At 37.8% G+C, this 72,089-nt stretch overlaps 3 protein-coding genes and 1 long non-coding RNA gene across 4 annotated transcripts; 2 read left to right on the top strand and 2 right to left on the bottom strand.

Annotated features, from left to right (window-relative positions):
• Positions 1 to 25,390: 25,390 nt before the first annotated feature.
• Positions 25,391 to 30,486, top strand: LOC107760705 (F-box/kelch-repeat protein At1g55270-like). Its single transcript, XM_016578800.2, has 2 exons — positions 25,391 to 26,077; positions 28,387 to 30,486. Exons 1-2 carry the CDS (start codon positions 26,015 to 26,017, stop codon positions 29,635 to 29,637), a joined length of 1,314 nt encoding a protein of 437 aa, XP_016434286.1. The 5' UTR covers positions 25,391 to 26,014; the 3' UTR covers positions 29,638 to 30,486.
• A 2,490-nt stretch (positions 30,487 to 32,976) lies between these two features.
• On the bottom strand, positions 32,977 to 36,712 carry LOC107760706 (uncharacterized protein At5g01610). Its single transcript, XM_016578801.2, has 2 exons — positions 36,084 to 36,712; positions 32,977 to 33,202 (listed from the first exon to the last, which is right to left on the bottom strand). Exons 1-2 carry the CDS (start codon positions 36,552 to 36,554, stop codon positions 33,158 to 33,160), a joined length of 516 nt encoding a protein of 171 aa, XP_016434287.1. The 5' UTR covers positions 36,555 to 36,712; the 3' UTR covers positions 32,977 to 33,157.
• Positions 36,713 to 49,456: 12,744 nt separating this feature from the next.
• On the top strand, positions 49,457 to 52,569 carry LOC142173884 (uncharacterized). The gene is made up of 3 exons (XR_012703246.1): positions 49,457 to 51,969; positions 52,051 to 52,212; positions 52,405 to 52,569. It is a non-coding gene; the product is annotated as an uncharacterized LOC142173884 (long non-coding RNA).
• Positions 52,570 to 64,250: 11,681 nt separating this feature from the next.
• On the bottom strand, positions 64,251 to 64,595 carry LOC142173392 (secreted RxLR effector protein 161-like). Its single transcript, XM_075238973.1, has one exon. The coding sequence runs from the start codon at positions 64,593 to 64,595 to the stop codon at positions 64,251 to 64,253; it is 345 nt and encodes a 114-aa protein (XP_075095074.1).
• Positions 64,596 to 72,089: the final 7,494 nt, after the last annotated feature.

Below are 72,089 nucleotides of genomic sequence, written 5' to 3'. Positions count from 1 at the left end.
ATCACAAAATCTTTACCCAGGAGGTAAGGTTCTAACCCCTATTCTTCAATTTCAAGTTTGGGTAAAGATGGGTGATTGTGAGTGTGATTCTTGCATGTGAGAGTATTAGTTATACATGCTTGTACCAAAAAGGTTATGGGAAGATTGTTGAGTTCAAATGGGTAAAGATTGGATTGAAAATGGTAGAAATTTTCAAACAAAACTTTAATGGAGGATTTGAAAGCCAATCCGATATCGGAATTCGATAATATTTGTATGGTTGAACTCGTATCGGAACGGGTGTTCAGATTTCGTACAGGATTCGAGATGTGGGTCCCACTGTTGATTTTTAAAATAAATTTTGGATTTTTATCCGAAAAATTTATAAATTCACATGGAATTAATTCCTACGATTTATATTGAGTATATTGAATTATTTATGACTAGATTTGAGGATTTTGGGAACGAATTCGCAAGGCGAGGGTTTATTGGATTCTTGAATTTGGTTGCAAAGCGAGATAAGTGTCGTGGTTAACCTTGACTTGAGGGAGTATGACTTATTTGTCCATTTGCTACGTGATTTAATTTGCGGGTACAACGTATATGTGAGGTGACAAGTATTTATGCGTTGTGGTTGAGTCAAAGCATGCGGGTGGAATTTGTTTACTATGAATAATTGCCTATTTAATTAAGATATTCTTGTTTAAGTTTCTTATTGATTATTTGATCATTATTCCTGAAATTATTATTTATTTAATTATTGTTGAATATTTTGGAAAATAAAGTCGGTATTCTGGTATTGAATTGCTTGATAAGTGCATATCCTCGCATTTAAATACTCTTCCAAATTTATATTATTATTTTCATGGTAAGGAAGAATGTAAAAGCACGAAGGGTGATGTCATGCCATTTTTATTATTTATAATATCATTGTCATGGTAAGGAAGAGTGTAAAAGCACGAAGGGTGTTGCCGTACCATTTGTGAGTGTAAAAACACGAATAGTGTTGTCGTGCCATTTGTGAGTGTAAAAGCACGAAGGGTGATGCCGTGTCATTTTCAAAAAGTGTAAAAGCACGAATGGTGATGTCGTGCCAAATGAGAGTAAAAGCACGAAGGGTGGTGCCGTGCCATTTTCATATTACCAATTGCTCATTTTATTGTTGATAAATTAAATGGCTTTTAAGTGATACTTCTCCTACTGAAATTATTATATCGTTCCCCTTCACATGTTCCCTCCCAATTTATAAATTATTATTTATTGTATTATTGTTACTTTGTATTTGTATATACTTGTACAGGTGGTTTACGTACGTGTCTTGTAATAATCTCGTCACTATTTCGTCGAGGTTAGGCTCGGCACTTACTAGTACATGGGATCAGTTGTACTGATACTACACTCTGCACTTCTTGTGCAGATTTTGGAGTTGGTCCCAGCGGCGTACCATAGACTTGCTCGGATTCAACTACCCGAAGGAGACTTGAGGTATAACTGCACAGCGTCCGCAATTCTGAAGTCCCCTTCTATCTTATCTTAGCTATGTCTTATCTTTCAAACAACTTGAATTTTATTCAGACCTTTATTTGTATTATCCTAGTAGCTCGTGCACTTGTGACACCAGATTCGGGGATGTATTTTGATAATTCGGTATTTATGGTCTTCCGCACTTTATTTCAGTAATTTGACTTCTATTTAATTAAATTTGCTTTAAAATAGTCAATATTATTTTAACGTTGGCTTGCCTAGCAAGTGAAATGTTAGGCTCCATCACGATCCTGAAGGTAGAAATTTTGAGTCGTGACAATTCCTAATTCATTGCATTTTATCATTAATGTATATTTTTTCTGTACAATTCATAGAAACTCAATCTTAATGTTACCAATGAAATCTTAGGTAAGGAAATTGATAAGTTATGTGTTTTGATGATCAAACAAACTTTATGATAAGAATCAGATCGAGAACTTGTTATACATCCTCAAAGTGCTCTAGAACAACAAGTCTCAACTCGGGCACAAGTTCCAACAACTATAGTCAAAGAAACGACAGAATGATCAGATGGGCATTCGTTCCCTTGCTGACTGTACCAGTCAACTCCCCACAGCTATAATGTTACTTGAATACTATTAATATGAGCAAAGGAAAAAACACACACTTGCACATCTCAAAATTGAGTAAGTTTCCTCTTAAGTGTATTGCCATCTTGCAAGTGACTTCTAGGCTTCAAGAACTAAGAACAACAGAACAAAGGATCAGTTTCCAGCACTGTGTTATTATATATCCTTAGTTGTGTTGTACTTTTGTTAGAGTGATCTACTTGTAATTCCTACTTAACTTAGTTAAAAGCATCATGTAGGAAATCATTTGTAAAACTATAAACCTTGTGTTTGTGTCTTAGCTAAAGTTAGTCGAGTTGTGAGCTTTCTAATAGAGTTATTACAAAGAGGCTTATAATAGAGTTATTACAAGTGAGTGAGGGATTAAGAGTTTAATTCCTAGGTTATAATAGATTGTAATCTGAAGTTGCTCGGTTAGTGAAATTGAAATCCTATGAGTGTAGATCGTGGTTTTTAATTCCGTGAGTTGAAAGTTTTCCACGTACTCTGCTGTATCATTTACTTATCTCTTATTGTGTGTGTTCTGTGAAAATTGATAGAGAATCAGGTTCTCTATACTGTTTGATGGACCCTAAATTTTCACGAGAAAAGAGAAAAAAAGGCAAAGCTACGTGAAGAGATAGCTGTAGAGAAAGCCAATGAGACAGAACTTAACAATATAATCCACATAACAGGTTCATTTATTGATCTGCCCAGCTCCTAGGGATTTTGTGGTCAACTATCGTGCAAAATTACCACTAACTCTGTCTACTTGAATTTATTGCAGAGGAAACCATGCAAGCAAAACAAATGCTCGCTGCCACATCTCATGAAACAATTTATTGCCGAGATCATATTTCATGAGATGTGGTAGCGAGCATTTGTTTCCCAGAGAATCATTCTACCACAGAACTTGAGAAGGAATAATATCAACTATTTTCTCGGTCTCAATTTATGTATTATACTTTTTTTTTAATCTGTCCAAAAAGAATGTCATACTTTCTTATTTAGAAATAATTTAACTTTAAACATCTTATTACCCTCGATGAGATGGTTTATATGCAAACAAATATTTATGCTTTATTTTAGACCTAAAATTTTAAAAATCTTTTTTAAACTCTATGCTGAGTCAAGCACTGTCACATAAATTAAGATGAATCATTAGTATTTTTTTCACTACACATGTGTTGGCAAGACAGCTGAGACCTAGGCCGGTACAAAAGAAGATTCTTGGTTTAGCTCATATTGCTTTGTGGTGACCAATGATAGATCCAAGAATTTTAAATTATTGGTGCTGAATTATTTTTAATTTAAAAATTACTACTAAGATTGTATGCTTATTTAATACATTCGTAAGAATTACGAGTTTTTCTATATATATGTAATAGTGTTTGTTTCTAAGAGTAATGAATGCTTGACCATCATAAGGCCATAATTCAGAATGTTGGTCCGCCATTGGGGGCGACACTTTCATTGGTTTAGTTCTATTTTGATGTGAGTATATTCCTTGAGTTATTTCCATGTTCACATTAGTCCAAATCTTGGGATCACACTGTTTTAGTTGGTATTTTGACATATGGGTTTGAAATGTCGTTCATGACATTGTTTTGATTATTATTCCTCCGGTCTATAATAAGTGACCAATTTACTTTTTTATTTTGGTCCAAAATAAGTATACATATATATAATCAAGAAAAAATTCAATTTGTTTTTCTAAAATTACCCTTATGTATGTATCCCTAAAAAATCTTTTACTGCTCACATTAAATTATGTTGCAACATTTAATTAAGGGTAGTTTAGTCACACCAACTATTTTTGTTTAGAATTTAGTATTTTTTTTTAATGGATGTGACCAAGGCAAATTGGTGAAGATGAGAGTTTTACTTTTGTTAAAGGAATGTATTTAATTTGGTGGAGCTTTGGACTCACCAACTTGTCCAGAGTTTGTTGACGTGATCGGACAGTTGTATCCTGGGGGAGACAAGTCAAGAGGATTACTGTTGGACCAGTGAAGACCGAAAGAAATTCAAAAATAGCCAGATTTACAAGTGGTAATTGAAAAATAGCCACAGTTTCAAAAGTAATCGAAATTTAGCCATTTTTCATGTAAAAGATAAATCTGAACAAAAATACTTTTCAAAATTCAAAAAATATTCCAGCATAATATGCTGGAGTTCGAATTTTTTACATGTGAACTTCCAGCATAACATGCTGGAATTTTATAATGTGTTGGAGTTCCAACATAATATGCTGGAAGTCCATACACAGATGCTCCAATAATCTAGCATATTATGCTGCAGCATAATATACTGGTCCATCATAATATGCTGGAAGTTCATACACAGATGCTCCAATCTCCAGTATATTATGCTGGAACTTTTCGTGTGCTGGAGTTCCAACATAATATGCTGGAAGTTCATACGCAGGTGCTCCAATCTCCAATATATTATGCTGAAACTTTCCGTGTTGCAGCAAAATAGTGACTATTTTCAATGACTTTGCAAATGCTGACTATTTTTCAATTACCAGTCCGAAAACTGGCTAGCCCGTGTTATTTTGACGTGAAGACTTTGCTGCAATGGACTCACACACACACACACACACACACACACACACACACACACACACACACACACACACACACACACACACACACACACACACACACACACACACACACACACACACACACACACACACACACACACACACACACACATATATATATATATATATATATATATATATATATATATATATATATATATATAACTCTAATTTGAACAAAAAAATCTTCGTATAGAGATGGGAAGTATATATAATAATATAATAGTCACTTTATTCTAACAATTAAGGCGGAATACCGAAACTCCGCTAAATATATATATAACTCTAATTTGAACAAAAAAATCTTCGTATAGAGATGGGAAGTATATATAATAATATAATAGTCACTTTATTCTAACAATTAAGGCGGAATACCGAAACTCCGCTAAATTTTGCAAGGATTATTAGTAGCACTCATAAACTATTTATAGTCTTAATTACCCTTTTAACTTGGCTATTTGATAATTATTACTCATTGGACACTGATGAGGTAAAAAGCATGAATACACTCTTTTTTAGTTGTGAAGAAAAATAAAAAAAAAAATCAATTTCTAGATGGGATATTTTTAACTATCACTGATTTTACAAGCTAAAGAGTCAAGCTTCTAGCTCATGGATTTAGAGAAGTAATAATGTTACCCGGTTAGCTGCATAGACCAAGTGGACATAGACCGACGTGATATGATCAAGATAGCTCAAATACCAACTGATATGATTCGAAATACACTCAAGCAGAATATTTAAAAATTAAGCAATTTAGTCAAGCGGAATTTTTGAAAATTAATTCCCTAATATTGTGGATGACTTTGAAAGTTAGAAATGTGTGAATTTTTAACTTAAAACTTTTGTGTGACTTTAACATTGCTTCCACAACTTTATGTGATCACAATGAATTTCTGATACTTTCCATTGTCATTCAACGCATAACGTTTCATATCAAAATAATTATTTACTGACTTGTAGTCATAAGTTAGTAAAATATTTCCTTGGTGAAAGCGGTCTCTGTGCTTATACCTTTCCAGTTTGACTTGTAAATGAGGCTGCAACTTCCTCTGTAGCAAATTTAAGGTTAAATTTTTTATTATATAATAAAATATTTGAATTTAAACTTGACGTAAGTAGTTTTTGTGTAATGTTATGTTATATCTCAAATAAATTAATTGATGACTATTAGTTAAAAATAGTTAATTCAACTTTCCTGATCAAACTAATTTGAGGCGAGTAACAGTTTTCCTAGTACTCGCTCTCTTCTCCTCTCTCCCTTGTTTTTTATACTTTTCTATATATGATTCTAATGTCTTTCCTTTTTGAAGCACTTTAAAATGATGTCTTTTCCCTTCACACAGAAAAGCTAGCTAACTTCACTTTTCAGTTTCCCCCTGACATCTTACTGTTATACATGAGTTTAAACCAAAAAAAAAAAATCAATAATATATCTCTTCATTTTTTATACTTTATCATGTTTATGAAATCTCAATAATCTATTAATGCTTTTCAAAAATGACAAATGTCTAAATTAGGCCCGATAATATTCAAAATTGCTAAATTTTGTCATAAGTTATATTTTTCGTTCATTCATATTATTATCTTTAGCAAACATTTCGTATTTCCCTTATCATTAAAAACGTTCTGTGTCCAAATTACTTGAGAATAAAAGTTCACATCTACCCTTCAGATTTGATTATAATTTATACAGGTGCGGCTAAATGGATCTCGTGGCCTAAGGCGAAATTATATCGAAAGTCCCTTAAATTTATTTTATAAAATATTTACACTAACAATAAATTTACTTTTTAAACAATAAATTAATCATTTAAGACAAAAATAAGCGAATTTCAAACAAAAAAAAAAGAAAAGAAAAAGAGCACAAAATATAAAGTGATGGTCTATCGGATGTTGAGGTCCACAAATTTTGATTTGGTTATCATCACAAACAAGAAAAAGAAATAAACGTACATAACGTAATAGCTTAAGTTTTGAGCATTAACGGTGTTAAAAATATATACTCCTTATGATCAATTTAAACGATAATTGTAGTTCATTCTATTAAGTAGTACTTATTGGTGAATATCTAAAATAAATTATAAATAACCTAAAATAATATGTCGAATTACACTAAAAGAAAACCGCTGCATGAATGCTTTTGTGTTCATGCAATTTGAGAGAACATTGTAAAAGAAATTTATTATGTTGTCCATATATATAACTTAATTCCTATATAAAAAGGATAAAACTAAAATTGAAGACTTGAAAAAAATATAATAATTAATCAGTAAAGAAAATTATCATAATTTATGAATATTGATATAAAATAACCTCAATCAAATAACAAAAAAATATATTGTAACACTTTTCTTTGTACTAATTATTTATATAATATATATAGTATATAGTAATAATAATAATAATAATAATAATAATAATAATAATAATAATAATAATAATAATAATAATAATAATAATAATAATATTATTATTATTATTATTATTATTATTATTAGGGCCTAAGGCGACGGCCTCACTGACCCAAGCCTTTAGAGTCGCCACTGAGGGTGTACTGGGCATGATGGAAAATAAGTAGCTTTTTACTAATTTTATGGTGTTTGGTTACTAAGGAGAAAATATTATCCTATGAGTATTTTAAAGAATTTAAGCAAAATACTATAATCTCAGACACTAGACCTTGACACTTGACTCTGAAACCTGTCACGACCTCAATTTCCTTCCGTAAGATTTCGTGATTACACATAGTCTCTAAGACTAGGTAAGCCTAACATTTGCTGATTTAATAATAGTAACGACCTGACTTGTCGTTTTAAGAATTAATGCCCTGTTCAACGACTTAAGGTCCCAGATAACTTCATAATATGAATTATGACCCGCGGGTGTGTTCGAGTTTAATTTTTGAAAGATTTAGAATTTAATTGAAAGAGAAATTCTCATTTTGAAGCTTAAATGGAAATAGTTGACCAAAGAGTTGACTTTTGAGCAAACGACATCGGAATAGAATTTTGATGATGTCAATAGTCTCGTATGATTATTTTGGACTTAGGCGCGTGTCCAGATTTGGATTTGGAAGTCCGTAGGATAATTCGACGCATTTTGGCGAAAGTTGGAAAATAGACGATTTTTGAAAAGTTCGATCGAAGGTTGAATTTTTGATAACGAGGTCGGAATCTGATTCTGGAAATTGAAATAGGTCTGTTATGTCATTTATGACTTGTGTGCAAAATTTAAGGTCAATCGGACTTGATTCGATAGGTTTCGGCATCGAATGTAGAAGTTGAAAATTTCATAATAGACTAAAGTTCAAGTGAATTCGCATAAGACCTAACTTCAAATGAGCATAACTCTCATGATACGAAGTGTTATATGGTGTATTACCTATCAAATGAAATATCTTTGAGTCTAATTTCTAACGCTTCAAATCGTTCGTCATTTAGACATTCCTACAAGAAGTTATGACCAAATTACCAAAGTCTGGAAAAATACGATTCTGCGATCGCAGAACCATTATGCGATCGCAGAAGTAGTTATGCGACAGTAGAATGGTTGCAAACCTGTCCAGTGAAGCCCATTCTGGGCATCGATTTTGCGGTGCATTTTGCGACCCGCACATCCATTATGCGACCGCAGACCTTCTTTCGGAGGGTTAATTTTTCTATTTTAATAACCCGACCCAATTTTGATAAATAGGCTTTGGGACTCATTTTGAAGAAATTATTTGATAATTTTAGAGAGAAGTGAGAGTGTTCTAGAGAGAGGAAGTAGATGAAGTATCTTGTTCAACAAGATCTTGTCCAAACTTTGAAATCCAACAAGGAAATCTCACAAGTTCTTCATCTAAGAGGTAAGGTTCCATACCCTAGTTTTCAATTTCGTTAAGGTTCCATACCCTAGTTTTCAATTTCGAATTTGGGTACAAGATGGTTGATTAGGAGTATGATTCTTGGGTATGAGAGTATTATTTATACATGTATGTACCAATAAGATTTGTGGAAAGATTGTTGGGCTAAAATAAGTAAAGATTGGGTTGAGGAGTAAAGGAAATCTTGTAGAAGAACCTTGTAGCCAAATTTGCACACCTAGTGATTGATAAAATGCTCAAATGAGCTGAAACCAAGAAAATCTTCCTAATTATGGTTCACTTTTGTTATGTTTCTAAATATATTGAAGTTGCTAGGATTTCTGGAACCTCGTAGTAATGTAAGAAAAGCTCAAGAAAGATTGGAGTCGTCCGGAGGTCAATTCACGTGAGAAAACTATTTTGGAATATCGATCTAACTTCAAAAAGGTAAGTGTCTTGCTTAACCTCGAGTGGAGGAATTTTCCCTTAGGCATTGAGTCTTATGTGCAATTTATGTAATTGAAAACAATGTACGCGAGGTGATGAGTACGTACTTGGTTTATATGTGCAAATTTTATTGAGTTAAAGTCTTGAGCATATTATGTAGTAAATTGGATAATTATTGGCATATATTTAATCATCTATTTGTCGTGCCTAACTCCTTGTTGTTGACTCTGTGGTTATATGACAATTTGATATGATTGTTATTTGATTATTTATGAAATTCCATGAATTTGTTGGTTTGATAATTATTGGAATTTAATTTTATTTTGGATTTTTCCCTATGCAAATAAATAATTAAATGAGCTTAAAAAGAGGTGTTTATATAATTATTGAAAATTTGGAGTTAATGAAGACTTTGCTTTATGTTGAGTAATTTCTATCTCTGTGATTGTTTTTGGGTGTTGTACACATTGTGTGGAGCCTTCGACTATTTGTTGTGAAATTAATTGACGTGGTTATATCTTTAGAATTTTGGTTGTAGCCATTGGGCAAATTGTGATATGAATTAATTTTTTTATGTTGCCGTGATAATTTTTCGTGTAAATTATTGTATTGTGTTAATTATTATTTTGAAGATATAAGGGTGGCATTTCACCGTTGATATTATGTGGGTATAAGGGTGGCATTTCACTGTGGTTGTGTTTGTTGGAATATTGTCTAGACGGAGCGATAAGGGTGGTAATAGGAGCGATAAGGGTGGAAATAGGGGCGACAAGGGTGGATATTGATGTTGTCTGGGCGGAGCGATAAGGGTGGTTATAGGAGTGATAAGGGTGGCAATAGGAGTGATAAGGGTGGCTATTGTCAGGGACGATATGTGATGATGCAGGGTTGTAGGGTTGATGATTTTCATGTGATGTTGTGATATTCTTGTGTTTATTTTTATACCTTATGCAATTTTTCTTGTTGTTGGTAAATTGATGACAATCTGATTTATGTTGAAATTAGGAGCATGTGGCTATTGCCAGACGGATTATAAAATGAAATGTGGGCACGAGGTGCTGTGAGTAAATAATGAGGATATTGGCACGTGAATTGTCCATGCAGTTGTGATATGAATTGTGGGCACAAGATGTTGTGATTAAATGATAATGATATTTGGCACGTGAATTGTCCGTGCAGTTGTGATATGAAATGAGGGCACGAAGTGACGGGAAAATATGATGATTTAATTATGGGCACGAGGTGCCGTAGAAATATGAAAAATGGGTTGAGACCCGTGTTTACGAAAAATATAGAAATGGGCTGAGACCCGTATTTTTATGATTATGAAACGAGGTGTCACATGGTGACTTTTTAATTGAAAGAATTATATTCAAAATATTTATTTGAAAGGATTTTTATGTAGAAGGTATTATATGAAAGAATTATATTTGAAAGGTAATTATTTAAGAAAATTATATTTGGAAGAGAGTTATTTGAAAGAATTATATGTGAAAAATATTTATTTGAAGGATTTGATTTATTGTGTGTAATTGTATTTATTAATTGTTGAGCGATATTAATGGTATTCTTGTTGTCTGCTGTGCATATTACTGGTTGTTTTATGTTGTCCTTATTGTTATCTGCTTCCTATTATTTTGTATATTATATTGCACAGGCTATTAGACTAGTGAATGTCTTGACTGTACCTCATCTCTACTCCATTGAGGTTAGTCTTGATACTTACTGGGTACCGACCATAATGTACTCATACTACACTTCTGTACATTTTTGTGCAGAGCCAGGTATTGGAGTTATTGGACTTGAGAAGAGTTAAAGCGGGATCGTAAGGATTCAAGGTAGAGCTGCTTGGTCGTCGCAGTCCCTTGGAGTCTTTTTATTTCATTGTACTGTTAATTTTTAATCAAACAGTATTGTATATTCAGTCCTCGTGATCATTCCATGTATTCAGTTAGAGTTCGTGACTCAGTACTACCACTCTTGGGAGATTGTACATTCATATTTGTTCCGCTGTTAGTTTTGGTTACTTATTTAATTAAAAAACATAAATGGCTCCAAAAATGTAATTGAAATCGGCTTACCTAGTCTTAGAGACTAGGTGCCATCACGACGCCTGTGGTGGGATTTTTGGGTCGTGACAATAATAGATCTCTAACCAAATAACTAATAAGCATGAAACCGAAGTTTCTATAATAAGCCAATAATCTCCACATTATACAATATCCCAAAATGGTGGTACAAGTCTGTCATGACCCAATTTCACCTATAGGTCGTGATGGCGCCCAACACTATAGCTAGGCAAGCCAACTAATAAATTAAGCATATGTCGATAAAATTTAAAATCAAGAAAAATAATAAGACACTAAATTTTACCAATATGTGTGTGCCAAGAGCTGGTGTCACAAGTGTATGAGCATCTAGTAGGTTATACAAAAACCTTCAAATACTGTCTGAAATAAAAATAGACAGAATGAAAAATACAAGGAGAGACACTAGTAGCTGCAGAACGGCTCAGAAAGGCAGCTCACCACTATGCCCCTGGATAACGTGGGTGTAAGATGATGGATCTCCCACTAGTACTTGCCTCAGGTCCTGCACAAAAAGTGCAGTAAGTGTAGTATGAAGACGTAAACAACGTGTACCCAATAAGTATCAAGCCTAATCTCGAAGTGGTAGAGATGAGATGGCCAACTTTGACACTCACTATGGGTTAATAATAATAATTGAAATAAAACTAGAATATTTAAATCAGCATGATTCACAAAATTTACAATAATTTAGTTAACCAGTAGAAATAATTAAATTCCTTCAAATGCAATAATTTTCAATAATTTTCAAATTTCAATTAGCTTCACAAGCTGAAATAAACTAACAAAGTATCGTATAATTATTATTATTAAGCACGATTTCTGCTGAGGTCGTACGGCCCGATCCAGAGTTTCGTGTACACTACCGAGGGACGTGTGACACGATCCATAAATGCATCTATCCTGCCGAGGAGTTCGGCTCACTCCACAAGAAAGGAGGATATTTTCTTATATACCTCCGGAAAGAGAGTATATTCATTATAAGATAAATTCGGGAGAATGAACAATTCCTTTTAACAATTAATTAATTTAAACAGAAAATTCAAGCATATGAGATTTCCATCCTTTAATATTTTTATCTAACAATTCACAACATATATATATAAATATATCAAATAATTTAATTAAGTAAAGACTACTATTTACACAAGTAATTCATGCTTTTGAGTCCTAAACTACCCGGACTTAAGCATTAATAGTAGCTACGCACGGACTCTCGTCACCTCGTGCGTACGTAGCCCCCACAATTAGCAATAATTATTTAATTTAATCACCTATGAGGTAATTTCTCCCTCACAAGATTAGACAAGAAACTTACCTTGTCTCAAAGTCCACTTTCTGATTATCGCGTCGCGTAAAATTCTCGATTCGATGCCGAAAAATTTGAAATTATTCAAAAGTTATATAAAATAATTAATATATGCTCAATAATTCGAAATATATATATTAAATAAATTACCCTATCCAAAATGGTAAAATTTCTAAAATTTATCCCGGGCCCACGTGCCCGGATTCCAGAAATTTTTGGATGAAAACGTTACCCATAATCTCAAAAACTCAAATATATAATTTCTATAAACGCTTAATAGTTAAACGCTACCCATAATCTATACGGAACTAATCCCAAACTCGAAATTTCAATCAAAAACATACTCCAAACCAAATTTAAAGAATTTTGAACCTTCAAATAGTTGATTTTTACTATTAAGCGTCAAAACGCTCCCTAGTTATCTAAAACCCGATTCAGACATACGCCCAAGTCCAAAATCATCATTCGAACCTATTGGAACCGTCAAATCCCGATTCCGGGGTCGTTTCTCAAAATGTTGACCGAAGTCAAATTTGGCCATTTAAAGCCAACTTAAGGAACCAAGTGTTTCGATTTCAACCAAAACACTTCCAAATCCCGAACTTACCATGCCCGCGAGTCATAAATTAATAAAAGCATGTTCGGGGAGTTTTATTTAAGGAACGTGTTTCTAAAAGTTAAAATGACTGGTTGGGTCATTACATTCTCCACCTCTTAAACAAACGTTCGTCCTCGAACGAGTTTAGAATAATACCTGGAGTGCTAAATAAGTGTGGATATTTTCTCCGCATATCCTCCTCGGCCTCCCACGTCGACACACTTTATTCCGGTTGTGACTACGTATACTTCAGAGAGGTTGGCCCGGATTTGTATTCAGGAGATAGTTCGGTTGCACGGTGTGCCAATTTTCATCATATCAGATAGAGGCCCTCAGTTTACTTCACATTTGTGGAGAGCAGTGCAGAGTGAATTGGGGACCCGGGTAGAGCTCAGCACAACTTTTCATCCGCAGACCGACGGGCAGTCAGAGTGGACAATTCAGATTTTGAAGGATATGCTCAGGGCATGTGTGATTGACTTTGGAGGTCAGTGGGATTGTTTCTTGGCTTTGGCCGAGTTTGCTCTTAATAATATTAACCAATCAAGCATTGAGATGGCTCCATTTGAGGCTTTATATGGTCGGCGATGTCGTTCGCCTATCGGGTGGTTTGAGCCCGGTGAGGCTAAGTTATATGGTACTGATTTGGTGAAGGTTGCCTTGGAAAAGGTAAAGTTAATTCAAGAGCGACTTTGTACAGCACAGTCCAGACATAAGAGCTACACATATCAGAAAGCGCGTGATTTATCATTTATGGTAGGTGAAAAAGTTCTCTTGAAGGTTTCGCCGATGAAGGGAATTATGAGATTCGGGAAAAAGGGCAAGTTGAGCCCAAGGTTTATAGGCCCATTTGAGGTGTTGAGACGAGTTGGGGAGGTTGCTTATGAGCTTGCATTGCCTCCCAATCTATCGGGAGTTCATCCGGTTTTCCATGTATCTATGCTCCGGAAGTATCATGCTGACCTGTCACATGTGTTGGACTTCAGCACAGTTCAGCTAGATAAAAGTTTGGGTTATGAAGAAGAGCCATTTGCCATTGTTGATAAACAGGTTCGCCAGTTGAGGTTTCGCACTTACGGAAATTCCTCGCAGGTGCGAGTTCCACTCGCTTGGGCCAAGGTCGCATCTGCGCAAAAATATACTTAAACTACTTGGAATGACACGAAATTTTGCGTGCAAGTCTTAAATCACTATACGGAAATATTCCCAAACTCGAAATTTCAAACGGACTTCAATTACTCAAAAACATAATCCAAACCAAATTTAAAGAATTTAAAACCTTCAAATAGTTGATTTTTACTATTAAGCGTCAAAATGCTTCCGGGTTATCCAAAACCCGATTCGGACATACGCCCAAGTCCAAAATCATCATACAAACCTATTGGAACCATCAAATCCCGATTCCGGGGTCGTTTTCTCAAAGTGTTGACCAAAGTTAAACTTGGCCATTTAAAGCCAACTTAAGGAACCAAATATTTCGATTTCAACCCAAACACTTCCAAATCCTGAACCAACCATCCCCGCGAGTCATAAATTAATAAAAGCATGTTCGGGAAGTTTTATTTTTAAGGAACGAGTTTTTAAAAGTTAAAATGACCGGTTAGGTCATTACAAAGTCATAAGCTTTTCTAAGAGCCACTAGAAAATAATACAACACTGTCCCGAAATAATAGAAAACAGTGGAATAAAATACAATAGAAGGTGACTTCGGAGCCTGCGAACGTCAAAACAGGTATACCTTGAAGTCGCCAACCGTGCAGACATAAGTCTCAGACTAACTCGATCATAAGTATCTGGATCTGCACAAAAATGTGTAGAAGCGTAGTATGAGTACACCACAGCGGTACCTAGTAAGTATCAAGCCTAACCTCGGTACAGTAGTGATGAAGCCAGGTCAAGACACCTACCAGACATGTAAACTTGTGCAGGGTATAACTTAAAGCTAACAATGGAAAGAACGTTAATATAGGACCAACAGTTGCAGGATCACAATTTTATAATCAACAACGAAAATAATATAAGCACGAATAGCAACAAGAAATAGATGGTAATAAAGAAATGGATGACGACTCAATCAATCAAATCGTTCCAAATGCACAATTTACAACAAGAATTACCCGAAGTACCACTCCTCATAATCTCAAATCATAAGTCTTAACTTTCAAGCCTTACATATATGGCACCTCGTGCCCACTTTTTTCCAAATTACTTTTGCACGGTAAAACTCACGTGCCACCATGTACATTGTATCCGTGTCAAATACTAATTAAAATGTTCAAGAGATTTATTTGTATACGGTAAGACATAATAACAACTTTGAACAAAGTAGGGAAATGAGGTGAGAAAATGAGTTTATTTTAGAAACCATTTGGGTGAAGAAAATAATATTTTTAAATAAAATAAAGCATAGGATAAGCTACCAAATTAAATGTAGAATTTGTTAAATTAAAGCATAATAATAATTTTTAAGCAAAGTAAAACATCAGGTAGGGTAAGGAAATTTAAGTTGAGAAATCAATTAAAGTGAAATATGACAACTATTAAGAATAGTAAAGTAGCGAATGAAACGGCGAGTTTTTGACTTAAGAGTCACGTAAGGTAAGCATGTTAAAAATCCCTTTACTTAAAATTGTTATGTTACTAATAACTCAACATGGTATGAGATAATGACTTAACGTAGTAAATTTATTTTGAAAATCAATTCACCAAAATAATAGTAATGGGAAAGGAAAACAGGCAATGACGGCAAAACAGTAAACTAATGAAAACAACTCAATCCTCAAAAATCAGTAAAACCAAAAATATCAATCCTCAGAATCTCATATGATAAATACCGAAAGTTAACACATTACAACAATGAATACAACACATACCATCCATTGCGGCGCCCAACCTGATCCCACCGTACAAATACAATCCTCCATTATTTCACCATATCAATATCAAGAATAACATATAAAATCTATTGCGGCGCGCAACCCGATCCCACCATATCAATATCAAATCCTCCTTTATTTCACCATATCACATAATCCTCCCTTATTCCACCCGTAGCGGCGTGCAATCCGATCCCACTGTATTATCATATCACAATCCTCCCTTATTTTACCTGTTGTGACGTGCAACCCGATCCTACTGTATCAGTATATCACAATCCTTTCTTATTTCACCTGTTGCGGAGCACAACCTAGCAATTTAAATTAACAACAACAATCCAATAACTCAATTTACAAGAATTTCTATGATCAAAAGGTATGCAATAAAGGAACTACATAATAATCAAAGGAATGCAATAAATATTACAAAAATAATGACAAGACAAGTAAAGCACGTGACAACTAAGGTGTGCAAGTAAAACAGTTAAGACAAGTGGACTCAACAATTAAAAGAGAACAAGACAATAAGGAAGGCAATGACTTCAACTAAAGCATGTAAGGGCAAAATAATAAGTAAGGGGTACAATAAGTAATAACAAATTCAAATAAAGCATATAAGAGTATATTAACAATGAGAGACATAATACGTCATGACAATTCAATTAAAGGCATGGAAAGACTCTAGATAACCTAAACCGGTCAAATACCACATATAGACTGTGTACCCACTCGTCACCATGCGTACACGGTTTTCATATAACACAAATAGCACAATCAACTCGAATCCTAAGGGGTAGTTTTCCCCACACAAAGTTACACAAGACACTTACCTCGAAGGAGCTAAATCGATACTCTAAAATGACATTCTCGTGTGAAACAACCTCCGGATGGCTCAAATCTAGCCAAAATAAATTCATATCATAAATGAAAAATCTTAGGAAATAATTCTGAATAATAAAGTTTCGATTTTTAAAGAAAACTAAAAAGCCAACCCTAGACCCACACATTGGAACCCGACAAAATTTATAAAATTCCGAACACCCACTCGAATACGAGTCCAACTATACCAAAATTAACAAATTCTGATATCAATTCAAATCCTCATTTTACATTTTGAAAGATTTTACAAAAATTTCCATTTTTCTTTCATTCAATTCACTAATTTAATTATAAAAATAATTATGGAATCATGAAATATAATCAATTTCGGATAAAGAACACTTAACCCAAACCAACACGTGAAAATCCCCTCCACAGTCGCCCAAATTCGAGCTCTCTAACTCAAAATCTGATAAAATATCAAAAGCCCTCGAAATAGAGTACTTATATTCTACCTATGTATCCCTCTTACACGATCGCGAAACACAAAATTATAAGCTGCCAAATGACTGTACTCGAACGTGACAATCTAATCACGAACGCGATGATTTACCAAATTGGACCTACGCGAACACGTACTCGACCACTCTAACGCGAAGGCTAAAATGACTGTGCCCAACCGGTCTCACCCACTATGTGACCGCACTTCCTCTTTTGCGAGTGCGTAGAGCTAACTTTTCAAGCCCCGCGAACGCGTCCACATATTCGCGAACGCGAAGAATAAATATAGCCTACCTCCCAATTACCTTACGTGGATGCGACAATCTACCCGCGATCGCGATTAAGAAAGCACCAGTTATCAGATCAGTAATCCAAAATAGGAGTAAATGGCCCAAAGCCCATCTGAAACACACCCGAGGCCCCCGATGTCACGCCCCAAAATCGAAGAGCGCGACCGGCGCTCAACCGAGTGATCCCGACCGAGCAAGCATGTTAGATTTTTTTCTACCCAAACTCATCCATGGATAAAGATAATACATATTTTCATTTATTAGACAAAAAGGTAATCATGTCTATAATACAAATTCATTACCAATAGTTTCATCATTTTAAAGTCTCAAATAAGACAAGTAATGTAACCACAACATAACATAGTTTGACTTTACCAGCACCAATACACAACCCACACTATGTTTACGGAATCTCTATAGATAAAGAAGATTACTATGATAATACCGGCAACAAGGCTCCGGCTATACCTCAAAACACGATAACACATACGAAACAAAGATGCACAACCCCGAAATGAGATGGGGCTCACCAAGTCAGCTGGGAAGAGGGTGTACCGCAATCACTGATCAATGTCTCATGTTGTGGAACCCCTTGCATCCATTAAAGATGCAGCACCCCTGACAAAAGGGACATTAGTACCGTCGAATAACACTAGTATGAAAATCAAATACCAATTTAAGAAATCGAAAGTACAATATGAATATGATGAATCAGGGCGGAAATGGAATAGCATAGATAACCGTTTAAATAGGAGCAAGCTTATTAAGAGCTGCCATTAACAATTATAGAATTTAAGGTGAGATCCCCTGTAACCATTTTCACACAAAGCAGCCCCGCCGCCTCACCCCAATGTATGCAGGTGGAGGTGTAAGCACAATACCAAAACTCTACTCAAGCGGCCATGCCGCCTCACCCCAATGTATGCGGGTGGAGGTATAATCACAGTACCAAAAATCTTCACAAAGCGGCCATGCCGCCTCACCCCAATATATACGGGTGGAAATACATCGACAATACCAATACCTACACAAAGCGGTCATGCCGCCTCACCCCAATATATATATATGTGGGTGGTGGTGCAACAACAATACCAAAATCATACACAAAGCGGTATTGTCGCCTCACCCCAATGTATAAATGTAGGTGGTGGTGCAACAACAATACTAAAATCATACACAAAGCGGCATTGCCGCCTCATCTTAATGTATGCCGTTGGAGGTGTAATCCCAATCACAATCTCTAAACAATTTGGCATAATAATTTCCACATAAATCCCGACTTGGAATCATAACATGTAGATACACAATCCATAGTTTGGAACATATCCTCAATTTATAATACAATATGATAAGAGCATTTGAAACATGAATCGAACATATATCTTTGTCACAAAACTTATTCGGAATACTCAATGTGTAATAAATATCTTGGAACTTACAAGGATATTGGGGGTTCCAATTCTTAAAGAAGAGTTAGCCAACATACCTCAATTGAGCTTCCTTAAACTCTAAAATATTCCAGAATTCTTTACAACTTCAATCTAGTTTAGAAATATAACAAGTTGAACCAAAATTAGGAAGATGATCATGGTTCAAGCTCATTTGAGCATTTTATCAAACACTAGGTGTGCATTAAGGTTTCGAGGTCCTTTTACGGAGGATTCTATCATCCCACAACCTATTCTTTACCATTTTTAGCTCACAATCTTCCTACACCCTTTGATAACACATGCATGCAAAATAAACAACTCTCATACCCAAGAAGTATCTTTCTAATTACCCATTCTTAGATAAATTTCGAAATTAAGGGCTAGGATAAAGACCTAGTGAGTTTTCCCTGTTAATCTTCAAAGATTCGAGCAAGAATTGAAGAACAAATTGTTGAAGAACTCCCTCCCACTTTAGGGCACTCTCTAACCCTCAAAATATCATATTTTAGCTCAAAAATGGTAAAAATTGTCTATTTAACGAAGTAGGGTCGGGTTATTAAAACCCAAAAAATGAAGCTCCACAATAGGGTATGTGGTCCGCATATCGGCCGCACAATTGGCCTTCGGAACTGGAAAAGAATCTGGCTGGGTTTGCGGTCACTATACGGCCCGCAGACCTATTCTGCGGTCGTATAATTAACCGTAAAATAGTTCTGCGGTCGCATAGTCAACCGCAGAATGGCATCCAAACCTGCCCATACTTGCCTCAGTCTACGGCCATTATGCGGCCCGCAGAGTAATTCCGCGGTCGCATAATGGACCGCAGAAATGCATTTCTCTGCCAAAAATATTTCTTTACTTTTCGGTGCATTGTTCAACCCAAAAAGTCCGAGCCGCAGCTCGCAAGCTCGTCGCGAAGAATTTCTATAATCCTCAAACACGTAAGCCTAGTTCGGCACCACGAAACATTATTTTTTTCCTTTGCGAAATTTTTACGGGGCCTTACATTCTCCTCCACTTAGGATCATTCATCCTCGAATAAGGATCAAAGTTCATTATTAGCATCTGATACGACTCAATTTCCATACCATACACCAGCAGCCCCAAATTTTACTAACTCCCTAAATTTTGAAAAAGTTTGCTAGAGTTTCCCTTGTAACTGGGCCTATCCACCTGCCAGAGAACCCCAGAAATATATCCTAACAACATATACATAATCCGATGATGCAATATAATATAAGAACAATACCAACTGTGGCTTCAGAAGCAATACATTACCAGAAAAGGAACACCTTTAACATCAATTGTAAAAATGATACATAATTCATAGAAGGTAACCCTTAGAATTTTCATAGAACACAATTTTATAAATACATGGCTATTCAAACAAATAAGGATACTTTTTTTTTCATTTCTTCCTCGGCCTCCCAAGTAGCCTCTTCAACCTGTTGGTTTCGCCATAGCACTTTCACGGAGGCAATTTCTTTATTTCTCAACTTTCGGACTTGCCGATCAATAATAGAAACTGGAATCTCTTCATAAGTCAATTCCTCATTAACCTCAATAGTCTCAACCGGAACAATGATTGTCGGGTCTCTAACTACTTTTTTCAACATAGACACATGAAACACCGGGTGCACTAATGACATCTCAGGTGGTAGTTCAAGCTTGTGCGCCACTTCGCCGATTCTCTGAATGATTCTGTACGGTGCGATATACCTCGGACTCAATTTCCCTTTCTTACCAAATCGCATTACACCTTTCATGGGGGAAACTTTCAATAATACCCAATTATCTTCTTTGAACTCCAAATCCCTATGACGAATATCCGAATAGGACTTCTGACGACTCTGAGCAGTCTTTAACCGATCCTTAATAATTTTAACTTTTTCCATAGCCTGATGCACGAGGTCAGGCCCTATCAACTCTACTTCACCAATTTCGAACCATCCAATGGGAGATCTACATCTCTTTCTGTATAAACCCTCGAACTGTGCCATCTGAATTCTAGCATGATAATTATTGTTGTAGGTAAATTATATGAGTGGCAAATGATCATCCCATCTACCTTTGAAATCTAGAACACAAGCGCGCAACATATCCTCAAGCATCTGAATAGTTTGCTCTGTCTGCCCGTCAGTTTGCGGGTGAAAGGTTGTACTAAGATTCACATGAGTACCCAAACCTTGCTGAAATTTCTTCCAGAAATTAGCCGTGAACTGTGCCCCCCAATCAGAAATGATGGAAACTGGAGTGCCATGCAACCTGACTATTTCTTTGATATACAACTGAGCATAATATTCCGCTGTATCAGTAGCCTTAACCGACAAGAAGTGTGCTGATTTCATGAGTCGATCCACAATCACTCAAATCGAGTCAAACTTAGGAGGAGTACGAGGTAATCCTACCACAAAGTCCATATTAACCATTTCTCACTTCCATATCGAAATTTCTATGTTCTGCGCCAACCCACCGGGCCTTTGGTGTTCGGCCTTCATTTGCTGACAATTTGGACACTTCGCCACAAAGTCCGTTATATTCCTCTTCATATCATTCCACCAATAGACTTCCTTAAGATCATGATACATTTTTGTAAGATTCCCCATTGCTTCCCCCCGTGGGAGTCCGGGCCGTGTCTCAGTCCCAGTATGGCTGATCATCCGAAAAGACCAGCTAAGCAACCAGGGTGCACGGAATACCTAGAAGTGTGAGCCTCGGTCATGATTCTCTCCCGGAGACCATCTATATTTGGAACACATAGAGGCCCTTGGTACCTTAGTGTACCATCACCCATACCAAGAGAAAGGGCCATGGTCTTATGTTTATGAATCCCCTCTTTCAATTGTGCCAACAATGGATCGTTGTATTGTTTCTCCTTGACTTCCACAACAAGTGATGATTCAGACTATTTTGCAAAATTACCCCCTCCTTCGCTAGAGTCCGCAAGACGAACTCCCAAACTAGCTAATCTATGAACTTCCTTGGCCAATGGCCTTTGATATGCCTCCAAGTGTGCTAAACTACCCATATATTTTCGGCTAAGAGCATCTGTCACAACATTAGCCTTCCCTGGATGGTATAAAATATCAATGTCATAATCCTTGAGTAACCCAAGCCATCTTTTCTGCCTCAGGTTCAATTCTTTCTGTTTGAAAATATATTGAAGGCTCTTATGGTCCGTGAATATATTCACATGGACCCCATATAAATAATGACGTCAAATTTTCAATGCAAATACCACCGCCGTAAGTTCTAAATCATGTATTGGATAGTTCTTTTCATGATTCTTGAGTTGCCTAGAAGCATAAGCTATCACCTTGCCATGTTGCATTAATACACACCCAAGCCAAATTCTTGAAGCATCACAATATACCACAAATCCATCTGCACCCTATGGTAAGGTCAATACTGGTGTCGTAGTTAATCTTGATTTCAGCTCCCTGAAACTCCTTTCACAAGCATATGACCATTGGAACTTAACTGCCTTCTGAGTCAATTTAGTCAACGAAGAGGCAAGGGTAGAAAACCCCTCCATAAATTTTCTGTAATACCCAGCTAAGCCTAAGAAACTGTGAATCTCTGTTGGAGTTATAGGGCTCGGCCAATTTTTCACAGCCGCAATCTTCTGAGGATCAACCATAATCCCTTCACTAGAGACTACATGACCCAAGAATATGAAAGATTTAAGCCAACATTCACACTTCAAAAACTTTGCATATAACTTGTGCTGATATAGGGTTTGCAGAACTACCCTGAGATGATCGGCATGGTCCTCTCGATTGCGTGAATATACAAGGATATCGTTGATAAACACTATCACAAAGGAGTTAAGAAAAGGTTGAAGACTCGATTCATAAGATCTATGAAGGTTGTTGGGGCATTTGTTAGCCCAAAAGACATCACCAGAAATTCAAAATTCACATATCTAGTCCTAAAAGCTATTTTCGAAATATCCTCCTCCTTGATTTTCAATTGGTGATACCCAGATCTTAAATCAATCTTGGAGAAGTACCCGGTACCTTGCAATTAATCAAACAAGTCATCTATCCTTGGCAATGGGTACTTATTCTTGATTGTGACCTTGTTAAGCTGCCGATAGTCAATACACATTCTCAGTGACCCATATTTCTTCCTTACAAAAAGGACCGGTGCGCCCCAAGGCGACACACTCGGCCAGATGAAACCTTTTTCTAATAAATCTCTTAATTTTTCCTTTAGCTCCTTCAATTCTGCCGGTGCCATTCTGTAGGGTGGAATAGATATAGGATGCGTGTCTGGTATCACATCAATCCTAAAATCAATCTCCCTATCTGGTGGGATCCCAGGGAGTTCATCCGAAAAGACTCCCGAAAATTCATTCACAATAGGTACGGACTCAAGTGTAGGTGCCTCAGCATCGGTGTCCGTAACCCGGACCAAATGGTAAATACACCCCTTGTTGATCATTTTCGTGGCCTTAAGGTAAGAAATAAACCTATCCTTCGGGACTACATCATCACCCTTTCACTCAATAACTGGCTCATTTGGAAATTCGAACTTAACATAAGCGGACCTCGTCAAAACCTACCAACAAGTTCCATAACATAACGCGGACCTTCTCGAGGCCTCAAATCATATCAAACAACATCAAAACTACGAATCACAACTCGAATCAAACCAATAAGGAGTTGGAAGGTGGGAGGTTTGCTAGGGAGAAGGAGGCGGCGGGGGCATGGGGTTTGAAGGTGGGCGAGGGGTGTTGGAGGTGGGTTGGGTGAGGTCGAGGTGCAAGGTAGTAGGTCTAGGTCTGGAGGCCCGATGAGGCAAGGGTGTGGGCCAGAGGATTCCAATAAGGGTGGGGAATGTTGAAAGAGAGTTAAATAATATTTTCCTTCCTCTTGTTAAGGAAGTTATTTTTCTTCAATAGAGGATAATAGAAAATAAGTTTATTAGAAAAATATTTTTCATAATATTTAAGCCAACTAAATATGAAATATTTAAAAAATATTTTCTTTCGTACCAAATATACCCTTTAAATTACTTTCAAGTTAAAGCTATGTTAGGACTCGAGGGCAAACATGGTTTTTTTTTCTAATTGCACATTAAACCAAAAAACCTAACTAATCTTAAAATATCTTCATATTAGATAATACAAGGACAACATTGATGTTCTTCCTTAAGGGCATCTCCAACCCTCCTCTATTTCTCCGTAATGTAGTCTATTTTTGCCAAAATGTGACTCCAATGCCCTCCCATTTTTGCCCCAAAAATGGGGGATGAATAGTAGTGACATTATTCATCTCCTCCATTACTATTCATTCTTACTTTATTATTATTTTTATTATTTAACTCTTTATATATACCTAATTATGTTTAAGTAATATCTTTATAATATTAATTTTACATCTTAACTTTGGCATATAATTTTGATAAAGTAATTTTTCGTGCATTTATTATTTTTATGTAAAATTATAAGTTAATTTTATTGGGAATGTCCACCTCCAACGGTAGAAATGGTAGTAGATGAAAATCATCGATTTAAGCAATTTTTAGCTCGACACAAAAAAAAAAATTAAGGACAAAAATACTCATTTTGCACTTCGTAATGCATTAATAGATCATTTATGGGAGCATACTAGAGGTGAAAGTTAAATATTTATGTAATCTTTAATCTGAATTTTACCATAATGTAATATGTATTTAATTATATTGTATCTCAATAGTTTTACTTTTATTTGAATTATCCGTTAATATATATAATCTATAATCTTTGCCTACAAATTATATTATTTAAAAATTTATGGTATAAAATAATTTTATATTAAGTTATATGTGATGAATATGTAAAAAAGAAAAAATATAGAATTTTTTAATAGAAACAAGAAAATAAAATTTAAATAAATGATAATAATATAATATTGAAGAGAGAGGAGAATATAAAATTGAATCTTCCTTTTTGGAATAAAAAATAGAGTAATGATTGGAGTAACTTTACTCCATTTTGGAGAAGAAAATTGAGGCAAGGGTCGGAGATGACCTAAGAAAACGTTTCAGGTACAACATATTACTAACTAACATTAAAAAAGGAAATCGCCACGCAAAAGACTTTAAACAAATCAAAGTTTTAAAAGTATTTTATTATTTTTTCCATCTCAATTTATGTGATACTTTTTATATCTCGATAGTATAAACTTTGACTAATATTTTAAAATATAATATTTTCCTTATATTTGACCTGAAAAAAATTATAATTTATAGTACTTTTCGTATAGTTTTAAAATATTTAAATTTAAATTTTAAATATTAAATGGATCTAATCGAATTTAACTATAAAAATTAATCAAATTAACTTTGGAAAAACAAAAAAATACCACATAATTAAGACAGATGGAATAATATATTAGGGTTGGTGAAAGGTATATTCCTACGAGTGTCATTTTTTTAACTGTAACATCCCCGGCTTCCGCGCCACAAACTGGCATGTCTTTCTCTTTCACACACACAAAAACTAAGACAGAACGGTTTGGATTTGACCCAATAAATTAAATGCGACCACTAAAAATGTCTGGTAAACTTTTTGTCCTTTGGCAAGAACTGAATGATTGTCTCAAATTATCGAAGATTACTACAATAATGTAACTGATACCAAAATCTGCAAAGAAAATTGAAGTAGCTAAAAGACAATTTGTGTAGCTGTAATCTTCAGTTTATGTTTGCTCATAATAAGAAGGGTAGTGTTTAATTAGAGAGAGAGAGTGAAAGATACTGCTCACCTTCTGAAGTTGCTGTGGTTCAAATTTATAATATGATTTTTTTTTAAATATTTTTCGTCTCTACAAAAAAACCTCATAATTCTCTGCCCACTTGACCACTATAGCCTTGGGTGGTTATAAGCACTTTTTGTATATTTGTTTCTTGTTTGCATTTGAAGTGTATAAAGTAAAAAAGGAGACACCAAAAAGGTCTTCTTTTGAACTATGGTTTGTTGCATTTTTTAATTCAATCTTTAAGTAGAATTTGAGAGATAAATTATATATTTGTGAATTTTGGATCAGAAAGGTCTTGATCTGAGTCTTAGAGGGGTGAAATCTTGATTCTTTTAATTCTGGATCCTGTCAAGAATATCTGTTGATGAAACTTTCAGTACAAAAATGGACCAAACAATTGAAAGGTCTTCAAATGCACAAAGGGGTTTTCGAGTTCAAGCTCCACTGGTGAGTGCTCATTATCTTTATGCCTTAATTTTTACTGTTAGTTTCTTTGTTTGAATTTGGTATTTTGGGCTTTGATTAGCATAAAATTGCTGCTGAATCATCAACATTTTTCCTTAGAATTCACCTAAGGTCGTTTTTCAACATTGACTTTTGGGGTTTACATTTTCTGCAAATACTCCATTCTTACCTATTTTGACAATGAAGTCCAGATTTTTTTGCCTAAAAAGGATATTTAAGATTGGTTAGAATTTTGCTATTCACTTTAGGCAGCTCTTATTTTGCCAATTGTTTTGGAAAATTTCACACAGTATGGCGACGATAGTTGCCAGAATATTCTTTTTTTTTCTTCTTTAATAATGGTGGTGTTCCGGCCTTCTTGCACAAACCCTGTCTAATCCAATGGCTACTTGCTACCTCTACCAATACAAGTATCGGGTAACTCTGTCCACCATGACTTCGGCAATGGAAAGAAATCACCCAATTTCTTTTTCCCCAGCTGGGAGGGCTTTTCAACGTGATATCTCATGATTTTCATCCACTTCATTGACCACTAGGCCATATCGTTGAGTGCAAGGATAGTTGCCAGAATATCAAATTCGTGGCAGTAAACAGATGAATATGCTTAAGAATAAACATCCACATGATATCAGCCAGCCTTGCTCCTTAACTCAAACTTCTTGCTTTTAGCTGACCTTGACTTTGATGGAGAATCTAAATGAATCGTATGCTATGTATGTAGTATATTTGGTCTTAATCTATTTAGATTCATATGTCTGCATTTTGAATTTTTTTTCCTTTAGGATTCATAAAATGCTGCTGTATATGAAGCCATAAGGTGTGTAGTACAATGCCATTTACACGGGATCAGAGAGTAGGCCATTTTTTCAGATGGACTAAATCGTAGCTTACCTTATGTGGGCACAAAGCATTGATGTATGTATGGATAATAAAAGTACTATGGTTTTTGGGGAGATTGATTGTGGATAAGTAGCACATTGAGTACTCTTTAGGGAATGAGGTGGTAATTCGTTTATCAGAAATAGCTGCAAAAAGTGATGGTTAAATGAGGGAAGCTAACGATGAGAAAACATATAAGCCTGAGAGACCGGGAAAAGTTGAAGGTAAAAGCAATTAAACCAACAACTGAGTGAAGAAAAAGGAGTGTTCAGTAAAAATGAGGTACTCTCTAATATTGGTGCTCACCATTCTGAGGGCTGCAGCTGCTATATCTAGCAGCTTTATCGAAGTTTCCTTTATGTCAGGTGCACTCCTTTTATTCATACTGGTACTGTGATGAAGATGCCTTACACATAACTGGAGCTATGCTGGAGGAACAAATATTAGATTTACAAAGGGTAACATAACGCGCTCTGCTGATCAAGAAACATCACGTGTAATTACCTTTAATCAGGACATAGTTTGTCATCAAACTAGCTATTTTAATGCGGTTAGTATCTGAGCTGACTTTTGGCAGTTAGCTTTTTCCACAGTTGGAAGCTTCAAAAATGTAGAGCATGGGTGGATAGTTTAGGCTACCTAGCTCTAGTATGCATTGAAGGTGCCAAAAGTCATATGGTTAACATTGGTTAGGTATCGTCGTATTGCAATAAATTGTTTTGGGGGTGCTAGTTGTCTAAAATACTATCTATAAGTGAAATATAGACTTCCTCTCACTTAGCTTCCAAAAGTATGATTTTTTAAGTGTTCCACTTCTCATTGTGGTATCACGTTGAGTATTAAGGGCCACTAGACTTTCTTTCTCTCTCTGTTAACAAAGGCTGTTGGGAGGGAGATTGTTTAGTTAGTTATATATGTGGAAAACCGGCTTTTGGCTGCATCATTTGGCAGGGAGATCATTTAGTACCTTGCTATTATAAGCATATAAGGTGGTCTTGTGCTCTGTTGATCTATTTATCGAGTAACGATTAATAAGACTCTAATCTTTACACCCCCTCCCAAAAAAGATATAAACAGAAGAAGACCAGAAAAAAAAGTTCTGCTGTATTATCTGGCAGAGCTTATATGAAAAAGCTTTAAGCTAGTAAAATTATGTTCTTCAGTTTTTGAACTCTGGTGTATATACCTTGCTCAGGCTTTTTAGCGTCTCAATAATCAGATTGAAAAACATGTCCTTAACTTTTTCTATCTCGATTTTTGTGCTAATAGCTAAGATTATAATTCGTTGTTGTTATTGTTTGGGTGTTAGTGTTGGGGTGTTAGTGTAGAAAACGCACTTCCCATGCTACATTTTTCTGGTTGTTAGAGAAACGGAATAAACCTTCATTTCCTAATTGGCAAACAAATTGCAGGTTGATTCTGTGTCATGCTATTGCAATGTTGATTCAGGGTTAAAGACAGTCGCAGGGGCAAGAAAATTTGTCCCAGGATCAAAACTTTGCATCCAGTCAGACATTAGTTCTCATGCACACAAGACTAAAAACTCTCGGAGGGAGAGGTCAAGAGTGCAGCCGCCTCTTCTGCCTGGCCTACCTGATGATCTTGCAATTGCTTGTTTAGTGCGTGTTCCTCGTGCTGAACATAGCAAGCTCCGTCTAGTTTGCAAAAGGTGGTATCGCCTTCTTGCGGGTAACTTCTTTTACTCTCAAAGGAAGAGTCTTGGAATGGCTGAAGAGTGGGTGTACGTTGTAAAAAGAGATCGTGATGGGCGGATTTCATGGCATGCATTTGACCCAACTTACCAACTTTGGCAGCCACTTCCACCCGTTCCAGGGGATTATAGTGAAGCCCTTGGATTTGGTTGCGCTGTTCTTAGCGGTTGCCATCTTTATTTGATTGGAGGAAAAGATCCAATCAAGGGGTCTATGCGGCGGGTAATCTTTTACAATGCTCGAACAAATAGATGGCACAGGGCACCAGACATGCTCCGCAAACGCCATTTCTTTGGCTCTTGTGTAATTAATAATTGTCTTTATGTCGCTGGTGGAGAGTGTGAAGGAATACAGAGGACCCTCCGTTCAGCTGAAGTTTATGACCCCAACCGGAAGCGCTGGAGTTTTATAGCTGATATGAGCACAGCGATGGTGCCCTTTATTGGGGTAGTATATGATGGGAAGTGGTTCGTAAAAGGGCTGGGATCCCGCAGAGAAGTTCTCAGTGAAGCTTATAACCCTGATATCAATGCGTGGAGCCCAGTCAACAACAGGATGGCTGCTGGTTGGCGCAACCCGAGCATCTCGATGGATGGTCGTCTATTGGCTTTGGACTGTCCTGATGGGTGTAAACTTAGAGTATATGATGAGTCTACGAATTCATGGATCAGATTTATTGATAGCAAGCTCCACCTTGGAAGCTCTCGTGCTTTGGAGGCTGCCGCTCTGGTTCCACTTAATGGTAAACTTTGTATAATTCGTAACAACATGAGCATCAGCATAGTTGATGTGAAAAATCCTGATAAGCGAGTGGAAACTAACCCGCATCTTTGGGAGAACATTGCTGGCAAAGGTCACTTCAGAACTTTGTTCACAAATTTATGGTCAAGCATCGCAGGACGAGCAGGGTTGAAGAGTCATATTGTGCACTGTCAGGTCTTACAAGCTTGAGCATTGGCGATCTTAGCCACTCATCCTTGACGAGAAACTGAGAGTTACTTCAACTTCTCTAATCTCAAGCTATGTTGCATGGACTCTCGAAAATGCTGCTGCACCTATGTCGGATCCTGCAAACATGGACTACTTTTGGAGGATTCAACACGCACCCGGCTACATTTTCGGAGAGTACAAGTAACATAGGTCTCAAGAACAAGATTTTCCCATAAGCACTTTTGACATCATCGACATGCTCCTGTGTTGGTTATGAAGCAAATAATTCTGTTCTTTTGCACTCCCCAATGACCTTCGGCAGCGACCTGAAAATGGTACCCTTTCTCTAGAAGTCTCTTAGCCTCTTAACACCAATAGATAGAGCGAAGAGCTATAAGGAAAAGGGCTGAGACGTGTCGTGAATAAAAGTTGTATACGATAAGTTTGAGTCTTATATCTTATTCGTGAGAATTTCTTCCTTCCAGTCCTCTGCAGCTAGTGCGTGGCTTCAATTGTAGATGGATGTCTTCTGGAATTGTTCCTATTGGCTCACAGTAGCCTCGAAAGAGAAGGGGGTTGTGATTCTTCATTAATGGCTCATGCATGAATTTCTATGGTAAAAATGGGCTATTCAGAAACATTCTCAAAGAGATCAGACTGCTACATGTTTGTACATCCTTTTGGCCTGTAGTCTTGTACCAATAGCTTCTAGTCTTAGATACCCTTTTTGTGAATATAGTTTGGTCATTGATCATGAAATATAGTTGGAACCTATGCTTCTTACTTTTTCCTCCTCTCTTGATTTCAAGATTTGTATTTCATAAGATTGGGTGGAAGTCTCATTGAATGATTGAAATATGGTTAGCCTAAGTTTTGAGCCGATGGTCTATTGAAAACAACCTCTCTACCTCCACAAGGGTAGGGGTAAGATTTGCGTACACACTACCCTCCCCGGACCTTATTATGTGAGATTACACTGGGTATGGTGTTTATTGTTGGTTAACCTCTAAGTTATATAGTATCTTGATCTCCTCCTTCTTTCTTGTTGAAGCTCTGTATATCTTGAAAAATTCAGTTATGGGTTGTTGCATTACAATTCAAAGAATTTCCTTCCAAGAGTGCAAAGTATTGGATTTACGTTCTGGTTAACATATATCAATTTTTTACAAACTAAAAGTTGGATACTTCTTTTGTAATAGATAGATTTTTCATAAGTATTAAACTCACAAACTCTCATCTTGGAAATCATTTCCCAGTGTCACATAAATATACTCTCATTTGTAATAGTTAACAACTTTATTCCTCGAACTTATCACCAATATAATAAATATATAAAAAAAAAAAAACTAGAGAATCCATTGAAATAACAGAAAGAATATAAACTATCAACATACATCATGAAAAATAATTGAACAAACATCAGTCCCACGTTCCTCTTCTAATCATCTCTTGGAAACGCTTAAATGATTCTTCTCTTTCAAACTTAAGTTGCTTCCTGAAATTTTTGATAAAATCATCAGCCAACTTGTTCACATCCTCCACCACGAACCGCGTCTCTGCTTCTTTTCTCTCTCTTTTCTTACCATCTTTTTCCAAATTCTTCGAGTTGGAAGAAACCTTTTGTCGATGGTCCATTTGAAGATTATTCTAAAAAATTTGGGCAAAAACTTTCTTGATTGATGGATTGCTAGCCAGTGAAAATGGCTATATATAGTAGGAAAGATAGATAAGAGGTGAAGAGTTTAACTGTTTAAGGGGTTGTTTTTGGCTTTAAAGCATCAGATTTTCATGGAAAAAAGTAAAGCAAAGAGGAAAGAAGTTAGAAAAATTAGTTATCGATGTTTCTTCATGCGTGAAAGGCATTTTCTTGGATATTTGAAGCCACAAAGAAATACACTTTCTTATTATAGGTATATAGCCAGCTTTAAGTTTCCATATTGGTTCTGCCTTTAAGGAACTTGCAAGCAGGATCAAAGCCGGCTCTAACAGTACGAGTACGGTGTGTAAGGCATGTGCATGCCCCAATTTTCAAAAATAATATATATTTTATAGGTATTTAAAAAAATATATGTAGTAGTACTTTTGTGTTTTTCATATAAATGGAAAGAAAACCTTTTAGAGTAAATAAAGTAAAAATTTGACTTACTTAAAAATGATAGATGAATAATTTTCAATTTGAGTTCATTTAATAATTCCGTTTTTTACTCCTTTTCCTATGTTCCAATATCTTCTTCCTTTCTCTTTATTCTTGCTCACCTTCTTGAATTCTTTCTCCAATATTTTTTTCTTTCTCCAAAATTTTATTTTTCACTTCTTTCTCCAAAAATTTATTAGTTAAGTGTTCAATAATATTTTTAAGATTTCAATAATTCTATACTTCTATTGCTTTATAAAAAATATAGTATAGTTTTCAAGATTTACATCAAGAATTTTGAAGTAGACAAGAACCAACTAGATATTTTGGACTCAAAGTTTTCATTCTTCAAACTTCCTGAATCCGGGTAATATCTTTCTAGTATTATTTTTATTTGGTATTTCATTAATTTTACTCCATACATATCATTTAATTTTTTTTTTAAATTTAAATACTTAGGCTTCACATTTGACTTTCGCCTTAGGCCTCAAATACCCTTGAGCGCCCCCGAGCAGGATTTGTTTGTTTCAGTGCAAGAAACTGGCTATAAAATTTGTGAATAGAACATATTTTAAAATATAATGAATGATTGCTTTTTAATGTGAAAACTTTGTGCAAAATTTTATTTACTAGAAAACAAAATTTCTTTCAAAAAATAAGCACAATGTTAAATTTAATGCACTAAGCAGAAATGCAGGGTAAAGCTACATACAGTAAACCCTTATGGTCCAGCAATTGTCCGGATCCCGTACATAGCGGGAGCTTAGTGCAATAGGCTATCCTTTTCTATTTGAAGCTAACTCAAATTTTGGAACCTCAGTGCAATCTTACGTCATGCGGAGGAGGAGGCGGTATTGCGTCAGTTAACCATTTCAAATTTTCATCAATGCAAAATCATGGATCATGGTGCTATTAATAGATTGGTTATTTATAAAGTTTGTATAAAATCAACTTCCTTTTTGAATCACGAGTAATCAATGAGTTGTAGACTCATTCCAAATATTAAGTTAGCTAGCATTGTAGCAGCAATATTAAGAAATAACAGAGAGGAGCTGTTAACTTCCTATGATGTTATTGCTCTTGACCATCCAAATTCTATTTGAAATTCAACTCCAACACTGGGTTTTATCCATTTTCTTCTTTGTCTAGCTCTGCTTCTTTTCGTCCTCGCTTGCCCGAAAGCAGCAGAAACAAGGCAGGAGGAGGGGGAGGAGGTGTGAGAAATAAGTATTTATCAGAACTATATAATTGAAAAACTCATTAAACATGATACATTCGTGGAATCTTAATTTACTTGATCATACATCTAGTACATGCAGTCTTGATGACCCTGATTCCAAAAGAAACCAAGCAAATGATATCTCTGGCTGCTGCAACTTTTGGCTCGAGATGTATACTAGATCGCATCTACTCTGTAATAAGCATCGGCATATCATCGACAGGGTCCGGAAGCTGGAAAAAAATGAGAGATCAATCAGTTTGAAATATCAAAACTTGACCAGAAGATCAAGTTCAACCCAGCTATATGTTGCCCGGATCCTCCAAAAATGCCGCCTGACTCGTGTCGGATCCTCCAAAAAGTGTTTGGCGGCTTCTTCATAGGATTCAAGCAACATCACAGACCAGTATAATGGTCTTCTTTTTTCTCTTTCCAACATACAGGGAAAAGAAGTGGAAGAGCAAAATATCAACCAAACAGAGCTCATCTTAGAGTTCTACATGTACTAGACAAAGTAGATAGCAGTGTAACTCCACAGGGGGTACACAGAAAGAAATGAAGGCAAAAGTAGCAATTTTAATTGTATTCTAATTGTCACGTTCGCTATTAAGGCGTTATCAAGTGACGAAAGAGGTTTTCACCTAACCGTCAGATAGACAATGACTGAAGCAGTAAACAGAACCAAGACAATTACAGCACAATCAATTCTATAAAGTGCAATTACTAGTCACAAACCTTTGGTTGTTGCAAGTCATAACACCTAGGAGCCTTTCTAAATCACAGTACGATTGTTTTGAAAGGTTAAAGCTCTTGAGAAAATGGTTTAATGGGATGAACAAAAATTGCTGCACATGACCTAAGATTTGGAACCTTGAAGCCGAGGATTAGTCGTCTCACAAGCAAGCACTACTACAGCAAAGTTGATAGAGCTTTGAAAAGACAAATCTCATCAAGTACCATCACCTTATTAGAAAAGTAAAAAAGAAAAAGAAAAAAAAAACAACTTAGTCCTCTGGTTAAAGAGTCAATTAGATTAAGCAGAAATTCAAAAGTTCCACTAGCTTTTACAGCCCTCCATCACTGTCTTCAACTGCTCCAGCTACCGAACTCTCAGTAACCTCACAAACATCCCATTGCGAACCCCAGCAGACCAGAGACACCAGCCCCCTTGTGAACCGCTAGGGATCAATAACATGGGGAGAATGATTAACAGATTCCGGGGGGTTGGCATAGGTATGAGAAATTGCAGAGATGGAGAAGAAGTGGGTGGAGGGCAGTAGAAGCTAGAAAATCTCCAAAATTTTGTTTATTTTGGTTGACCTAATTTCTAGAACTAAATTAGCTCATTTGGGCAATAATAGATAAGTTAAGATCAAAATCAGCTGAAAACTTGGGCTTAAAAACATGCAAGAATACCATTAGCCAAGCTCCTTGCCTTTTATTATAAGCTTGCAACGTTTTTTTGGAACTAAAGACTAGACGCTGCAACTCTTGATCAAGTTTCATTGCTTCTTTTCAAGTACATCTCTTTTCAATCTTAATCCGATGTACTTTAATATATAAAAAGGAATCTTAATCCTACCTATGCATTTCCTTTGATCTCATCACTCGTCATATAGGCTATTTGGAAATACTATGCTTAAGAGAGTAATTTCATCAGTATAACAGCCAGCTTCTTTTGCAGTGAATAAAAGCACCGTTGGCGTTGACTGACATTAAAACAGAATGATGACCTATTGTAGAGATTCTCATATCTAAGAAACTTCAAACAATGGTATCCTCCAAAAAGTCATTTGACACAAAATTAGCTGGAAAAAAGTCTGCCACTTTTATAATAGTGTTGAACAATGTCTTCGTCCAACCAGACAAACAGTAGTTCTGTAGGAAAGCTACCATCACTTTTCTCTTTAGTTAAATTAGCTAAAGAAAACAGCCTGTGTCGTTACTTACTTGCCCTTTCTTTTCTATAAATTTCTCAGAAAATTGGCATTCTGTCAAGGCAAGTTGTAAATCGAGAGAAATAAAACAGAAACAACGAGTAAACTTAGAGAAATAGGAAGCATCAGGACAGGAAATTCTATTATTCCTTCTTTATCTTTTGTTATCACGTATGTTTGCGCAGTAGAATTGGAGCTCTGCTAAAGCAAGTCAGAAAGACAAGGAGAGAAACAATGAGTAAACCAAGAGTAAAACAAAAATCTAGAGGAAAATATTTCTCCAAATCTTGCTAGGTGAATAATATAGAACTAACTCAGCACGATAACCACAATATAGAGTTGCAAAGGGGACATTATTTCTCTAATAAAAGAAAGGCTTGCAACAACTGCAAAAACAAGAGCATTCATGGAGAATAAATCAATACCGCTGAACAAAGAAATTAACTAGACACTACAGCACTAATTACCACCTAACATTGAAAATTAATCAATCGCATGGTTTGGCACAAATGAAACTAACATGTAAATTTTAATCAGGATTTTCTCAACTAAAGACTTAATGCTCAACAACTTTGTGAAGAAGAAATCAATTTTCAATTTGCAATGTTTAATTTGCCCATAATGGAGAAGATATTGTGGGGTAACGATAACGTTGCCAAACCCCCAAAGCCCAAATTTTCCTTTTCCTTAGTTCCACTACAGATCCTAATTTCTATTCTAGGAATCTCCTGCTTCGTTGTGAATTGTGATTTTTAAGTTCCACTTTTAGGTCTACAATATGAAACCATATACACAAAATCATGCCAAAACCTGCAAGTCTTGGACATGTAAGACAACAATTTTCTAAAGCTCACGTTTCGCACAATAAATTCTCTTAATGAAGAGAAATTAGCACTTAGTTCTCACAAACCACATTGACATATGCGAGAACCAAAAAATGTAAGTGGCCAAATTCAATCACAATATAAGTGGTTGTCAATCGCAGAGAAAACTTAATTTTAATCACATTAGTTTCAATATCGCCTGTCCAAAACAAATGACACATCTCGATATTTAGAAACACTTTAACTTTAAAACTATTGTGCCCAATCAAACAGCTACACATAAAATTGGATGGAGGGAGCTATACAATTGAAGAAAAATAATCAATCAAACACGAATGAAATTTGAAAATCACCTGAAGAACCTGTCTAAGAGAACCTCCACACAAAGCCAAAGCATTGTCACGGCAACTATGAACAGTCTCAAACTGATTCATATCAAGCTTCTTGTTAATGATCCCAACTTGAAAGTAAATACTACCAGATGAGGGCAAATCCACTCGGATCTCATTCACATTTAACCAAAGAAAGAATCTTTTTACTTGGATTCCGTCTAAGTCAGTAATTGACCCAATACTTAGCTTCCCAGTAATCTTCTCAGCATAATAAACTAAGTATTCAAACTCCACATAACAAGGCTTCTCTAGTTCAATTTCAAAGTCGCCATCTTTGGAAAGAGAGTAAGATTTTACAGAGTCTGGTAAAAGCCCTTTAGGAAGGCTGTATTTTGTGAGGATTTCGTATACTGTTGTTTTGTTGGCAGAAGCGTATAGGGATAAGAGTAGTAGTAGGAGAATACCCAGTTGGATTCTTGGATTGAAACCCATTGTTCTTGATGCTCCAGAGAAAGGGGAGAGGAGGGCTAATATAGTGCAGTTGGGGAGGCAAGAGATGCCTTTAAGTGGTTGTACATAACACTGAAAGAGTTGTACTATGATTTGATAAGAGAGAAAATTGTTTTGGACATTTTGTGGACATAACAAACTGTCAAATATCTTGGGAATTGGGAGTGTTTTGCATTATAAAAACGTGGGTATGTTTTGGAAAAGAAAGGCAAGGCATATTTTTTATACAATAATTACTCCTCTTTCCTATTTACTTTAATTAATTTTTCGATTATTTTTACATATATTAAGAAAACTCACCTTTTACTATTAATTAATAATAAAATTCATCACATAATCATAATTTATTCATTAAAAATATAATAAATACTTCTAGACTCTTTACTCCAAGACAACTTTGAAAAAAGAAAGTTAATTCCTTCTTGATATTCGAAAGAATCAAATATTGTGAATCACAAAAAGATAAAAAAAAATAATTAAAATGGACTAGAAGGAGTATAGTTATGTAGGGATAAAGCTATATAGGTATTAATTATGCAAGAATTAAGTTATGCACATATTACTTATGTAGAGATTTAGTTACGAAATTAATTCTTTTTGAATACTTGATTTGTTGTATTAAAAATTAGTCCATATTATATAATTTAAAGTATATGTTTTTTGTTTAAAAAATATTTGTTTACGAAAAGCAAACAAACATTAACAGCTTGTTTGGATGGTCGTTACTTATTGTATTGTATCATATTGTTACTTTAAATATAATATTTATTTTGATTGTTATTTAAATTTTATTGTATCGTATCGTTAAATCTGTCGTTACGTAACGACAAAAAATACTATTTTATGTAACGACTGATTTGGTGTGATCGTGTCGTTACTTTGTCTTTTTCTCTTATCTTACCCTATATTATTATTAAATTATCCTTTATCCTACCTTTTTGTATAATAATTCTACTCTCTACCACAATTTTTCTTTGTAATATTGAAGTTTATTCTTCATATTACGGGTACGTAACATCATGAAACAATGTCAACGGATACAATTTATCCAAATATTATATTCAACAAACGATACAATATATTATAACAATACAATACGATACATTATGAAACGATGCGTAACAACCATCCAAACAAGCCGTAAGCAGACAAGCGGGTATTTATCAATAATAGAAAACAGAGAGCACGTATTTTTATCATTTGTTAGTTTAATCCAAGTATAATCTAATACACGTATTCTTATTTTACATTCTATCTCAAATAAAATAAAAAATTCCTCATTATTTTATACATGTATTATTTATATGGGTATAAAAAAAACTAACGAAACGTTATATAAACTATATTGGTTTCTATACCAAAATTAACTTTCCTTACAATACTAACCAAATAATGTAATAAATATAAATTTTATACAGGGATTAATTCTCCCTATTCGCAAACCAAACATCCCCTTAGTGCAACAATAAACATGAGTTTCTTCTACCGAGGTAGCTAATGAACGATTTTAAATATTTTATTTTGTTTTGTTTTTTTAACCGTACTCAAAAAAATCAACTTTCCATCAATGAATCGAAAACCTTAGGAAAATACTTAAGTTCCCTATAACTTTTATAACCTCAAAAAGTCTTGACTATTTATATGTATCCTTAACAAGGTTATTCTACTTTATTTTATTATTATTTATTACTTATTTAGAAGAGGGAGTTGAGGTGCTCTTCGTCGTCCTGCTTCGGGTTTAATTTTGGAATTTTCCATCCCTGCTTCAGGGTTATTCTCGGAAATCTGCCTCTAAGTGGCTTAAAGTTGTTCTGGTGTACATCCCTTTTGTTCAACACGTAAGCGCCAGCAAGGTCTTCAGTTTCTCATCTCATCCGGTGCTCTCCCTCTCCTCTCTGCCTCTCTTTAGATTCTTCTAGGTATAGATCACTGCATTCCCTTCGTTTTCTCCCTAAGTTTGGAATTAAAGCTATATATTGTGGGCTTTTGATTGTGTTCCTAGGTGTTTTTGGTATTCCAGAGTTCTGGTTGAATTGAACTCAAGCCCAAGTTGCTTCTACTATAACTCTTCACACTAAAGCAAGACTGGAGAAGATGACCATTTGTACCATTTGTAATAGGATATTGTATACGGTCGAAATAGATTTCGGTCTTCCTACGTTGGATCGAGTTCAAATGGTAAGCAACCGAAGTGGAATTTTGGGATGAGTTCCGAAGGCAGTGCAAATGAGCATCGAATCCGAAGGCTGATCGAGGAGTCGACTCGATACTTTTATCGAGCCCGTGACCAAATCGATCCGCAAGGTACTGCTTCGAGGTTAGAAATGCGCTACGCCCACCCCGGAGGTCGAACTCAAACCAAAATCGAAGGCTCGATCCAATAACGAGTTCGAGCCAGTGTCGAGCTCACAGACAAGAGTCGTTACAACCGCACTAAGAGAGAGAATCTTGGCGGAAATCGAGGAAGAGACAATTCATCATGGTAGAAAAAAGATCACTTCTCATATTGAAAGATATCTTCTGATGCTTGTTTATTTTTACCTTATTCATTCTTTTGCTCACTATTCCTATTCTCATAGCCAAGAACACTCATATTTCTATTTCTCTATACGATTTGTATAAATTGTATCGCATATCCTTAGAACCATACACAAATTTAACGTTATCCAATTTTTCGGGTAAACAGTTTGACGCCCACCGTGGGGCTAAGGATAACAGTGGTTGTTTGATATAAATCTGCAGTACACACCAGTTTACAACTTCGAATCAGCAATGGCTTTACCTATCGACCATGAAGCCGACCTTCAAGATGAAACCAACAACTTGGTACCTGGGGCCGGAAGGCCACTTAATGATGGCACTGAGGCTCGAATCGAAGTACCAGAAATTCGAGCCGAAGTACCGTTAGATGTCAATTCGCAAGTGGATCTTGAGGCGAAACAACGTTCCGAACCGAAAAAAAGCATTCAGGATGGTACTCGATTCGTAGCTCGAGACACCCATAACGTGGGGGAAATCGGAGTCAGCTTGCGCATGATATTCGAGATGTTACAAGTTACAAGCCCAACAAGTAGCGATAGCTCAGTTGCAGAGCCAAACTCATATACAAAGCAGGTCGGATCCCAATCCGCTTCGAGAAATCACCCCCAGAACGGAGCCCGCCATAGTGAAATCAAATGAGCAAGAATCGGGGACCACTCCCGAGATTACTAAATTGCTCGAGGAACTCACAAAACGAGTCGAAGCCAACGACAAGAGAGTGAAAAAATACAATGCCAGGGTCGATCAGATCCTGGGAGCTCCGCCAATGATAAAAGGGCTGGATTCGAAAAAATTCATACAAAAGCCTTTTCCCTCGAGTGCAGCCCCAAAATCGATCCCCAAAAAATTTCGTATGCCCGAAATTCCCAAATATAATGGTACGAACGATCCTAACGAACACCTCACCTCTTACACATGTGCCATCAAGGGTAACTATTTGGAAGACGATGAGATCGAATCCGTGTTGTTGAAAAGGTTCGGGGAGACCCTCTAGAAGGGAGCGATGATTTGGTATCACAATCTGCCGCCAAATTCCATCGATTCTTTTGCCATGTTAGCAGATTCGTTCATAAAGGCACATGCTGGAACCATAAAGGTTGCAACAAGGAAATTAGACCTCTTCAAAGTAAAGCAAAGGGGTAATGAAATGCTGAGGGAATTCGTATCCCGATTTCAAATGGAACGCATGGAATTTCCACCGGTCACAGACGATTGAGCCGTCCAAGCTTTCACCTAAGGGTCGAACGAGCAAAGTTCGATAGCATCGCGTCGGTTGAAGCAAAATTTGATCGAGTATCCAACAATAACTTGGGCAGATATACACAATCGATATCAGTCGAAAATTAGGATCGAAGATGACCAGTTGGGAGCTCCGTCTGGATCCACGCATCAGAACAGGACAACTGCTAAAAACCAAAGGGAGATCGGCAGAGAACAAAGGTCGAACAGAGACCGATATCAACCGTACGTCGCATATCAGATGAACAACGGTTCGACATGCAACACCTCCCGGAACAATCGAAGGATTGATCGAGGGAAATATTCTCGAGGACTTATGAGCAAGAGCGGCTTTGATAAATATTCTGATCATATAGAAGCACCTCGGTTATCGAAATATAACTTCAGCGTTGAAGCATCCGTCATTGTGTCTACTATCGGACACATCAAAGACACTAGATGACCTCGACCAATGCAGACCGATCCTGCCCAAAGGAATCCCAATCAAATGTGCGAATATCATGGCACCCATGGCCACAGAATGGAAGATTGCAGGCAACTAAGAGAGGAAGTAACCTGGTTATTTAACAAAGGCCACCTTCGGGAATTTTTGAGCGATAGGGCGAGGAACCATTTTAAAAATGGGGATTTCGACAAGCAAAACAAGCAGGAAGAGCCGCAACACGTCATTCACATGATCATCGGCGGTGCCGATACCCCTCCGGGACCAGTGCTTAAACGCACTAAAACATCGATTGTGAAAGAAAAACGATCTCGAACTCAGGATTACACACACATAGGAACCTTGTCCTTCAATGATGAAAATGTAGAAGGGGTCGTACAACCTCATAATGATGCACTAGTAATATCCGTACTCGTGAATAAAACTAAAGTTAAGAGTGTGTTGATTGATCCAGGTAGCTCGGCCAATATCATCAGATTGAAGGTCGTAGATTAGCTCGACCTACGGGACCAGATCGTACCCGCAGCCTTGGTTCTAAACGGATTCAATATGGCATGTGAAACCACGAAAGGCGAGGTAATTCTACCAATTAACGGGGCCAAAATCATCCAGGAAATGAAGTTTCACGTGATCGAAGGCGACATGAGGTGCAACGCCCTTTTTGGAAGGCCATGGATCCACAACATGAGAGTTGTACCTTCGACCCTACACCAGGTTCTCAAATTCCCAACATCGAGAGGAGTCAAAACAATGTACGGAGAACAACCATCCGCAAAAGAAATGTTCGCCATCGAGGAAGCCAAACCAATATCCTCGCCTTCGTCAGTAAAGGGATCAGCCTCGGAAGGAGAAGGAGACACCAAATAGCAATCACAGACATCGGCTTCGACCCAACTAGATAACCAGATGATCGAAGAATATGATGATCGGAGGGTCCCTCGATCCTTCGTGATTCCCGATGACTCCGACGCCACCAAATCAACAATTGAGGAATTGGAGCAAGTCACACTAATCGAGCACTGGAATCGGGGATGAGCCCCGAACTCAGGAAGAAACTTGTTCAATTTCTTATCGATAACATTGATTGTTTTGCCTGGTCCCATTTAGATATAACAGGGATTCCACCAGACATTACGATGCATCAGCTAAGCTTGGACTCTAAGTTCAGACCGATAAAGCAAAAGAGAAGACCCAGTCCGAGGTAAAACACGCATTCGTAAAAGACGAGGTAACCAAACTTCTCAAGATATGGTCCATTCGGGAGGTGAAATATCCCAAATGGTTAGCCAATATAGTTGTAATGCCTAAAAAAGGAAACAAACTGAGAATGTGCATGGACTATAAGGATTTAAATAAAGCATGCCCCAAAGATTCTTTTCCACTACCTAACATCGATCGCATGATCGATGCCACGGCCGGTCACGAGATCCTCACTTTTCTCGATGCCTATTCCGGGTATAATCAAATCTGGATGAACCCGGAGGATCAGGAAAAGATTTCATTTGTCACCAAATATGGGACATATTGTTATAATGTGATGCCCTTCGGGCTAAAAAATACGGGGGCGACCTACCAACGCCTACTAAAAAAAATGTTCGAAGAACAAATAGGTAAATCAATGGAAGTTTATATTAATGACATGCTAGTTAAGTCCCTGTGCGCAGAGGACCATCTGACCTATTTGCAGGAAACGTTCGAGATTTTGAGAAAATACAACATGAAGCTCAACCCCGAAAAATGTGCTTTCGGGGTCGGTTCGGGCAAGCTCCTCGGCTTCATGGTGTCAAATTGGGGAATCGAGATTAACCCCGATAAAATCAAGGCCATCGAAGACATCACCATCGTGGACAATGTAAAAGTTGTACAAAGGCTAACGGGACGAATTGCGGCCCTAGGCCGATTCATTTCGAGATAATCAGATCGAAGTCACAAATTTTTCTCCCTACTCAAAAAGAAGAACGATTTTGCGTGGACCCTGATATGCCAATAGGCACTGAAGGAACTGAAACAATATCTGTCGAGCCCACCACTACTTCACACTCCGAAAGCAGACGAAAAACTTTTCTTATACCTGGCAGTATCAGAAATCGCAGTAAGCGGTGTCCTAGTTCGGGAAGAGCAAGGTACGCAATTTTCCATTTATTATATAAGTCGAACCTTATCAGAAGCAGAATCTAGATATCCACACTTGGAAAAATTGGCACTTGCACTGATAAGCGCCTCCAGAATGTTACGACCATACTTTCAATGTCACCCCATATGAGTATTAACAACTTACCCACTTCATAATATTTTGCACAAGCCCGAACTATCGGGCCGATTGGCCAAATGGGCCGTCGAACTCAGTGGGTATGATATCGAATATTAACCCCGTACGGCCATCAAGTCTCAAATTTTAGCAGACTTCGTGGCCGATTTTACGCCGACCCTTGTACCCGAAGTCGAAAAAGAATTCATACTAAAGTCGGGTACGTCCTCGAGGGTATGGACCCTTTGAACGGACGGGGCCTCAAACGTAAAAGGGTCCGGTTTGGGCATAGTTTTAAAGCCACCCAAAGGTAACACTATTAGGCAATCTATTAAAACTACCAGGTTGACTAACAACGAGGCCGAGTATGAGGCCATGATTGCAGGGCTCGAGCTAGCAAAAAACTTGGGAGCAGAAGTCATCGAAGCCAAATGTGACTCTCTCTTGGTGGTAAGTCAAGTAAACAAAACCTTAAAAGTTAGAGAAGATAGAATGCAAAGGTATTTGGACAAACTACATGTCACTTTGCACCATTTCAAACAATGGACCTTACAGCACGTTCCACGAGAGGAAAACAGTGAGGCTGATGCACTTACAAATTTGGGATCATCGGTCGAGGAAGGTGACTTGAGCTCGGAGACTGTCGTTCAACTCTCGAGATCCGTGATCGAAGAAGGTCACGCCGAGATAAATTCTACGAGCTTAACCTGGGATTGGAGAAATAAGTATATTGAATACTTAAAAAGCGAAAAGCTCCCATCGGACCCTAAGGAATCAAGGGCCCTACGGACCAAAGTTGCTCGATTCACGCTGGCTTTAGATGGAACGCTATACCAAAGGACATTCGATGGACCATTAGAAGTATGCTTGGGTCTAGGAGATACCGATTACATCCTACGTGAGGTGCACGAGGGCACTTGTGGGAATCACTCCGGTGCCGATCCATTAGTCCGAAAAATAATCAGAGCATGGTATTATTGGATCGATATGGGCAAAGATGCGAAGGAATTTGTTAGGAAATGAGACAAATGTCAAAGGTTTGCACCAATGATCTATCAACCCGGAGAGCAACTTCACTCAGTCCTTTCCCCATGGCCATTAATGAAATGGGGAATGTATATCGTCGGCCCACTGCCATAGACATCAGGTAAAGCTAAATTCATTTTATTTATGACTGACTATTTCTCTAAATGGGTCAAAGCACAGGCGGTCGAGAAAGTAAGAGAGAGAGAAGTTATAGACTTCGTCTGGGATCATATCATATGCCGATTCGGGATACCCGCCGAAATAGTATGTGATAATAGGAAACAATTTGTGGGCAGCAAAGTGACAAAATTCTTCAAAGACCACAGAATAAGAAGGATATTATCAACACCGTAACACCCTAGTGGGAATGGACATGCCGAATCAATGAACAAAACCATCATTTAGAACCTAAAGAAGAGGCTAAACGATGCTAAAGGAAAGTGGAGAGAAATCCTACCCAAAGTCCTTTAGGCATATCAAACGACGTCGAAATCCAGTACGAGGACGACCCCATTCTCCTTAGTATATGGGTCCGAAGCATTGATACCGGTCGAAGTCGGTGAACCCAGTACCAGATTTCGATACACGACGGAAAAATCAAATAACGAGGCTATGAACACTTGCCTCGAATTATCAGACGAAAGACGAGAAGTTGTTCTCATCCAATTAGCCGCCCAAAAGCAGCGAATCGAAAGATATTATAATCGAAGAACTGAGCTCCGCCATTTTAAGCCCGGGGACTTAGTGCTAAGGAAAGTCACCATCAATACCCGAAATCTGAATGAAGTAAAACTAGGACCAAATTGGGAAGGACCATATCAGGTTCTCGAAAACGTCGGAAAGGGATCATACATGCTCGACATCATAAACGACAAACAACTATCAAGCAACTGGAATGTGTCACATCTAAAATGATACTACTGCTAAGGTACGACCCTTTCATATTCGTTTACATTTCAAAACTGACCCCTGCAGAGGTCCGAGCAGGAGCTAAGATGGATCCTTTACCATAGATCTGAAAGCACGCATTGCACTCTTTTCCCCTTAGACCGGTTTTATCCCAAATGGGTTTTTCGGCAAGGTTTTTAACTAGGCAACCAAAGATCGTGTTGCACTTACAAACAGTATCTGAGGCCTCCTTACAATCGACCTCGAATACTAGGGGGCATCAGCCTTCAAACATATTAAGTTCTGATGCAAGAAAGTTATTTCGCAACAACGGGGTTCCAATAGGAAAAGTTGTAAGAGCAAAATGGTCAAAACGAACCATGCTCAAGTAGTTGGCCCGAACCCAGGCACGAAACATGAACACATGTATAGTGACTTGCAAATAAAGTACTCCTCTTTACCGATATCTTATATCCAAGAAAAACTCCTCTATTTGGAGATTTATTACACAAACAAAGGTAAGATAAATTCGACTACTAAGCCTATGGGCTACTTTCATTTCGAGTTCGAGCAAGCACTCACTCGACCATTACGCCTACGGGCTACATTACTTCGAGTTCGAATCATTCACTCGACTACTAAGCCTATGGGCTACTTTCACTTCGAGTTCGAGCAAGCACTCACTCGACCATTATGCCTACGGGCTACATTACTTTGAGTTCGAATCATTCACTCCACTACTAAGCCTACGGGCTACTTTTATTTCGAGTTCGAGCAAGCACTCACTCGACCATTATGCCTGCAGGCTATATTACTTTGAGTTTGAATCATTCACTCGACTACTAAGCCTACGAGCTACTTTTATTTCAAGTTCGAGCAAGCACTCACTTGACCATTATGCCTACGGGCTATATTACTTCGAGTTTGAATCATTTACTCGACAACTATGCCTACGGGCTATATTATTTCGAGTTCGAATCATTCACTCTACTACTAAGCCTACGAGCTACTTTCATTTAGAGTTCAAGCAAGCACTCACTCGACCATTACGCCTACGGGCTACATCACCTCAAATTCGAATAAGCACTCACTCGATTATAGAGGCTACAAAATCCAGAATTTTATTAAGTTGTTTAAATATTTGTGAAAACATTTATAAGGCATGTATAAGCACTTCACAAAACAGAAGCAGGTCGGCAAAGTTGTCTATATACAAAATCATCTACATGATTGATTACAAATGAAAAAACTAAGGACTAAGCTTCCTGGTCATCCTCAGGAATGGTTTCTTATCTATCGAGCTCCCCCTCGTTCTCGGATCCACTCTTGCTACCGTTATCGTCATCATCATCGCCATCAGAAGCCAAGGCTTCAGCTTCAACTTCGAGCTCTTTAGCCTTTTTTATCTCTTCAGCAAGGTCGAAACCTCGAGCGTGTATCTCCTCGAGGGTCTCCCTTCGAGAACGACACTTAGCAAGTTCGACAATCTAATGTGCTCGAGTGTCGGCAGTATCCGCCGCCTCTCGTGCCTCCATCTGAGCAGCCTCGGCATCAACCCGATACACGGTAATGGACTTGTCCGCCATGACTTTTGATGACTCAACCTCCGCCTTGGCCTCAGCAAGCCGTGCTTCAAGCTCCTCGATCCTCTTAGCCTGAGCCGAATCCTTTTGCTTAATGCTTCGAAGCTGAACATCGGCCGATAATAATTTGGCCAAGATGGTTTCTTTTTCCACGGCAGGCGGTCGATAGTCTCCATCCACCGATTACATTCAGCCTTGATTTGATCGACTTCTTCCTGAAGTAACCCGATCTTTTCAACCTTTTGCTGCAACTGAGATAACGAAGGGTTAACATCCATAGTTGAGTCAAACCCATACTCTAACAAAACGAGGCTCACCTACTTATCTAGTTCGGCCTCTTCTTCACGAGCCTTAGCCAAATCTGCTTGGAGGTCCTTTATAGCCTCGTCCTTTTGGCTGCAAAGAAGCCGCAGGGCATCTCTCTCCCCCAAGACCTTCTAAAGCTCGACCTCGCACTAGCTGAGGTCGACTCGAAACCTACTAATGGCTTGTACAATAGGGAAAGAACACAAGTCAATTTTGGAAAAGAACGAAGAAACCAGATACAGTAAAATCATTACCCGAGAAATGAATCGTTGGGCCTCCTATAGGATAAGAGAAACATCACCAATGTCGGAGGCATCATCGACTCCAGTAAAGCAATCCCAAAAAGGGTCCCCTACACTAGAGCCTCCGCCCATATCGGGGGTCTTCAATTCTCGAGCCTCCTTTAACGCCTCCTCAGAAAAGGTTGGAAGAGAAAGCAAATGACCCACTGTCATGGTCCCAAGCGAATTGCTCGGGATGCTCTGATCGAGACTTAGGGTACCGAAACCAACCCCGACAGGTATAGCCGCCATCGGCTCAGAAGCTCTGGCAACCTCGATAGCTTTCGCAGATCGGATCACCAAAGCCGAGGCATCATCTTTTTCTTCTTCTTCTTCTTCTTCTTCTTCTTCTTCTTCTTCTTCTTCTTCTTCTCTCAGTCATTGGACCGAGTCCATCGAAAGAGCAATTGCCTTCCTCCTCACCCTTCGAGTTTTGGGTTTGGGGTCCTCTGGCCGAGAGATGGCTTTTCACTTCTTATATTTCCCCCGGTTCCGGGACCGGGGACTTGGTTCCTTCTTCACCACTCGAAGGCCTCAAAACGGCATCCTTGGTTACACCTGCATGAAAGGAAATCAGTGACGAATGGAGCATAAAACATATTTCGAAGAACATGAGAATTAACACTTACCATGATTCTTGGCCTCCCATCTACCTTTTGCCAAATCACGCCAAACGCGTTTGGCATAAGAGGAAGTCGAGGCTAACTTCCGAACCCAATCCTCGAGGTCGGGTACCACTTGTGGCATCCAAGGGGCAGCTGTATATCGGAGAAAGACATCAGATAAAAATGGAAAAAGATACGAAAAACGTCTCATGAAAACCACTTACGGTCGAAATTCCATTCCTTGGGGAACGACATCTACTCTTTCGGAATGAGGTCACGGGTCCTCACCCGGATATAACGGCCCATCCAACCCCGATCCTTGTCTTTATTGATGCTCAACATCAAAGCCTTTGATACTCGACAATGAATCCTGATTAGTCCTCAAAAGATTTGAGGCCGATACAGTCGTATGAGGTGATTCAGGGAAAATTCCAGCCCCCCGGCCTTGTTGAAGAAGAAGCTAAGTAAGGTTACTATACGCCATAGAGAGGGATGAATTTGACCAAGGGTGACCTGATATCTCTTGCAAAAATCGATGATCACCGGGTCGACATGACCCAACGAGAAGGGTAAGTGTAAACACTTAAAAACCCCTCCACATGGGTGATGACGCTCTCTTCGGAGGAGGAAATTTGCAACACAACCTCGGAACCCCAGTTGCAGTCTTTCCTCACAGCCTCGAGATGACCCTCCGTTATCGAGCACATGTACATCGACACATGCTCATTGACCCAGAACAAATGAAAGATTCTCAACCTTAAAATCGATCTTCAGAGTACACGGGCTGAGAATATACTCATAGGTAGGCGACTCCACCGGCGCCTTGTCGCCGGACGACCGTGAAGAAGAAGCTTTCTCCTTCTAGGGTACAGTTTTTGAAGTTTTGGCCATTGATATAAGAGAAAGAAAGGCAAAGGAAGATGTAAAAAGAAAGGGTAAGAAAATTTGGAAGAGTGAAAGATGTAAAAGTGGTAAATGTTAGACGGAGGGGTTATTTATAGGCTTGCATCGTGACGGTTCAATATTAGAGGTGGCCGACCACCGTCTGACATGCATTAAATACCTTGAAAAGACTAAATCGATGGGACATCTATCACATACGTCATGGTCGAGCCCTGTGAAAACGTCAACTTATAACCTGATCGAACCGTCGAAGATTATATCGATTCTCACCACATCCTTTCTGAGAAACGAGAGGACTATCTGTGTACGATCAAAATAGATTTCGGTCTTCCTACGTTCAATCGAGTTCGAATGGTAAGCAACCAGAGTGGGATTTTGGGATGAGTTCCGAAGGCAATGCAAACGAGCTTCGAGTCCGAAGGCTGATCGAGGAGTCGGCTCGATACTTTTATCGAGCCCGTGACCAAATTGATCCGCAAGGCACTGTTTCGAGGTCAGAAATGCGCTACGCCCACCCCGGAGGTCGAACTCAAGACAAAATCGAGGGCTCGACCCAATAACAAGTTTGAGCCAGTGTCGAGCTCACAGACAAGAGCCGTTACAACCGCACTAAGAGAGAGAATCTTGGCGGAAATCGAAGAAGAGATAATTCATCATGGGTCCTCCTCTATATGCTTTATTTTATTATAAATTAAGTAGGATCCCTCTATTATAAGAAGAGGGGAATGCTTGTAAGCAGGGAGGACAGAGAATACACTGTAGAAAAAAGATTACTTCTCATATTGAAAAATATCTCATGATGCTTGTTTATTTTTACCTTATTCATTCTTTTGCTCACTATTCCCATGCTCATAGTCTAGAACACTCATATTTATATTTCTCTATACGATTTGTATCAAATTGTATCGCATATCCTTAGAACCATACACAAATTTAACGTTATCCGATTTTTCGAGTAAACATATATTTGCCGCGTCTATCAAGTGTTGAGGTGTACTTTGCTTTATCAAACACGTGGTGTGCAATTCTTCAATCTTACCTTGTGTCTGTATTGGTAGATCTATGTCGTTCCCTCTTTGTTTTTCCTTATAGGTTTGGAATTAAAGCTATGTAATTTTGGTTGAGTTCATTCACATAGGGTTGGAGTCAGTGCTGGATATGTATCTTCAAAGAGCGAGGAGTGTAGGTCTTATAATAGGTGGCTGCCAACGCAATTGGACTCAATGTTTTTCAGCTCATCCTCTTCCTCCCTTGTGCAATTCTTCAATCTTCCCTTGTGTCTATGTTGGTAGATCTCTGTCGTTCCCTCTTTGTTTTTCCTTTTAGGTTTGGAATTAAAGCTATGTAATTTTGGTTTGAGTTCATTCACATTGGGCTGGATATGTATCTTCAAAGAGCGAGGAGTGTAGGTCTTGTAAAAGGTGACTGCCAACGCAGTTGGACTCAATGTTTTTCAGCTCATCCTCTTCCTCCCTCTATTTTGCGCAGTTAGATTTTCTTTTTATGGATGTTGGTTGATTCATTTTTCTTCCTCCTATTGTTCTCCGTGTTGGCGCTGCTGAAACCTAACATTACGAGTTCTGCTGAGAGGTGAGACTTGCTTTTGCTCAAATTTCATGGTTGTTGTTGTGTGCTACTCTGCTGACAAGTTAGACTTTGTTCTTTTAGTTAGCTTTCTGTTTCATCTTGATAAATCTTATGGCTCTACTTGGCTTATTAACTGACATATAACAAACTACATATATGAATTAAGTTGTTGGTTAAAGCTGACATAGGATTCATGGCAATTCGATACTATAAATGATTTCAGGATGAGGTGCATTTTTTGGATTTAATATTTAAAAAGTGATAACCAACTGCTTGACATATTTTATTGGGTTCTCGGGAGTTTGATTTGGATTAAGGTTTGGGAAATTGTATAAGCGAAGAGAAGTAAAGAGAAGAAAGACAGGCACGTCCGAAAAAACGGTAAGAGACACTATATCGCGGAATTGCCTGAGATGGATGCTGACTTAAAGGGAGTGGCAGGAAAGGAATTGGGAGTTGGTGAGGTTGGAATGATTTTAGACTCTGGCTGCTAAAATGTTAAAGAGGTTGAGTTTTCTTTGTGTGGGCCACAACAAATTTATTTTATTTAATTTCGGTTAGCTTTGGGTTATTTGTTACCTTAAAGAAAATTATTATCACATGACAGATTAGTTAGGTCATTGCAAAGCAATGAATTTAACTTTTAGAATAAAGAAGATTGGTATGTTCATGTAGCTGCATTAGATGATGTGATTGTAGGAGCAGATTTATTATCTCCCTTCCCTCAAGAATAGTTTCTTTTTTTTCCCTCCTCAAATCTCTCTTCCCTCAATATTGGACACACTGATGGAGTCACTTTGTGATTTTGTTTATAAGTAGATGTTTGTCAATGTGAGTTTATTGACCTCTCCAGAAGAAGAACTGAAGAGGAGAAATGCTATTGACAAGCTCAAAAAGGTTCATCCACGTTTATCTGGATCTGGAATACATTTTAATTATTTGTGTAAATTAATGTGCATTTTATATAAATTGTTTTTAAAGGTTCCTGAGATTCGTTAATCATATTGGACAAAATAAAAAATAAATAAACAAAATAAGCATCACTCGTTAATCATGAATCATCAGAGTTTTTTCCAGTTGTTATTTCAGTACGTAAATTATGTAATTGACTTCCCAATTTCAGAGAGCTGATTTTTCTCTTGACAAAGAGTTATTTACTCGGTTACATTGTTTGTCATTGATTAGATAGTGATTGAATGGGTTAAAACAGTGGCTTAGAATCGTGCTCTACCGAAGAGATACCTTAGGTTCGCATCTGGCACAATATTGACATATGGTCTCGGAGTAAGTCTTGTTCCATTACTTGACAGTTTCCTTTATGCAGTAGTATTTATTTTTGTTTCATTAGGGAATGCATTAGTACAATGACAGATTTTTGGATTAATAATTTGTATTCTTCTTATCGAGCTGACATCTTCTTGTTGCGAAATGCAGTTTCAAGTTGAATGTCTTTGAAGAGGGAAATGTATTTTCAGCAAGACAACATTACAATTGACTTTCGTAAATGTGGCTCTGTTTTACCCAGTAATGGAATAATATCAATCCAAACCTGGGAAAAATACTTTTTAATTATTGTTGTTCTTTCATTTTTAAAATCACTGCTTCAAGTTGCTGCAGGAAAATACTGATCTTCTTATTTCGAACTTGCAGTGTCCTAATCTTCTGACTTGTTTTAATCTTCACAGGTTCATAATTCCGAGTCGGATATTGATGCTTTGTGTGTTGGACCATACTTCGTAATAATAGCGGTGAGTCCTTTTCTTTTTAGCCTCTTTGAATCTCATTGAGTTTTACAGATTTTGATGTGTATATCATTGTGATTCATGTAGGAAGACTTCTTCATTGTGCTTTATAACATGCTCGTGAGCAGACCAGAAGTATCAGATATCCACTATGTCAAGGGTGCAAAGGTTCCTCTGATGCGATTCAAATTTGATGGGATCTCGATCGATCTTCCATATGCACGACTGAAAGTAATATCTGTACCTGAGGCGAGTTTACAGTAATATTATTATTATTGTGATCAGTTTTCAGTAGATTGAGTAACCACATCAAGTAACCACCTTTTAAGCTTGTCTATTTGCAAAATAAAGTTGTTGCAAAAATTTTCAAAGATTTCTTACTCTAACGAAGGGTTATTGAGTGAAGTATCACATCATATTAACTTTCTCTGATATGCCCAGGATGTGGATGTATTCAACCCTTTATTCCTGAAGAATATTGATGATACGCGCTGGAAAGGTTTGTCAGGCGTGTGTGCAAATAGGAGTCCTTCACAATTTAGTTAAACAAAAGTTGTAATATATAGATTCTTACGCAATGAAAAACATATAAAGATTATTATGAGGTGAATCATAATGTGTTATGCATGGTATAAATATAGTAAAGTTGTTATTTCGGGAAACACTAAAAATAGGACTTATAACCCATAGGCATAGGAGCAAAATATCCCAGTCCCAGTTAACACTTCTCAGGATGCCATTCTCAGCTCTTTATCTACTCTTTCCTTCTTCGTCCATTGAACAAACTCTTACCCTCTCTACAAATTTTGAAGTTTTGCTTCACAAATAAAAAATGCAAGTGATACTGTACGTATGCCTACCATACTGAACACATAGTGGATTACGTAGATTTAGAAATTTTCTTTCCAAATCAACACCGAACTACCCGAAATTAAATTCCGACCATGCGTACAAGTCATAATACCTGAAGTGAAGCTGCTCAGGGTCTCAAACCACTGAATGACCTGCTATAGCCCAAAATGACCGGTCGGGTCGTTGCAATTATGACTTGTATGTGTGGTCGGAATTGGAATTTTGGAAAGTTAGGAATTGATTCGGAAGCTTTAAGTTGGAAGAGTTGACTAAGATTTGACTTTTGAGTAAACGACCAACGAATCGAGATTTGAAGGCTCCAATAGGTTCGTATGATGATTACGGACTTGGGTGTGTGCCAAAAATTTCATTTGGATATTTCTAGAAAGTCTCGGGACTAATCGACGAAAATTGAAAATTTGAAAGTTTGGAATGTTCATAAGTTTGACCGTAAGTTGACTTTTATGATATCGAGTTCAGATTTCAGTTCCAGAAATTTCAGTAGCTTCATTATGTCATTTATGACTTGTGTACGAAATTTGAAGTCATTCCGGATTGATTTGATACGTTTCGGCACGGGTTTTGGAAGTTGGAAGATTCAAAGTTCATTAAGCTCGATTTGAGGTATGATTCATGATTTTGATATTGTTAGGTGTGATTTGAGGCCTCGTATAGGTCCGTGTTATGTTGCGGGACTTGTTGGTATATTTGGACGGGGTCCCAAGTGGCTCGGGAGTGTTTCGGGGTAAGTTTTTAACGAGTTTGGGCATTTCGGCACTCTGCTGATGTTCTGGAACAGTTGAAGTGCGGAGGGAAATTTTTGGAGTGCTGAGGCAAAGCCTCAGATCTGGACAACAGAGGAAATGTGCGGCACACAGAAATCCTTCTGCGGCCGCGGAAAGGGGAATCTGCAGGTTTGATGGTCTAACTTCGAAAGCTTATATTTTCTTAATCTATAAAGAATTTGGAGATGATCCAAAAATGAAAGTTGTAGCACTTTGAGACTAGTTTCCAGAAAGGTAAACCATTTATCATTTGGATATTTTTACAGATGGTTATGGAAAATTTACTAAAGCCTGGTAGTGCAGTCACTGTGGATGTGCGACCGCACAATTTGGATCGCGACGACGGGACTTGGGATGTGCGGACCGCACAAAACATACGCGGTCAGCACAATGGGAGATCAGATTTTTGTACTTTATAAACGAGGGATAGAGTATTATTTCACATTTGGACTTTGGGAGCTCGGTTTGTGGAGATTATTCGTGGAATTTTCAAGAAATTCATTGGGGTAAGTGATTCTAACTTAGATTTTTTAATATACATAAATATATCATTGTTTTTATCATTTAATTAGTATTTTAAGATGGAAATTTGGGGAAAATTGTAGAAACTTCATAAACTATAATTTTAGAATTTGAAGGTCGAGTTGTGATCGGATTTGACTAATTTTGGTATGGTTGGACTCATGGTTGAATGAGTGTTCGAATTTTATAATTTTGTCGGATTCCGAGATGTGGGCCCTATGGTTGACTTTTCGAGCGGAGTTGGAAATTTTTATAAATTGTTAAATTATGGGTAATGAGTATATATTTATGGATTTGTACATTTGTTTGACTAGTTTTGGAGAGACGAGCATCGGTTTGAGGTGTTTGAGTGGCGTTGGAGCCGGTTATGGAATTTCGGAGCAAGTTAATTCTCCGGTCTAACCTTGTGAAGGCAAAACTACCCCTATGTGATATTTATTGTTATGTGCAACTACTTGTGGGGTGCTACGTACGCACGAGGTGACGAGAATCCGTACGTAGCTAAAGCATGTTTATGTCGGAGTAGACTTAGGACTTTATCATGTAATAATTGAATTATTTGAACTCGTTTTGCTGGCTTAATTAATTAAAGTTATAACTAAATTTGATTTAGAAATAAATATATGTATACTAGGCCGAGCCTTAACACTTTGAGTTGTGGGCGAGTTATTTGAGAAACGGTAAATATTATATTCATTTTGTGCGCATGTACTGTATTGTAAACAGGTGTCTCGTAATTCGTTAACTTCCTTTCTTATGGAGCGGGCCGAAAAAGCCCTGTCACGACCCAATTTTCCCCTCCGTATGACATCGTGACGGCACCTAGTCTCTACGACTAGGTAAGCCTCCGCTTATGTGGAGGCCTTCAAGCCCAGGGAGGGCTGTTTCTGTGGACGGGAGCCCGCTTATGCGGTCCCGCTTTTGCGGCAAGCGTGCCACTTTTGTGCCTAGTCCCGCACCTACACCTTTCCTTCTCGCACCTGTGCATTCGCGGGTGCGCACAAAATTCCGCACCTGCGTTCCCTCGCCAAACGCTTCAGAGCCGCTTCTGCGACCGAACCCTCGCACCTGCGGCCCAAAGCTCGCAGGTGTGGTTACACCAGATCTGATGCAGCCAACAGCCCTTTTGAGTTTCCAACTCAATCCGGGCATCGTCCAAACGGTATCGGGGCCGCCCGAGGCCCCGTCCAAACATACCATCAAGTTTGAAATCATAAAACAGACTTGTTTGAGCCTTTAAATCACATCAAACAACGCTAAAAACACGAATCACCTTCCAGTTCAAACTTAATGAACTTTGAAACTTTAAACTCCTACAATCGATGCCGAAACCTATCAAATCACGTCCGATTGACCTCAAATTTTGCACACAAGTCATAATTGACATTGCGAACCTACTCCAACTTCTGGGATTGGTATCCGACCACGATATCAAAAAGTTTACTATCGGTCAAACTTCTCAAAAACCCTTCAAATTTCTAACTTTCGCCAAATGACCCCGAAATGACCTACGAACCTCCAAATCCACTTTCGGACGCGCTCCCAATACCAAAATCACCATACGGAGCTATTCCCAGACTTGGAATCCCAAACGGACATTGATAGTATTGAACTGCACCTCAACCCATTTTTTTTGAAATTCTTCCAAAATGCCAACTTCCACGATGGATGCTGAAACGCTCCCGTGTCATCCAAAATCCGATCCGGACATACGCCTAAGTCCAAAATCATCATACGAATCTGTTGAAACCTTCAAATCCCAATTCTGAGATCGTTAACTCAAAAATTACACATTAGTCAATTCCTCCAGCTTAAAGCTTCCAAAATTATAATTTTCTTTCCAAATCAACTTCGAACTTCCCGAAATTAAATTACGACCACGCGTACAAGTCATAATACCTGAAGTGAAGCTCCTCAGGGTATCAAACCACTCAATGACATGCTATAACCCAAAATGACTGTTCGAGTCATTACAATTATAACTTGTACGTGTGGTCGGAATTGGATTTTTGGAAAGTTCGGAGTTGATTCGGAAGCTTTAAGTTGGAAGAGTTGACTAAGGTTTGACTTTTGAGTAAAGGACCCCCGAATAAAGATTTGAAGGCTCCAATAGGTTCGTATGATGATTACAGACTTGGGTGTGTGCCCAAATTTTCATTTTGATATTTCTAGAAGATCTCGGCACTAATCGACGAAAATTGGAAATTTGAAGGTTTGGAATGTTCATAAGTTTGACCGCAAGCTGACTTTTATGATATCGAGTTCGGATTTCGGTTCCAAAACTTTCAGTAGCTTCATTATGTCATTTATGACTTGTGTGTGAAATTTGAAGTCATTCCGGATTTATTTGATACGTTTCGGCACGCGTTTTGGAAGTTAGAAGATTCAAAGTTCATTAAGTTCGATTTGAGGTATGGTTCATGATTTTGATATTGTTAGGTGTGATTTGAGGCCTCACGTAGGTCCGTGTTATGTTGTGGGACTTGTTGGTATATTCGGACGGGGTCCCAAGTGGCTCGGGAGTGTTTCGGGGTGAGTTTTTAACGAGCTTGGGCATTTCGGCACTCTGCTGATGTTCTGGAACAGTTGAAGTGCGGAGGGAATATTTTGGAGTGATGAGGCAAAGCTTCATGTATGGACAGCAGAGGAAATGTGCGGAACGCAGAAATCCTTCTGCGGCCGCGGAAAGGGGAATCTGCAGGTTTGATGGTCTGATTTCGGAAGCTTATATTTTTTTAATCTATAAAGAATTTGGAGATGATCCAAAAGTGAAAGTTGTAGCCCTTGGAGACTAGTTTCCAGAAAGGTAAACCATTTATCATTTGGACATTTGTACAAAAAGTTATGGAAAATTTACTAAAGCCTGGTAGTGCAGTCACTGTGGATGTGCGACCGCACAATTTGGATCGCGACAGCGGGACTTGGGATGTGCGGACCACACAAAACATATGCGGTCAGCACAATGGGAGATCAGAGTTTTGTACTTTATAAACGAGGGATAGAGTATTATTTCACATTTAGACTTTGGGAGCTCGGTTTGTGGCGATTATTCGTGGAATTTTAAAGAAATTCATTGGGGTAAGTGATTCTAACTTGGAATTTGTTAATATACATGAATATATCATTGTTTTTATCATTTAATTAGTATTTTCGGATGGAAATTTAGGAAAAATTATAGAAACTTCATAAACTATAATTTTAGAATTTGAAGGTCGAGTTGTGATCGGATTTGACTAATTTTGGTATGGTTGGACTCATGGTTGAATGAGTGTTCGAATTTTGTAATTTTGTCGGATTTCGAGATGTGGGCCCTATGGTTGACTTTTGGTTGACTTTTCGAGCGGAGTTGGAAATTTTTATAAATTGTTAAATTATGGGTAATGAGTATATATTTATGGATTTGCACATTTGTTTGACTAATTTTGGAGAGACGATCATCGGTTTGAGGTGTTCGAGTGGCGTTGGAGCCGGTTATGGAATGTCGGAGCAAGGTAAGTCTTCTGTCTAACTCTGTGTGAGGGCAAAACTACCCCCTATGTGATATTTATTGTTATGTGCAACTACTTGTGGGTGCTACGTACGCACGAGGTGACGAGAGTCCGTACGTAGCTAAAGCATGTTTATGTCGAAGTAGACTTAGGACTTTATCATGTAATAATTGAATTATTTGAACTCGTTTTGCTGGCTTAATTAATTAAAGTTATAACTAAATTTGATTTAGAAATAAATATATGTATACTAGGACGAGCCTTAACACTTTGAGTTGTGGGCGAGTTATTTGAGAAACGGTAAAGATTATATTCATTTTGTGCTCATGTACTGTATTGTAAACAGGTGTCTCGTAATTTGGTAACTTTCTTTTTTGTGGAGCGGGCCGAAAAAGCCCTGTCACGACCCAATTTTCCCTCCCGTATGACATCGCAACGGCACCTAGTCTCTACGACTAGGTAAGCCTCCGCTTATGTGGAGGCCTTCAAGCCCAGGGAAGGCTGCTACCGCGGACGGGAGCATGTTTCTGCGGTCCCGCTTCTGCGGCAAGCGTGCCGCTTTTGTGCCCAGTCCCGCACCTGCGCCTTTCCTCCTAACGCATAAAATTCTGCACCTACAGTCTCTCGCCTAATGCTTCAGTGTCGCTTCTGTGACCGAACCCTCACACCTGCGGCCCAAAGCTCGCAGGTGTGGTTACACCAAAACTAATGCAGCCAGCAGCCCTTTTGAGTTTCCAACTCAATCTGGGCATCGTCCGAACGGTATCGGGGTCGCCCGAGGCCCCGTCCAAACATACCATAAAGTTTGAAATCATAAAATGAACTTTTTCGAGCCTTTAAATCACATCAAACGACGCTAAAAACACGAATAACCTTCCAATTCAAACTTAATGAACTTTGAAACTTCAAACTTCTATAATCGATGCCGAAACCTATCAAAACACGTCCGATTGACCTCAAATTTTGTACACAAGTCATAATTGACATTGCGAACCTACTCCAACTTTCGGGATTAGAATCCGATCCCGATATCAAAAAGTTCACTATCGGTCAAACTTTCCAAAAACCCTTCAAATTTCTAACTTTCTCCAAATGACCCCGAAATGACCTACGAACCTCCAAATCCATTTTCGGACGCGCTCCCAATACCAGAATCAGCATACGGAGCTATTCCCAGACTTGGAATCCCAAACGGACATTGATAGTATTGAACTACGCCTTAACCCAATTTTTTTTAAAAATTCTTCCAAAATGCCAACTTTCACGATGGACGCTGAAACGCTCCCAGGTCATCCAAAATCTGATCCGGACATACGCCTAAGTCCAAAATCATCAAACAAATCTGTTGAAACCTTCAAATCCCGATTCTGAGGTCGTCTACTCAAAAATCACACATTAGTCAATTCCTCCAACTTAAAGCTTCCAAAATTAGAATTTTCTTTCCAAATCAACTCCGAACTTCCCAAAATTAAATTCCGACCACGCGTACAAGTCATAATACCTGAAGTGAAGCTGCTCAGGGTCTCAAACCACTGAATGACATGCTATAGCCCAAAATGACCGATCGGGTCGTTACAATTATGACTTGTACGTGTGGTCGGAATTGGATTTTTGGAAAGTTCGGAGTTGATTCGGAAGCTTTAAGTTGGAAGAGTTGACTAAGGTTTGAATTTTGCGTAAACAAGCTCCAAATCGGGATTTGAAGGCTCCAATAGGTTCGTATGATGATTACAGACTTGGATGTGTGCCCAAAATTTCATTTAGATATTTCTAGAAGGTCTCGGCACTAATCGACGAAAATTAGAAATTTGAAAGTTTGGAATGTTCATAAGTGTGACCAGAAGTTGACTTTTATGATATCGAGTTTCGATTTCGGTTTCGAAAATTTCAGTAGCTTCGTTATGTCATTTATGACTTGTGTGCAAAATTTGAAGTCATTCCGGATTGATTTGATACATTTCGGCACGAGTTTTGGAAGTTGGAAGATTCAAAGTTCATTAAGTTCGATTTGAGGTACGATTCGTGATTTTGATGTTGTTAGGTGTGATTTGAGGCCTCGCGTATGTCTGTGTTATGTTACGGGACTTGTTAGTATATTCGGGCGGGGTCCCAAGTGGTTCGGGTGTGTTTCGAACGAGTTTGGGCATTTCGGCACTCTGCTAATGTTTTGGAACAGTTGAAGTGCGGAGGGCATATTTTGGAGGGCTGAGGCAAAGCCTCATGTGTGGACAGTAGAGGAAATGTGCGGAACACAGAATTCCTTTTGCGGCCGCAGAAAGGGGAATCTGCAAGTTTGATGGTCTGACTTCGGAAGCTTATATTTTTTTAATTTATAAACAATTTGGAGATGATCCAAAATTAAAAGTTGTAGCCCTTTGAGACTAGTTTCCAGAAAGGTAAACCATTCATCATTTGGACATTTGTACAGAAAGTTACGTCATATTTACTGAAGCCTGGTAGTGCAGTCATTGTGGATGTGTAACCGCACAATTTGGTTCGTGGCAGCGGGACTTGGGATGTGCGGACTGCACAAAAAATATGCGGTCAGTACAATGGGAGATCATAATTTTGTACTTTATAAATGAGGGATAGAGTATTATTTCACATTTGGACTTTGGGAGCTCGGTTTGTGGCGATTGTTCGTGGATCTTTCAAGAAATTCATTGGGGTAAGTGATTCTAACTCGAGTTTTGTTAATATACATGAATATATCTGTGTTTTCATCATTTAATTAGTATTTTGAGATGAAAATTTGGGAAAAATTATAGAAACTTTATAAACTATAATTTTAGGATTTGAAGGTCGAATTGTGATCGGATTTGACTAATTTTGGTATGGTTGGACTCGTGGTTAAATGAGTGTTCGAATTTTCTAATTTTGTCAGATTCCGAGACGTGGTACCTACAGTTGACTTTTCGAGAGGAGTTGGAAATTTTTATAAATTGTTAAATTATGGGTAATAGAGTATATATTTATGGATTTGAACATTTGTTTGACTAGTTTTGGAGAGATGAGCATCAGTTTGAGGTGTTTGAGTGGCGTTAGAGCCGGTTATGGAACTTCGGAGCGAGGTAAGTCTCCTGTCTAACCTTGTGAGGGGGAAACTACTCCTAGGTGATATTTATGTTATGTTCAACTATTTGTGGGTACTACGTACGCACGAGGTGATGAGAGTCCATACGTAGTTAAAGCATGTTTATGTTTGGGTAGACTTGGGACTTTATCATGTAATAATTGAATTATTTGAACTCGTTCTGCTGGCTTAATTAATTAAAGTTATAACTAAATTTGATTTAGAAATAAATATATGTATACTAGGTCGAGCCTTAACACTTTGAGTTGTGGGCGAGTTATTTGAGAAACGGTAAAGATTATATTCATTTTGTGCTCATGTACTGTATTGTAAACACGTGTCTCGTAATTCGGTAACTTCCTTTTTTGTGGAGCGGGCCGAACGCCTCGACAGTATAATAGATGCATCTATGATTCATGCCACTCAACCCTCGGCAGTGTATACATTATTCTTGATCGGGAACCTCGGCAGAATCGTGCGTTATATCGCTAGTAGTCCAAATATTCGCGAGATAAACCTTCCACTGATGCCCGACATTTTTACGGTATTCCTTATTTATTTGATATTGGCACTTGGCATTTTCTGAGTTGTTAAGGTAGAATACAAGAGTGAGAAATTTATACTTTAAAATAAATATTTGGAAGAATATGAAATTTACAGATTTACCTCATTATCGTTGTGCACTTCATATCTGTTATGAATTATTATATTATTTAATTGGACCTCTAGTATGTGTCGATGTCGACCCTCGTCACTACTTCTCCGGGGTTAGGCTAGATACTTACTGGGTACGCATTGATTTACGTACTCATGCTGCACTTCTGCGTTAAATGAGCAGGATCTGACATGTTCATTTTGTGATCATCTTGGCGCGTAGGCGCATCTGTTGATGAGACTTTAGGTGAGCTGCAATTCAGGCTATGCATCGCAGTCCACCGAGTCTCCATCGTATTATTTATTTTATCCTGTTTTATTTATATTCTGGACAGACGTTGTATTATTATTGTACTCCTTAGAAACATGCTCATGCACTTGTGACACCGAGTTTTAAGGTTATACTAGTTGATGCTTAGGGTTTCGTATATTATTATCGCCTTTCATTTGTTTTATAAATTATTAATGGTGTACATTCTTGGACTTGGAAGTGTAAATCTCCTTTTCTTATTAAAACTTGTGATTTCGAAAGTAATAAAATGAACAATCAAATTGGTAAATCACTGTTGGCTTGCCTGACGGCGGCGTTAGGCTCCATCAAGACCTATAGTGGATTTTTGGGTCGTGACAATCATATTAAGAGACATGATATTGTTAGCAATAATAGCAAGTGGTGTATCAACAACGATTTTATTGTGAGGCCACTCACTTTATATTTGATATACCTCGTCAAACAGCTTAAATAACCATCATAAATATATCAAAGCAGAGCAATGGTGCTAAATTCATAAGGAAAGCAAAATTGACAATATGGGATGAAGCACTTATGGATAAGTGTCAAACGATCGAAATAATTGCACGGAGTTCTAGAGATATATTGGATATTAACGAAACGTTTGGTAAAAAATTAATGGTTTGGGAGGTAATTTCTGTCAAGTACTACCAATAGTTCCAAAATCGATAAAAGTAGAGACTGTAAAAGCTAGCTTGCCAAAGTTATACTTCTAGCCTCAAATGAGAAATATTCAACTGACAAGAAATATAAAGTAAGAACAGATCCAGTATTCAGTGTCTTCTTGCTTCGTGTCAGAAACGAAGAGGAGCATCCAATAAAAGATGATTTAGTTCTTCCTGAACACTTGATTATCAACCCCAATGATAATAGTAGTGCATTTAATAAGAGAAATATTTCTATCATTAGATTAAAATGCAATTTATGCAAATTGCATGATAGGATGCAATTCTGATCGTAAAACGAGAACTTACTTGTTCTTGAAGCGGAAGCGGAAGGAATGGACAAACCGCGGCTGGAATTACTGGTCGGTGGCGATTGTCACGGTGTATTGGATCAACTCCTAAGCCACAGTCTAAACCCTAGTATAATTGTAGGAGAAGAATAAGTGTAGGAAAAATACTGCTTATTCTGTGTTTTAGAAGTACACCGTATATGTACTTATATAGGGATAGTTAGGGTTACAGTAATTACTAAAATTGTTGTGCTTTGCCCTAGTGGGCCCTAAGAGAACCCCTTATGGGTGGACTCTATTTCCTACATCTCCCACTCACACATAATGGGAGTGCTCATCTTATCTGAGAAATATATTCTCATCTCCTCTCCTCAATCATTCATACAGGGAAGTAGACCGTGCGACCAGCATACAATGAGAGCTAAGTGCTATACATCTGTTAGGTTATATAGCCTCTCGTCGTGTCAAACCTGCAAGTAGGTCATAAAGTATGCAGTACCCTAGATCATATGAATCACATTTGATATAATCTCAAAATCTCATATATCATTATTTCTTGTATTCACAATCATAACTCATAAGTTATAACTGGTGCACCAGTGAACACAAATAAATGAGATTCCATTGATGATCTTCCTCTTCTCACAATCCCTTAAAATTAGTTTGATTACTTTTCTAGATGTGTTCCACGAGACCGAATCTGTGTACATGGTCCTTTGGAAACACACTAAGATAGCTAACATCACACTAAATCTCAAGTATCTGATCCTAGTCTCTGAGGGTACAAAATCTTGAGCCATCATAAAAGCTCCGGGTCTCAGACAACAATAAGTTGATAATGGACTCATGTTAACACAATTGGTCGACATTAGCACACATGGTATGAAATATGTGCTACAACATTTTCTCTTTTTTTCCCAAGGAGTGTATGTCTTTATCTCATAAAGAATGTTGTACAGAAGATATTTAGACACCATAAGTATTTAAATTTGAGTTCCTTGATCTACAAAATCATATTTAACTCACATCTGGCTCACAAAGTACACTAGATGAACGTTTTTCACCCTAATAACCTTATGTCATTGTTTAAGCGACATTCTGATTTTAAGCGAATAACTCTCAAATTATCCTTATGATAATTTTGCTTAAAATCATGTCTCATCTCCTCGCATCACTAAGATAAGGAGGCGGTTGCCTGTGTGAGAAGGCCAACCTCTTATCTACTCGACATATTTATAAAAAAGTGAACAAAGAATGCACATAACATTCAACAATATAAATATGTATGTATGTAAATCAACTTTATTGATAATCAAAGAACATCAGTTTTGTGAACACAGGAAAATGAATAACAAAATGAAGAATATCAAAGTCTACGCAAGCCTTAAGACCTAGTATGTCTCACAAATGCATCTTTAGACAAAGGCTTGGTCAATGGATCAACTAACATATCTTTTGTAGACACATACTTCACATTCACTACCTTGCGTCTAACCATGTCTCTCACATAGTTATACTTGATATCTAAATGTTTGGTTTTACAATGAAACTTAGGGTCCTTGGTGGAGGATATTGCAGCCTCATTGTCACAGTAGACTAACACTGGCTCAGTATTTTCAGGGATATCCAACAAGAGCTCCAAGAACTTTTTCAACCAAATAGCTTCTTATGCTGCTGAAGCGAGAGCCACATATTTGGCTTCCATCGTAGATAGTGATACATGTGATTGTTTCTTACTACTCCATGATATGGCACCATCACTGAGTAAGAACACATATCCTGAGGTAGACTTTCTTTCGTCTAGATCTCCTCCATGATCAGCATCACTGTATCGAACTAATCGCAGATCCTTGCCGCCTTGATAACAAAGGGCATAATCAGCAGTTCCCTTTAGATATCTCATGATCCTCTTTACTGCTTGCCAATGTGCTAAACCTGGGTCGGTTTGATATCTACTTACCAAGCCAACTGCTTGACAGATATCAGGTCTAGTGCACACCATAGCATACATTAGACTTCCGACTGCGCTCCTATAAGGAACTCGGCTCATTATTTCTGTCTCTTCAGGAGTCTTAGAACACATCTGACTTCCCAAGGTATGGACTTGACTGATAGGAGTTTCAACTGGGCTTTGTGCATATTGAATCGTTCAAGAACATTTCTAATGTAATTCTCTTGTGAGAGATACAATAGTTTCTTTGGACGATATCTTGAAATCTTAACTCCAAGAATATATGTAGCTTCACCCATATGTTTCATCTCAAATTGGGATGATAACCATGACTTTATCTCGGTTATAAACTCCTGATCATTTCCAGCTATGAGTATGTCATCTACATACAATGTTAAAATCACAATCTTGTTTCTTGCTCTCTTGGTATAAATGCAATGGTCTTCATCCATCATGGTAAAACCATTGGATACAAGAACATTCTGAAAGTGTATATACCACTGCCTTGAAGATTGTTTGAGGCCATAAATAGACTTCAAAAGTCTACAAACCTTTTGTTCGTGGCCCTTTTCAATGAAACACTCAGGTTGTTCCATATAGATTGCTTCATCTAATTCTCCATTGAGAAAGGCAGTCTTTACATCCATCTAATGTAATTCAAGATCCAAGATTGCAACAATAGCTAGAACCAGGCGAACATAGGTAAATCGTACAGCAAGCGGGAAAGTCTCTTCGTAGTCAATTTGTCATGACCCAAAATTCCATCACAGGCGTCGTGATGGCACCTAGTCTCTAAGACTAGGTAAGCCGATTTCAATTACCTTTTGAAGCCATTTTTTTTATTTGAAACTAACAACCGAAATAATTACAATATACAACCTCCCAAGACTGGTAGTACTGAATCACGAACTCTAACTGAATGCATGAAATGGTCACGAGGACCGAATATACAATACTATTTGATTACAATTTAACAGTACAATAAAATGAAAAGACCCCAAGGGACTGCGACGACCAAGCAGCTCTACCTTGAATCCTTACGATCCCGCTTTAACTCTGCTCAAGTCCGATATCTCCAATACCTGGCTCTGCACAAAAATGTGCAAAGTGTAGTATGAGTACACCACGGTCGGTACCCAGTAAGTATCAAGACTAACCTCAATGGAGTAGAGACGAGGTACAGTCAAGACACTCACTAGTCTAATAACCTGTGCAATATAATATACAAAATACTAGGAAACAGATAACAATAAGGGCAGGATAAAATAACCAGTGGTATGCGCAGCAAGACAACAAGAATACCATAAATATCACTCAACAATTAATAAATACATGTACGCCCAATTAATTCAAGTTTTTCAAATAAATATCCTTCACATTTAATTCTTCCAAATAACTCTCTTTCAAATGTAGTTTTCTCAAATAATTATTTTTCAAATATAATTTTTTCAATAAATCTTTTCAAATATAATTTTTTCAAATAAATATCTTTCAAATACAATTCTTTCATATAATTCTTTTTGAATAAAAATCCTTCCAAATAAATATTTTGAATATAATTCTTTCAATTAAAAAGTCACCATGTGACATCTCATTTCATAATCATAAAAAAATACGGGTCTCAGCCCATTTTCATATTTTCCACGGCACCTTGTGCCCATAATTAAATCATTATATTTTCCCGGCACCTCGTGCCCTCATTTCTTCTCACAACTGCACGGACAATTCACGTGTCAAATATCATTATCATTTCATCACAGCACCTCGTGCCCACATTTCATATCATAACTGTACGGACAATTCATGTGCTAAATATCCTCATTATTTACTCACGGCATCTCGTGCCCATATTTCAATTTATAATCCGCCTGGCAATAGCCACAGGCTCTCGATTTCAACATAAATCAGATTGTTATCAATTTACCAACAACAAGACACATTACACAAGGTATAAAAGTAAACACAAGAAAATCACAACATCACATGAAAATTATCAACACCACAACCCCACATCATCACATATCGTCTCTGACAATAGCCACCCTTATCGCTCTTATTGCCACCCTTATCACTTCTATAATCACCCTTATCGCTCCGCCCAGACAATATCAATAGCCACCCTTGTCGCTCCTACTGCCACCCTTATCGCTTCTATAACCACCCTTATCGCTCCGCCGAGACAATATTCCAACAAACGCAACAACAGTAAAATGCCACCCTTATACCGACATAATATCAACGGTGAAATACCACCCTAATCTCCCTAAAATAATAACTCACACAACACAATAATTTACACGAAAAATTAACACGGAAACATAATAAAATCAATTCATATCATTTTAGGATATAGAACACTTACCCAAGTCAAAGTCTTGAAGAACTCCTCCAAAATCGCCCAAAACCCGAGCTCCAAAATCTCAATCGAAAAATGGCGAAATGACCATTTTTGGTCCTTAACATTCTGCCCAGTTTCGCACCTGCGGACTAATTTTCCGCATTTGCGGCCTCGCTTTTGTGATCCAAGATGCGCTTCTGTGATGATCACTGCACAGCCACAAGCTCACACCTGCGGAGCTATTTTTGCTTCTGCGATGATCGTAGGTGCGCAGCAAATTCCGCTTCTGCGCTGACTCGTCGCATCTGCGTAGAAAACATGGCACCTACGATTGCGCATGTGCGGAAGGCTATCCGCATCTGCGACCTTCCTCCAGCTCTGCCCAGCTCATTTCTGTGATGAAATCCTCGCTTCTGCGAGGTCGCACCTGCGCCCAAAATTCCGCAGGTGCGATTCCAACAGATGCTGCTATTTTCCAGCAGCTTCTTCCAAGTACGAATTGCTCCGTTAACCATCCGAAATCAACCCGAGGGCCCTGGGACCTCAACCAATTATACCAACATGTCATAAAATACAATACGGACTTAGTCGAGGCTTCAAACCACATCAAACAACACCGAATTTAAGAATCGCGCATCGAATCGAATTATAAGTTTTCAAATTCTCCAACTTCTATATTTTGCACTGAAACGTATCAAATCAATCCGGAATGACTTCAAATTTTGCACACAAGTCATAATTGATGAAATGGATCTATTCTCATTTCCAGAATCGAAATCCGACCTCGTTATCAAAATTTCACCCTTCGGTCGGACTTTCCAAAATCTTCTATTTTCTAACTTTCGTTGAAATGCGTCGAATTGTCCTACGGACTTCCAAATCCAAATCCGAACATACGCCTAAGTCCGAAATCATCATACAAAGCTATTGACATCATCAAAATTCCATTCCGAGGTCGTTTGCTCAAAAGTCAACTTCCCGGTCAACTCTTTTCTTTTAAGCTTCTTAAATAAGAATTGTTCTTTTAATTAAATTTTAAATCTTCCGAAAATCAAACTCGACCACACCAAGCGGGTCATAATACATATTATGAAGCTGTTCGAGATCTTAAGCCACTGGACGGGGCATTAATTCTTAAAACGACAAGTCACGTCGTTACATTCTCCACCTCTTAAACAAACGTTCGTCCTCGAACGTTCCAAGAATCTTTCTGAGGACTTTAAATTACTAATTGTATTCTTACACACATACTTGTGGGTGATTCTACGTTCCCGCAATTTAACACGGGTCCGACAACACCATCTCAATTGAGATTATTTCTTTTCTCCATTCTTATAAGCTTTAGAGCAAAATCCCTAACCCTCCAATCATTTCCAAAATGCCTGATTTTTACTTCGACGCACGGTATTAGTCTTAATTGGCTATAGCAACTCGTGCCTATGCACACATCAACTATCTTGATAGTGTTGAAGTACTTCAAATTTTTTTTGGGGTGTTTCATTCTTCCCCGCTTAGGGTCATTCGCCCTCAAACACATTATATAATTTTGTCTCTTCTTTGCATGTCTCAATCTCCCAAATATTTTTTTTCTAACTCCCAAAAAACAAAATTCCAGAAATTTCAGCAGAGTCTCCCCTGTAATTGGGCCTAACCACCTGCCAGAGTAACACTAAAATAACTCTTAACAATACATTCACAATGTATATATCAATAACACAATCTCAGCGTTACAAACACTGCATTATCACAATGATATCAGGACATGAAGCACATCGTATGTATGCTCATCACCACATCTCTGGTCTTAAAAGCCGTTCATAATAAATTCCAGCATCATCTATTAATCTCATATTAACCACCACCTCATTTCGAATTTTCACAACACTGACAACAGAATGTGAGGCATGAAGACCTCATTATTACTTACTCGGATTAATGAGTCACATTCAATGCTACCTGGGCACTCACCTCATAGGCTAAAACTCAATATTTACAGCACGAAAATGGCTGAATATGAACAGAAAAATATACCAGAATTATCAAATAAGCCTAACAGGCATGACTCCCTATTAATATTATTGTACAAATTATTTTCACAAAGGGATAATTTTAAACTCATAAATATTTCACCACAAGGACCTCGTCCTTATATAACTTCTACCGCGGCTTGTAGCCCGGTTTAAATATTTCACATCATATATAAAATGCGAGGATCTCGTCCTCAACTCCGAATTACAAGTATTTTGCACATTGTGCCAACTGAAATTTTCAATTTCCTTTCTTTCTTCTTTTCAATAATTTTCGTAAACATTTTTCATAACACATAACGAACCCTCATACCGGTAGGGCATATAATTCATAAAAATTGGAATCAATTATTCCGAAACACATTAAACCCACTGTAATAAATAATAAAAATTACTTTTGGACTTATAGCCCTCAATGGTGTAAAAAAATAAAATAACAGACACGGGCTCACATCTTTAAATCTCCCAACAGGGATAAACATATAAGTGAGTCACAATTTATGAAGCTCACCCATAAGCGGAGCATAATAGGACTCACCTCAATATTCAGATCCGAATCAAATTAAGGAAAATATCCTTTTATAATAAAAATCAGGATCGTACCTGTAACGACACCATCTGCTGTATTGGCCTCAGCCAAATCATAGTGATTAAATCAACGGGTCGGGCCTCTATCTCTTAGGTGCCCACTACCCGCCTGTCCTCCACCTCTAGCTGACTGTGCACGTGGAGTATCGACTGGAATAAAGCTTGTAGCTGGAGTGTTCTGATGAAATCCACCCCTCCCAAGTTTGGGACAATCTCTCATGATATGCTTAGTATCACGACACTCATAACAACCCCTCTGATGTCGCGGCTGCTCCTACTAAGTCTGTGCCGGATAACTGGAATAACCACTGTAAGAATCTCGTGTCGGTGGTGCACTGTAAACTGGAGCACTCCGAGAATTTTATGTTCGGACTGAGCTGACCGACTGCTCGAGCCTCTGCTATAATGGGTTCTAGCTGAAGAGTAAAATTCACTGAACCCTCCAGATCGTCGAGAGCTTTTGGCCTCCTTATACCCCCTTTCCTTGCCTAAAACACCCTCAATCTTCCTTGCAATCTCTACTACTTGTTGAAATGGAGTATCAGTTTGCAATTCTCGAGCCATGCATATTTTAATATCATATTCGAGCCCTTCAATGAATCTGCGAACCCGCTCTCTGATTGTAGGAACCAAGATAGGTGCATGATGGGCTAATTCACTGAACCTGATAGCATATTCTGACACTGTCATAGTGCCCTGATGCAACCGTTCAAAATCTGCACGCGACGCATCTCTGAGAGTCTGGGAACAAACTCTGTCAAGAACATTTCCGAAAATTGAACCCAAGTTGGTGGTGTGGCATCGGCTGTTCTACCATCTTCATAGATTTGCCACCACTGATACGATGTGCCTGACAGTTGAAATGTAGTAAAGGCAACTTCGCTCACCTCTACAATACCCATGGTGTGGAGAATACGGTGACAATTTTCTAGAAATTCTTGGGCATCCTCTGTAGATGTGCCACTGAAAGTAGGTGGACTATACCTCTTAAACCTTTCAAGTCTCTTTTGTTCTTCTTATGATGCCTCGGGCCTGACCTCAGGTCGAACCGGAATAACAGGTTGTTCCGGTACTACACCCGGAACCTGACCAACGTGAACCTGCTCCTCTTGAGTCATGGTAGGAGTCTGAGCTACTCCCCCAATCTACAAAATATTTGGTGCAACAGAGATTAATCCCGCCTGAGTTAATGTAACAAACATACTCAGGAATTGTGCTAAAGTCTCCTGAAGTCCGGGGTAACAACAAGTTCTTCTGGTACCTGTCCCCCAACTGGAGCTACTGGTGGCTCCTCAACTGCTATTCTGACAAGTGCTCTAGTCGCGGCACATGCCCTTCCTCGACCTCTGCCTCGGCCTCTACCTCGGCCCCGACCTCTTGCAGCCCTAGCATTATGTGCGGATGCCTGCTCAGCTAACCCGGTAGCACGTGTCCTCACCATCTGTGAGAGAATAGAGATACAAAGGCTCAAATTCCAAATTCAACAAATTCCGCACAACATGAATGAAAGAAGTGAAAATTTCCTAACAGTCCTGTAGCCTCTCGAAGATAAGTACAGACATCTCTGTACCGATCCGCAAGACTCTACTAGACTCGTTTGTGACTCGTAGAACCTAGGGCTCTAATACCAACTTGTCACGACCCAAAATCTCACCACATGCGTCGTGATGGCACCTAGTCTCTAAGACTAGGTAAGCCGATTTCAATTACCTTTTGAAGCCTTTTTTTTTTATTTGAAACTAACAACAGAAATAATTACAATATACAACCTCCCAAAACTGGTAGTACTGAGTCGCGAACTCTAACTGAATGCATGGAATAGTCACGAGGACCGAATATACAATACTGTTTGATTACAATTTAACAGTACAATGAAATGAAAAGACTCCAAGGGACTGCGATGACCAAGCAGCTCTACCTTGAATACTTACGATCCCGTTGTAACTCTGCTCAAGTCCGATATCTCCAATACCTAGCTCTACAAAAAAATGTGCAGAAGTGTAGTATGAGTACACCACGGTCGGTACCCAGTAAGTATCAAGACTAACCTCAATGGAGTAGAGACGAGGCACAGTCAAGACACTCACTAGTCTAATAACCTGTGCAATATAATATACAAAATACTAGGAAACGGATAGCAATAAGGACAGGATAAAACAACCAGTGGTATGCGCAGCAAGACAACAAGAATACCATAAATATCACTCAACAATTAATAAATACATGTACGCCCAATTAATTCAAGTTTTTCAAATAAATATCCTTCACATTTAATTCTTCCAAATAACTCTCTTTCAAATGTAATTTTCTCAAATAATTATTTTTCAAATATAATTTTTTCAATAAATCTTTTCAAATATAATTTCCACAAATAAATATCTTTCAAATACAATTCTTTCATATAATTCTTTTTGAATAAAAATCTTTCCAAATAAATATTTTGAATATAATTCTTCCAATTAAAAAGTCACCATGTGACACCTCATTTCATAATCATAAAAAAAATACGGGTCTCAGCCCATTTTCATATTTTTTGTAAACACGGATCTCAACCCATTTTCATATTTCCACGACACCTTGTGCCCATAATTAAATCATTAT

This window comes from Nicotiana tabacum, chromosome 19, assembly GCF_000715075.1.
Source record: "Nicotiana tabacum cultivar K326 chromosome 19, ASM71507v2, whole genome shotgun sequence".
In the NCBI taxonomy this organism is placed as follows: domain Eukaryota; kingdom Viridiplantae; phylum Streptophyta; class Magnoliopsida; order Solanales; family Solanaceae; genus Nicotiana; species Nicotiana tabacum.
The sequence above is the reverse complement of the archived record's forward strand: the minus strand, read 5'-3'. Positions and strand labels throughout refer to the sequence as shown.

What these genes read in the sequence shown, in the direction of transcription:
- LOC142173392 (XM_075238973.1), bottom strand. Translation starts at nt 64,595, where the DNA reads ATGTATGCTATGGTGTGCACTAGACCTGATATCTGTCAAGCAGTTGGC.
- LOC107760706 (XM_016578801.2), bottom strand. Translation starts at nt 36,554, where the DNA reads ATGGGTTTCAATCCAAGAATCCAACTGGGTATTCTCCTACTACTACTC. An exon ending in CTCTTAGACAGGTTCTTCAG is followed by an intron (nt 33,203 to 36,083) that starts GTGATTTTCAAA and finishes ATTTTTTTCCAG; the next exon opens with CTTCCGGACCCTGTCGATGA.
- LOC107760705 (XM_016578800.2), top strand. Translation starts at nt 26,015, where the DNA reads ATGGACCAAACAATTGAAAGGTCTTCAAATGCACAAAGGGGTTTTCGA. An exon ending in TTCGAGTTCAAGCTCCACTG is followed by an intron (nt 26,078 to 28,386) that starts GTGAGTGCTCAT and finishes AACAAATTGCAG; the next exon opens with GTTGATTCTGTGTCATGCTA.